This window comes from Melozone crissalis, unplaced genomic scaffold (assembly GCF_028551555.1).
Source record: "Melozone crissalis strain CALT ecotype California unplaced genomic scaffold, PUWL_Pcris_2 ptg000420l_1, whole genome shotgun sequence".
In the NCBI taxonomy this organism is placed as follows: Eukaryota; Metazoa; Chordata; class Aves; order Passeriformes; family Passerellidae; genus Melozone; species Melozone crissalis.
The window spans coordinates 275,086-346,089 of NW_026536150.1; the positions used below are offsets into that span (position 1 = coordinate 275,086).

At 55.4% G+C, this 71,004-nt stretch overlaps 1 protein-coding gene and 1 pseudogene across 1 annotated transcript; one reads left to right on the forward strand and one right to left on the reverse strand.

Annotated features, from left to right (window-relative positions):
- Positions 1-16,207: 16,207 nt before the first annotated feature.
- Positions 16,208-17,954, reverse strand: LOC128950090 (calphotin-like). The gene is made up of 4 exons (XM_054294959.1): positions 17,845-17,954; positions 17,527-17,749; positions 16,852-17,478; positions 16,208-16,348 (listed from the first exon to the last, which is right to left on the reverse strand). The coding sequence occupies exons 1-4, from the start codon at positions 17,952-17,954 to the stop codon at positions 16,208-16,210; spliced, it is 1,101 nt and encodes a 366-aa protein (XP_054150934.1).
- Positions 17,955-21,540: 3,586 nt separating this feature from the next.
- LOC128950091 (transcription intermediary factor 1-beta-like) lies at positions 21,541-59,623 on the forward strand (annotated as a pseudogene).
- Positions 59,624-71,004: the final 11,381 nt, after the last annotated feature.

The following is a 71,004-nucleotide window of genomic DNA, read 5'->3' on the forward strand; positions in this document are numbered from 1 at the left end:
CCTGCACAATAAACCTAATTAAATGGTGTGTCATCAAAGATGATGGAAATGAAAAGATAATGAAGCAAATCACATGAAAAGTGTTCAACAAAATTTATTCTGAAAGGATAGGAAAGGTTATTACAATTAGAGAAGTAGTCCTTCATGTTAATCACTTTTTTAAATGTCTCACTATGAGCACAAATTTGAGAAAAATCACGGCAAGTCAATTTTTGCCTTGTGGCAAAAGACAGGAACTTTTATCACCTCCTTTAGCAGAAAGGGGTATGTGTTTTTACTGCTTAGTGCTGAGGGAAAGCTTCAGGTCTGCATGGAAATAGGTGGCGTGTGGCTCTTTGTGTCTGACCAGGATCCTTGTGCTCTCCCCTGTAAAGGTTTCCAATAGAGTTCAGGGCAAGCATCTTCAGATCATGATAGAATATTTACTGCTGATAAGAACAAAGGCATTTTTATTGAGACACCTGCCAATACCATGTTCAGAGTAGCAACAAGCTGTGAAAGTGAAGGAAAGAAAAGGAAGAGACTTGTAGGGCTCTTGTGAGCCAAGAAGTTTTCTGTTTTTCACCCTTCAACTTGTTGTGCGCTCAGTGAAAGAGACATGGGGCTGTGAAGGGACTGCCACCAGGCCCTGTATTGCAGGTGTTTAATTGTCCAGGACAAGGCCTTGTCTGTGAAAGATGCTGAGTGGCACTGGAGCTTTAGTCAGTTTCTGCAAAAGCAGAATAAAATGTATTATTAGTCCCCAAGGTAGCTAAAAATGTTTTTTTCAGGGGAGTTGGTGACCTTCCCCTGATGGAAGGTTACAATTAACCTATTCCTGGATGCTGTGGGAGGAGAACAGCCTAACAGCCAGCTGTGTGTTTGTTACCTGGATTGAACTAAAGTGACAGGCAGAGTACTGAGCCACAAGTTTCCAGGACCAGGGTTTGATGGCATCCCCCTCTGCTCTGCGTGTGCTTGAGGTATTTCCCATTTGTTCATTCCGTGATTTGAAATAATCATTGTACCTTTTTCCTTGGAGCTCATTGCCAGGTTTATCTGCCTTCTCCCCAGCTGAATTGCTCAGCACCTCTGCCTTCCCACAAGAACATGGTTAGGCTGTTTGTCCAGTTCAGCTTTATTAAACTTAGGTTTTCACTTCAGACTTGAAAACTTAGGTTTTCATAGCTCAGCCTCACTGGTGCTCTGAGATGCTCCTGGTCATTGTTATTGCTGCTCTGCAGTGACTGCCAGCAGCCAGTGCAGCCGGACTGCCCTTTGAGCCTGATGTGCAAGTGGTGTCAGGGGTGGCAACCCAGTAACTGCAGTGAAGAGAACCTGTACAGATACTGCAGTCCTCATCAACCACATGAAGGCAACAATTCTTCAACAGCTCTGGCATGTAGAGCAGGATCTTGCAGTTAATATTGACTATTGATGGATACTTCCTGGAAATCCATCAGTAGTTAAAAAGGGCATGATTTTTAAAGAAGACTTCTATGGTGTTTTTCCCTTCAGTGCATTCCTGGCTGAAGTGAGGCAGAGCAGGGGTGTTTAATGAGATCACAGCCGTGTCTCAAGTGTGACCTGTTGGCAGGCAGAAGGCAGATACTTAAGAACAAATCCCAGTAGGTGGTGTAGCTTTTAAAATAAGGTTTCGTTTCCACAAAGATTGAGATCTATCAGCAGAGAAGGCAGGAGAGAGAGATTGCAGTGCACCCATCTGAAATTCAGTCAGGAAGTTCAGGTTAGTGTAACAAAACTGAAGCTTTGGCTATAGAGAAAGTACTACTTTGAATGTACTTGGTGGAAATCAATGGGGAATGGCAAGCCCTATACTCTTAACAATTGTGTCAAAATCTTGTTAACACATCTATCTTAATACATTAATATGTAGGTTATAATTACTCCATCAGAAGTGCTATTATGTATGATGATTTCCAAGTAGAACATCAAATTGAATTCTTAATAGCTTTCCTTTTTTAAAAATTAATTTCCTAATCATACACAAAGCAAGAAGTGAAAGGGTTCTTTGTGGGCAGAGCATCTGAAGTAACTGCAGCCTCTAGTTCTGATCTTTGCAGAAATACTGCTACATTTCTGTGAGAGGATCTTTGTTCCTCAGCAGAGATGCACACTGAAAATTTTAAAACTTTACTCAGAGTACCTATTCCCCTTTTAAAAATGTTGTAGCTGTGTGTTGATTTGGTTTTTTTAGAGGGCTGTCTTCTCAGAGCGTTGCATTAATTCCCAGTGATGTCTCCTGCCCAGGCCATGTTTGAATGGTCCCAGTGACATCCCCTGAGGTCTTAGTTTCTTAAATATGACCTTGAACAGATGATAGAACAACAGAACCTTAAGATCTGCTTCTTCTCCTTTTACTGGGCTGGTGGCTGGCCCAGTATCAGAAGATGCCAGTACAGTGACCCTCTATTTACTGAGGTGCCCAAATATTCCTGGAGCAGGAATACTCATAGAACAAAGAAATGTACACAAGAAACCAGGTGTCCATTGGCTTTGTGACAGCACCTGTGAAAGGTCAAGTCACTGTGCTAGGCCATTTCCTGTACCTTGGGGGAGATCTTTTGGCTTTGTTTAGTGAACAGTGCAGGCTTCTGGGGTCTGTCCTCTCCTTGTTGCAATTAATCTCCTTGTATTTGTGATCTTTGCCTGAGATGCAGTCAGACGCATAAAATGTGTTGCATCTTTTGTTCTGCAGTGTAAAGATTTTACTGCAGTCAATATGCTTTCAAATTTGAAACTACTTGGGGTACCAGTTTTTTGCTGTGTTTTTTGGAAAATGAAATTGCACACAACTGTTGAATTTGCACGTGTTACATGTGTGACCTCCTCTGCAGACAAACCTCCCTGGAGTCATGTGCTCTGGCCAAAAGAAAATGACACTGTTATATTCCTTGGACATAGCTTTTAGATTTATGGTTAGAAACCAGTATTTTTACAAAAGAAATATTGACAAGATCTTGTGTTAGGCCCCTGAGGAGCTGGACAAAGCATCAGAATAAAGCTCAGTGAATAGGTCTCGCTGTGTGAGGTGAATCTGCTGAAGGACATGACTTTGCAGTCTGTGCTTAAAGGAAAGAGGAGCTGAATCCAAGGGGGGCTGTGAATAACTGTGCAAGCCAAGTGACACGATTCCATCTGCCCCATTTGGGTGGCTCTCAAGATGAGGCAATATTTCTCTTGCTTGTCTTTTACAAACAAAACATGGACATTTCCAAGGACCCAAGTGGCTGAGACACTTTGTCCTTGTTGAGGCTGTTTGAGAGCTGGCGAGTCCTGGTGCCCAAATACCCTGAACCACAGCCTGGGAGCCCTGGTTCAGCCCTGGAGTCAGGATGGAAGATGCCATCTGCTGAAGTACAGAGTCCAGTTTTCCTTTGTTTTTATCTATCCTGGTAGGACTAAAAATAGAGCCACGGCATTCAAGCCAGGATGTGGTGTGCTACAGGCAACAGTAGCTCATCTGGCAGACAAATCTGTCTAATCCAAGGAGAAAGGAACTGGGTGCTTTTAGTACTGCTCTGCTACTTCTTGTCTCTTGAAGGCTGTTACTGTTGGAAAGTGTTACTTTGTGTTGTGTCATCCATGCCTAGGAGAGGAGGCAGGAGCTTTGGTAGAGCGTGTTCCAGTTTGTCCTTAATATATGGCAGACCAAGAGAAAATAATGCGTTGATGGATAAAAATCCCTTGCTGCCAGGATTCCATTGGAGAGCATCTGGGAGACTTTGGAAGCTTTATTAGAGAGCGATGGGTGTGTTACCTGAAATACAAAGAGTAGATGGTAAATTACCTTGTCAATTTTGCTTCCTCTCCTTCCCTCTTCTCTGTTGCTTTTTCCTTTCTGTGATTTAAGCTGCCTGGTACAACCTCATACTTTTCCTTTGGAGGAAAAGCGAGTCCATCTGTCCTTTCCTCTTGGTGCTGAGATGAGTACTGCACTGTCAGCATGTTGTTGTTTACCTGCCCAGGCTGGCCCAGCCGTGTCTGCGAAGAAGGAGTCTGGCCCTGAGTGGTTTATGAGGGCTTTAAAAAGCGATGGATGTGCTTTGGTACAGGAGAGCAAAACCGTGGTACTGCCATGGCTGGAATTCCCCCGAGGCTAACAGGCAGAGTGGTCTTTTCCCAATAGGAGTGTGTGTTTTGTAGCCAAAGTGGTGCTATCAAAAACCCCAAATGCCTTTTTCTTTTTTGTTTGTTTTATGGTTTTTTGTGAGGTGGGGTTTATTTTCTGTGGTTTTTTGTTTTGTTGGGATTTTTTTGGTTTTGTTTTTTTTTTTTGTTTTTGTGGGGGGTTTTTTTGTTTGTTTTTTGTTTTGGTTTTTTTTGTTACATAGCAGCGTCATCGGGATGTAAAGCAACACCATTGCTGGTCACTTGGATTAACTTGTGGCCTCTGTGTTTCCTGCCTTTTTTTTTTCTTTTCAAGTGAATTCATGGAAGAAGTCCAATGGTATGGCTTCTCTTCACTGGTTCTAAGTTTTCTCACTGACTATGTTGAAACTTTGTTGAGGGCCGTTTATTATCAGAGGTGTGTTTATCGGTTATTTAGATGGAAAAGGGTTTCCAGCAGTGAGCTGCTCGGCTGTCAGAGCGGCGCCATGACGGGGAAGCCGCTTTCCCCCCGCGCCTCAGGCCCTCAGGCCGCTGTTGGGCCGTTCCAGGCTTTTCCCACCCTCGCACCGGGCGGGATTGGCGCCAAACCGGAGCTGCTGCTCCCCGTCCCTCCGCCAGGGGGCGCCGCAGCCGCCGCTGTGAGGGGGCCCTGCCGGCGCCATTTTGTGGCGGCGAGGCGCGAGGCGGCGCGATGGCGGAGCGGGCTCCTGAGGGGCCGGGGGCGAGCGGGGCCCTCCGTGCACTGAGAGGGGGCAGGAAAAGGCGCTGCAGCTCGGGAAACGATTCACGTGTAGTCTTGGCTTTGCAAAAAGGGAAGAAATAGCTGAGAGGTAGGTCCCGGTTGTCCAGGGGTGAGCTGAGAGGAGGTGGTGAGTTTTTCTTGCCGCGCCTGACCCGTGAGGGGAGGCTGGCAGCAATGGGGTGGGCTTTGGCCATTTCGGAAGGCATGGCTGGTGAACTGTGCTGTTCCTGAAAAAACACAGTGCGAATGCTGAGAGGTGGCAAAAGGTGCCCGTCTGTTTAATAAAAAATGCTCCTGAGGGACCAAAAGGGACATCAAGGCCATGAGGGCTGAAATAAACAGGGCCAGGAGACTTCTTCTCCTTTTAAATGCCTTTATTAAAAGTGATCAGCTCAGGATTGGGCAGCTCGGCAGGGCTGCAGTCTCCCGTCTTCTCCCAGGGTGACTTAGAGGAGGAGGATATGCGCAGCTTTGTCCACCAGAGGCAGAGCTGGGGATCAGATCCTCGTGGGAGCCTTTAGGGCCTGCTGATCCCTTCCAGTTGTTACTTCAGTTCGAGTCTCGCTCCCTCCCAGACCTGGCCCGGGGGCTCTCGAAGACAGGGTGAGGAACGATGAAGGTTTCCAGCATCTCTGCAGGCCTAGCACTCCGCTCCTCACGTCCAGACATCACTCCAGTCTCTCAACTCTTATTTGGCTCGTTGTTTTTGGGGTCTTCTCAGTACAGCGGGGGACCCACACAGCATTCTGGTCTTGGAGTCACTTTGCACAACCCCCCTCACCTTCTCAGGTGTCTTCCCTCTTCTGAGAAAGGTACAACTTAGCCTCGGGCCAGGCTCTGCTGATACAAAAGGAGCAATTAGCCACAACGACCCGTGGTCACAATAACAAAACACGCAGAACTTGGGCAGCTAGTGCTCTGGCTGCCTTTTTGTAACTTTTTCTCACAAAAAAAATATTAACCGAATTTTTGTTCATAACATAGCTACTAGAAGATGGTCCATGTGCTGCAAGTTTCTTTTTGTCTTGTGGAGGTTCCCGGGACTCTGGGTCTTTGCAAGCTGTTCTCCAATCGGAGTGGGGAATCTTGAAGCCTTCAGGCACATGGACTATGTGAGCTTGTGTTTGAATGCAAAAATTTTCTGGCTGGCTTCGTGGATGCGGAGGCAAAAGAAGGCATCTCTTAGGCCTAAAACAGTGAACCAGGTTAGCTCAGGTATTAAACAAGTTAGTAAAGTCTATGGATTTGCTACCACAGGGTATAAATTCTGTGTTATCTTATTGACAGCCCTCAATCCAGTGCTATCAGTTATTGGGCTGATTCTTTCTTTATCTTCTTTTTGAGGGTACTACTCAGTTCTTACTAGTTGTGTTCTTTCTTTAAGCTTGATGCTCATGGGGGAGCATCTTTCACTCTTTCTGGTACAGCAGAGGCTCAAACTCTTGAAAACACTTATTTACTTAATCTAATATGTCTTTACTAATTTTTTCTTTACCATTTTTTCCCCTTTTTCTCCCATTTCTGCCCAGTGGGCCATGGCCGAGTTCAGCGAGAGCCCGAGCCGGGAGGGAGCCCGCAGGAAGCGGCTGAGGCAGGCTAAGGAGAAGGTGGCGGTGCTCGTCGAAGAGGTGAGATCACCTGGGCAGGTAAAGCGCACCTGGGGCAGGTAAAGCGCAACGACAAAATCCGTAAATCAAAATTTAGGGATGAAAAGAATAAATTAAAGTAAAAAGAATAATTCAAAGTTTAGAGATAAAAGGGATAAATCAAAGTTTACAAATTGAGTCCAAAAATCAAATTTAGAGATAAAAACCGTAAAATGAAGTTGAAAAATAAACCTCAGAAATCAAAGTTTAGAGATAAAAAGCAATCAAAGTTTAAAGATAAAAAGAATAAATAAAGGTTAAGAAATCAAAGCGTAAAGAGAAAAGTTGATGGATAAAAAAATGGAGATTGAGATTTATTTTTATTTTCTATTATTTAGATTTTCATATAAATATTTTTAAGTAATGTTCTATGTTAATAAAGTATAAATTTATATTTATAGGCATACTTTTATTTCTATTTTATAGGTGTATTTATAAACATATTTTTACATTTATGTATAAAATTCATATGTTTACATTTATATTTATACTTACATAAATAAAAGAGGATAAATAAATATATTTATATAAATAAAATACAATAAAGTACAATAACATAAAAGAAGATTAAATTAAGTAAAATACAAGAAAATACGATAAAACAGAATAAAATGGACTCCAGGTACCGGAATGGCACCAGGAATAACCAGGAATAACGGGGGAATGATGGGGAGAGGAAATGGGAAATGATGGGAGAAATAATGGAGGAATAACAGGGAAAGAATGGGATAATATAGGGGGAAAAACAGGGAAAGAATGGGGCAATAATGGCGGAATAACAGGGGAATAATGGGGAGAATAACGGGGGAAATAACAGGGGAATAATGGGGGGATAATGGGGGAAATAATGGGGGAATAATGGGGAATATTGGGGAATAATGTGTCCGCAGTGACCCCAAACCCATTTTTTCCCAATTTTTCACCATTTTTTCCCGATGTCCCCAATGTCCTAAAATGGCCTCAATGTCCCCAAATGGCCCCAAAATGGCCTCAATTGCCCCAATCCTATTTTTTCCCAAATTTCCACCATTTTTTCCCTTTCTTCACCGTTTTTGCCCAATGTCCCCAAGTCTCATTTTTTTCCAATTTTCCACCATTTTCCCTTTTTCTCCCATTTTTTCCTCTTTTTCTCCCATTTCTGCCCAGTGTGCACAAGCCAACTTTTTCCATTTTTCCACCCATTTTTTCCCACTTTTCCACCATTCTTTCCCCAATTTTTGCTGTTTTTTCACAGTTTTTCACCCAATTTTTCCCCAGTTTTTTCCCAGATTTTCCACCGTTTTTCCCCAATTTTCTCCCGTTTTTTCTCGCTGTCCCCAATGTCCCCAGGCCAAGCACGGGGCCGCCATGGCCGAGTACAGCGAGAGCCCGAGCCGGGAGGGAGCCCGCAGGAAGCGGCTGAGGCAGACTAAGCAGAAGGTGGCGGTGCTCGTCGAAGAGGTGAGATCACCTGGGCAGGTAAAGCGCACCTGGGGCAGGTGAGGGGGGTCCCCAGGTGCTGCTGCCCCCTCCTCAATTTTGGGGGTCGCACTTTTTCCCCATTAATTTTGTGGGCATTTGGGGCTTTTTCTGATTTTTTATAATTTTTGGTGGGATTTGGGGCTTTTTTTTTTTTGGTGGGATTTGGGTGGGATTTTGGGATCTTTTTCTGGGGTCCCTTTGATCCAGAATTTTTTTTGGGGGGAGTCCCTAGGTGCTGCTGCCCCCTCCCCAAAGTTGGGGGTGCCACTTTTTTCCCCTCTCCCCCAGTAATTTTGGGAAGATTTTTGGGTGAATTTGGGGCTTTTTGGGGCTTTTTCCGAACAGGGATTTTTTTGGGGGAGGGTCCCTCTGATCCCAGATTTTTTGGGGCTGTCCAGGGGTGTCCCCAGGGCCCTGCTGACCCCTCCCCATAATTTTTCAGCTGACCGCCGTCCTGTGCTACGCCAGGGACTTGCAGGAGGCACTTGAGCAGGTCAGCAGGGAGCTGGAGCTGGCCGAGGTTTTTGGGGGGTCCCAAAGGGGTTTGGGGGTTCTTGGGGTGTTCCTGAGGGGGTTTTGGGGTTTCTTGGGGGCATTTTGGGGGAGTTTTTGGGGGGTGCCCTGGAGGGATTTGGGGCTTCTTGGGGTGGTTCTCGGGGATTTCTGGGGGAGTTTTGGGGGTTTTGGGGAGTTTTGGGGGTTCCAAATGGGATTTTGGGGGTGTTGGGAGATTTTTGGGGTGGTCCTGAGGGATTTGGGGGCAGTTTTTGGGGGTCCCCAGTGGGGTCTGGGGGGTCCCCAATGGGGTCTGGGGTTTCACCCGGCCCCTCCTTTGCGCCCCCAAGGACACCGACCAGGCCCAGGGGGGCAGGGGGTGCTTCCAGCTGCCCTCTGTGAAAGAGGAGGAGGAGGACGAGGAAGAGACGGAGGATGAGATGGAGGAAGAGCCCTTGGGGGCCGTGGCCATCGCTGGGGTCAGCGCTATAGCCCTGGAGGAGGCGGAGCTCGGCAGAGAGAAAGGGGCGGAGCAAAGTGGAGGAGGAGAGGGCGGGGCCTGGACGTTGCCCCGCCCACCTCGCCCCACACAGGTCTGTCAGTCAGCGCTTGAGTGCAGCGACGTCAACGCCATCGCCTCTTCAAGCCTTGCTCCGCCCTCCCCGCCGGCCCCTCCCCAGGTAATCGCTGCCCCCGCAAGCCCCGCCCCCACCCCGCCATCCCCTCCTCCTGTTGTGACGTCATCGCCGCCTCCACGCCCAAATCCCCGCCCCCTCTGACTTCACCACAGGAGGTGGGGCTTGAACATCTTGGCCCTGCCCCCCGTGGCCCCGCCCCCTCATCACTGTCGCAAAAAATGGCCCCAAAACCCCCCCAAAAATGGCCCCAAAATCCCCACCGAAACAGCCCCAAAAATCCTCCAAAACAGCCCAAAAATCCCCCCAGAAATGGCTGCAAAATTTACAAAAAATGTTTCCAGACTCCCCAAAAATGGTTCCAAAATATTTCCACAAAATCATGTGAATCAGCCCCAAAATGTTCTAAAAGCAGCCCAAACATCCCCAAAAAATGGCCCCAAAAATGGCCTCAAAACCCCCCAAAAAACCTCCCAAAATGGCTCTGGAATCCACCCCAAAAATGCCCCTAAAATCCCAAAAAATCCCCTAAAAACAGCTCCAAAATTGTCCCAAATATGGCCCCAAAATCCCCCCATAAATGGCCCCAAAATCCACAAAAATGGCCTCAAAATCCCCTAAAAATGGCCCCAAATCACCCCCAAAAATGGTCCCAAAATCCGCCTAAAAATTGCCCCAAAATCACCCGGATCAGCTTCAAAAACCCCCCTGCAAAGTTCCCCCAAACAGAACCAAAATCCCTGAAAAAGGCCCCAAAATCCTCCCTAAAATTTCCAATAATGGCCCCAAAAAGGCCCCCAAGCCCCCCAAAAACAGCTCCAAAATCCACAAAACCAGCCCAAATATCCCTAAAAGATGACTCCAAAATCCCCCCAAAAATGGCCCTAAAATCCCCCAAAATCCCGAATTTGCCCAAAATGCAGAGATTTCTCCCCATTTTGCAGGTGCCCTCAGGGAGGATGAGCGGCTCCAGTCCCGTGTCCCTGGGGTCCCCAAATCCCCCTGAAACCACCCAAAAATGCCCCCAAAATCCCTTAAAATTCTCCATTTTCCCAAAATTCCCAATTTTCCCAAAAGTCTCAAATTTCCTCCCTTAAATCCCAAACTTCTCCCATAAAATCCCCCCAAAACTGTCTAAAAACGCCCTAAACATCCCAATTTTCCCAAAATTCCCAAATTTCTACCCAAAAATTTCCAAATTTTCTCCCAAAATCCCCCCAAAACTGCCTAAAAATCCAATTTTTTTGCCCCAAATTGTGGGATTTCTGGGCTGTTCAGATGGTCTGGGGAAAAGCCCAAAGATGGCCTTGGGCCCCCGGGTTCGAAAGGACGAGAGGAAGCTTCGGATTTGTTCTCGGTCTCGGTGTTTATTAATTGCTTATCTAAAAGATTTTCTCTTGGCCTGACAGAGTTCTGCTCAGCAGTCAGCCATGGGCACACACTGAAAGCCCCTGGGGCGGTCACCTATCTTTATACCCGGAGTTACGTATACAATATTTATCATTTTTCTCCAATACCCTCTACCCTTATTAACCAGTGTTCCCCTAGTAAGGTCCAATCCCGGAGTGCCAACATCACCACAGAAGATGGAGGTCTAGAGGAAGAAGAAGAAGGAGAAGGGCACGCCCCAATTCCTCCATCTTACTTCTCTAGACCCCCCTGTACAGAAATCTTAAGCCCTGTATCTCACACTCCAATTAACTTGTCCCTTCACCATTCACCCCAGTGAAATCCTCCCGTCCTCATACTGATGTCATCTCCCATGTGGGATCAAAGTCCAGCCACCAGACATCTCTGGCAGCATTCCAGGACTCCCGAGCCCCCCAGGGGGGGTCTTGTTCACCCTGCACCCCAGTTCTGAGAGACTGAGATCCCACATCTCCCCCTTCTGTTTGCACCAAAAAGATCTTTTTCGCCATCCGATTCATTGCATGTTTTAAACATGCAAATATGCATGGGACAACAAGTATGAGGACTAGGAGAACTATTAAAACATAAAACCCTATTTTTAAGATTCCTCTCCAAATGGGAGAGATGTCAAAGAATTCTGCCAATTGATCGATCCATGATCCTGTGATCTCACCAAGCTTATTTATGCTGTCCTTTATATTTTTGATATTTTCATGAATTGACTTTGAATGATCTGAGAGATTCATGCAGCACATCCCTTCGAACTCTTCACACCCATGTCCATGAGCGAGCAATAGATAATCGATTGCTGCTCTATTTTGAAGAGTCGCCTGTCTCACACTACCGACGTCTTTTAACATATCATCCAATGTGACAGACACAGACCGCGCATGTTTGCTCAACCAACAACCCATGCGGTCGATCTGAGTCAAGGCCACCCCCGATGCTGTCTGAGGTGAGAAGATTGCTGTAGCAATACTCGTTTTCTTGTCCCAAGAAAACATTTCATCATTGCAATCTGCTGCATATTGCTGTATTGATCTTTTTTCTCTGTGCCTTCCCTCTTCTGGAGTTATCAGTGCTGTTCTCTTGGCTCTTCAGCTCTTCAGGGCTTTCCCCCCCCCGAAAGGTTTGGTGGGAGATAGCCCGCACAGCGGACACCAGTTGTGGGATTTCTGGGCTGTTCAGATGGTCTGGGGAAAAGCCCAAAGATGGCCTTGGGCCCCCGGGTTCGAAAGGACGAGAGGAAGCTTCGGATTTGTTCTCGGTCTCGGTGTTTATTAATTGCTTATCTAAAAGATTTTCTCTTGGCCTGACAGAGTTCTGCTCAGCAGTCAGCCATGGGCACACACTGAAAGCCCCTGGGGCGGTCACCTATCTTTATACCCGGAGTTACGTATACAATATTTATCATTTTTCTCCAATACCCTCTACCCTTATTAACCAGTGTTCCCCTAGTAAGGTCCAATCCCGGAGTGCCAACATCACCACAGAAGATGGAGGTCTAGAGGAAGAAGAAGAAGGAGAAGGGCACGCCCCAATTCCTCCATCTTACTTCTCTAGACCCCCCTGTACAGAAATCTTAAGCCCTGTATCTCACACTCCAATTAACTTGTCCCTTCACCATTCACCCCAGTGAAATCCTCCCGTCCTCATACTGATGTCATCTCCCATGTGGGATCAAAGTCCAGCCACCAGACATCTCTGGCAGCATTCCAGGACTCCCGAGCCCCCCAGGGGGGGTCTTGTTCACCCTGCACCCCAGTTCTGAGAGACTGAGATCCCACACCAAATCTCCAAATTTTCACCCAAAAATCCCAAATTTTCCAAATTCTCAGAACTCACCCCAGATTTCTCTTTTCCAGGAGCCCTCAGACAGAATACTGAGGTCTTCAAACCCACCGGAAACCGCCTAAAATCCCTCCCTGCAAAATCCCACAAAAAATCCCAATTGTTTCTCTAAAAATCCCAGTTTTGCCAGCAAAAGATTTATACTGGTTTGTACTGGGAATGCATTGGGAGCAATCTGGAAATGGCTGTGCTGGGCTACACTGGGTTGCACTGGGTTGCACTGGGCTCTGCTGGGTTGCACTGGAGAGAGACGAGAACAGACAGAAAGGATCAACCTTCATTAATGAGTTCTGAAAGTTCCCCAAGTCCTGCAGAAATAAAAGCTATTAACTGCATACATTGCCTGAGGGATTTAATATGGAATCTTATTTTTTTTATTACATTGTTGATGAAACTATAAAGGAACAAGCTCAAAAAAAAAAAATCAACAGAAAATTTATTTCCACTGCCTTTATTGTTGGAATGATAGAAATCAAGAATGTTGGAATGGTCTTTTCTGCATCATTCAAAGAAAGACTGAGAGAGAAAATGCTCTTCAGGACAAATATTCAGCCATTTCTCCTCTGCTGATGATGACATAGTGAATTTTTTTTTTTTTTTTGGGTCTTGCTGTTCTTTTTCTTATTTTTCATTGTTTTATTGGATCCCCTCTTTCAGAAAAACCAGGAATATTTGTAACAACATTTAAAGGTCTGTTTTCACCCCAAACACTTGCACTCATTTCTGTGATATGTACTGAGTCAGAGACAAAACTGACTTAAGCCACAGGAATGTGGGAACTCAGACATTACACTGAGACATGGGAACTCGCCTTTCATTTAAGAAACTGTTGGAATTTTCAGATTTATTGGACGGCTTTAAACACAGACATAGAAATCACTGCGGCAGATTCTGCTGGAAAGCCACGTGGATTTTGTGGAGCCAAATGCTTGTAAAACACACATAAAAACCCCCAGAGAGCAAAGAGTCCCTGCCAGCGGCTCTGCTGGGGCAGTGCTGACCACACTGACAACACTGACCAGTACCAACCCACACTGACCACACTGACCAGTACCAACCCACACTGACCAGTACCAACCCACACTGACCACACTGACCACACTGAGCACACTGACCACACTGACCAGTACCAACCCACACTGACCACACTGACCCACACTGACCACACTGACTACACTGACCACACTGACCAGTACCAACCCACACTGACCACACTGACCACACTGACCAGTACCAACCCACACTGACCAGTACCAACCCACACTGACCAGTACCAACCCACACTGACCACACTGAGCACACTGACCACACTGACCAGTACCAACCCACACTGACCAGTACCAACCCACACTGACCACACTGAGCACACTGACCACACTGACCAGTACAAACCCACACTGACCAGTACCAAACCACACTGACCACACTGACCAGTACCAACCCACACTGACCAGTACCAACCCACACTGACCACACTGAGCACACTGACCACACTGACCAGTACCAACCCACACTGACCACACTGACCACACTGACCAGTACCAATCCACACTGACCACACTGACCACACTGACCACACTGACCAGTACCAACCCACACTGACCACACTGACCACACTGACCACACTGACCAGTACCAATCCACACTGACCACACTGACCACACTGACCACACTGACCAGTACCAACGCACACTGACCACACTGACCACACTGACCAGTACCAACCCACACTGGCCACACTGACCACACTGACCACACTGACCAGTACCAATCCACACTGACCACACTGACCACACTGACCACACTGACCACACTGACCACACTGACCAGTACCAATCCACACTGACCACACTGACCACACTGAGCACACTGACCACACTGACCACACTGACCAGTACCAACCCACACTGACCACACTGACCAGTACCAACCCACACTGACCAGTACCAACCCACACTGACCACACTGACCACACTGAGCACACTGACCACACTGACCACACTGACCAGTACCAACCCACACTGACCACACTGACCCACACTGACCACACTGACCACACTGACCACACTGACCACAATGACCACACTGACCAGTACCAACCCACACTGACCAGTACCAACCCACACTGACCACACTGACCACACTGACCAGTACCAACCCACACTGACCAGTACCAACCCACACTGACCACACTGACCCACACTGACCACACTGAGCACACTGACCACACTGACCAGTACCAACCCACACTGGCCACACTGAGCACACTGACCACACTGACCCACACTGACCACACTGAGCACACTGACCACACTGACCAGTACCAACCCACACTGGCCACACTGAGCACACTGACCACACTGACCACACTGACCACACTGACCACACTGACCCACACTGACCACACTGACCAGTACCAACCCACACTGGCCACACTGACCCACACTGACCACACTGACCAGTACCAACCCACACTGGCCACACTGACCACACTGACCACACTGACCACACTGACCACACTGACCCACACTGACCACACTGACCAGTACCAACCCACACTGACCACACTGACCATACTGACCACACTGACCACACTGACCACACTGACCACACTGACCACACTGACCAGTACCAACCCACACTGACCACACTGACCACACTGACCCACACTGACCACACTGACCCACACTGACCACACTGACCAGTACCAACCCACACTGACCACACTGACCCACACTGACCACACTGACCACACTGGCCACACTGACCACACTGACCCACACTGACCACACTGACCAGTACCAACCCACACTGACCACACTGACCCACACTGACCACACTGACCACACTGACCACACTGACCAGTACCAACCCACACTGACCACACTGACCCACACTGACCACACTGACCACACTGACCACACTGACCACACTGACCCACACTGACCACACTGAGCACACTGACCACACTGACCCACACTGACCACACTGACCACACTGACCACACTGCCCCACACTGACCACACTGACCAGTACCAACCCACACTGACCACACTGACCACACTGACCCACACTGACCACACTGACCAGTACCAACCCACACTGACCACACTGACCACACTGACCACACTGACCACACTGACCCACACTGACCACACTGACCAGTACCAACCCACACTGACCACACTGACCCACACTGACCACACTGAGCACACTGACCACACTGACCAGTACCAACCCACACTGACCAGTACCAACCCACACTGGCCACACTGACCACACTGACCACACTGACCAGTACCAACCCACACTGGCCACACTGACCACACTGACCACACTGACCAGTACCAACCCACACTGACCACACTGACCACACTGACCACACTGACCAGTACCAACCCACACTGACCACACTGACCACACTGACCACACTGACCAGTACCAACCCACACTGGCCACACTGACCACACTGACCACACTGACCCACACTGACCACACTGACCAGTACCAACCCACACTGACCAGTACCAACCCACACTGACCACACTGACCACACTGGCCACACTGACCACACTGACCACACTGACCAGTACCAACCCACACTGACCAGTACCAACCCACACTGACCACACTGACCACACTGACCACACTGACCACACTGACCCACACTGACCACACTGACCACACTGACCACACTGACCAGTACCAACCCACACTGACCACACTGGCCACACTGACCACACTGACCCACACTGAGCACACTGAGCACACTGAGCACAGTGCCCTGTTCCTGTCCCCACAGGTGAGAAGCCCCACCAGTGCTCGGTGTGCTGGCGCTCCTTCTCGCTCCGCGATTACCTGCTGAAGCACATGGTGATGCACACGGGCGTGCGCGCCTTCCAGTGCCCCGTGTGCTGCAAGCGCTTCACGCAGAAGAGCTCGCTCAACCTCCGCATGCGCGCGCACCGCCCCGAGCGCCGCCTCGCCCGCCGCGGCTGCGCGCCACGCGCCGCCATCAACAGGCACGTGGGACAGCACGGGACGGCAATGGGGACAGCGATGGGGACAGCAGGGACACCAATGGGGACAGCGATGGGGACAGCGATGGGGACAGCAATGGGGACAGCGATGGGGACAGCAGGGACAGCGATGGGGACAGCGATGGGGACAGCAACGACAGCGATGGGACTGCCACCAGGGACATCGACATTGGGGACAGCAACGGGGACACACTGCGCGCCACTCCAGAGGCACATGGCGGCCGCCGCGCACCCAGGGACAGCAATGGGGACACAAATGGGACTGCCACCAGGGACACCAATGGGGACAGCAATGGGGACAGCAGCAGGGACAGCGGGGACAGCAATGGGACTGGCGCCTGGGACACCGATAGCAGGGACAGCAATGGGGACAGCAGCGGGGACGCCCCGCGCCATGCTCCAGAGGCACGCGGGACACCATGGGACAGCAGCGATGGGGACAGCGATGGGACTGCCACCTGGGACAGCAGGGACATCGATGGCACTGGCACCAGGGACAGCGACAATGGGAACAGCAACGGGGACAGCAGCGGGGACAGTGATGGGACTGGCACCAGGGACACCAATGGCGGGGACAACACTGGGGACACTGATGGGACTGGCACCAGGGACAGCAAGGACAGCAACGGTGACAGCACCGAGGACAGTGATGGGACTGGCACCTGGGACAGCAGGGACACCGATGGCACTGGCACCAGAGACAGTGACAATGGGGACAGCAGTGGGGACAGCGGGGACACCGATGGGACTGCCACCAGGGACACCAACAATGGGGACAGCAACGGGGACAGCAAGGACACCACTGGGACTGCCATCAGGGACAGCAGGGACACTGGGACTGCCACCAGGGCCACCACCTGGGCTGCCACCAGGACTGCCACCAGGGCCACAGTCTGGGCTACCACCAGGGCCACCACTGGGACTGCCACCAGGACCATCACAGGGACTGCCACCACAACTGCCACCAGGGCTGCCACCAGGGCCACCACCGGGGCCACCACCAGGGCCACCATCTGGGCCATCACCAGGACCACCATCTGCGATGCCACTGGGGCCACCACCAGGGCCATCACCGGGACCACCACCTGGGCTGCCACCAGGGCCACCAGCAGGGCCACCACTGGGATCACCACTAGGGCCACCACCAGGGCCACCTGCAGGATCGCCACCAGGGCCACCACTGAGACTGTCACCAGGACAATCGCCCGGGGTGCCACTGGAGCCACCACTCGGACTGCCACCTGGGCTGCCACCAGCGCCACCACCGGGCTGCCACCAGGGCCACCATCAGGACTACCACCAGGACCACCACTGAGACTGCCACCACCTGGGCTGCCACCAGGGCCATCACTGAGACTGCCACCAGAGCCACCACCAGGGCCACCACCTGGGCTGGCGCTGGGGCCATCACTGGGACTGCCACCACCACTGGGACTGCCACCAGGGCAAACAGGGCCACCACCTCCACCAGGGCTGCCACTGGAACTGCCACCAGGGCCATCACCAGGGCCGCCACCTGGGCTGCCACCAGGACTGCCACCAGGACTGCCACCCAGGTCATCACCAGCGCTGCCACCAGGGCCACCACTGCCAGCAGGGCCACTGGGACTGCCACCAGGGCCACCGCTTAGACTGCCACCAGGGCCATTACCACCAACAGGGCCACCACTGGGACTGTCACCAGGGCCACCATTGGGGTCACCAGGGCTGCCACCAGGGCCATCACTGGGACTGTCACCAGGACTGCTACTGGGGCCACCAGGGCCACCACTGCCACCAGGGCCAACATTGGGGCCACCAGCAGGACCACCAGGGCCACCATCTGGGCTACCACTGAGGCCACCACCGGGGCCATCATCAGGGCCACCACCAGGGCCACCACCGGGGCCACCACTGGGGACACCACCAGCAGGAACACCACCAGGGCCACCAGCAGCAGGGCCACCAGCAGCAGGGCCACCAGCAGGGCCACCACCAGCAGGGCCAGCAGCAGAGCCTGGCCCGGGCCCGTGTCCGGCCGTAGTGGGCGCTGGCCCCGCTCCCACAGCAGGGAGGGCCTGGGGGTGAGGGATGGAGCAGGAGCGTGAGGGCATCTCCAGGGGCTTCTGCAGGGTGTGGGCACCTGCCTGGAGACAGGAGAAGGGGACGGGGGGACACCCGGGGGGACCAGGCAGGACCATGAGCAGGGACAGATCCCGATGGGACCCTTGGAATGTTCTGGAACTCTGCTGGGCACGGGGATTGGATGGATGGACCATGAGGGTGATGATGTCATTGAGCTGGTGGGATCCCTGGAATGTTCTAGAACAGAGATGGGACAGATGGACCATGAGTGGCCATGGAGATGATTGGATGGATGGACCATGAGTGGCCATGGAGATGATTGGATGGATGGACAATGAGGGTGATGATGTCACTGAGCTGGTGGGACCCCCAGAATGTTCTGGAAGTTCTTTAGACACAGGGATTGGATGGACAGACCACGCTGTGACTGACCATGGAGATGATTGGACAGATGGACCACACTGTGATTGACCATGGAGATGCTCGGATGGACGGACCATGAGGGTGATGATGCCATTGAGCTGGTGGGACCCCCGGAATGTTCTGGAACTCTGCTGGGCACCAGGATTGGATCAATGGACCATGAGTGGCCATGGAGATGATTGGATGGATGGAGCATGAGGGTGATGATGTCATTGAGCTGATGGGACCCCTGGAATGTTCTGGAACTCTGCTGGGCACGAGGATCCAGGGACACCTGAGAGCCCACCCAGGAGCTGGGGAGGGCCAGGATGGACACCTGGGGACACAGGGACCCTCACTGTCCCCACCATGGGATGGACACCTGGGGACACAGGGTCTGTCATTGTCCCCACCATGGGATGGACACCTGGGGACACAGGGTCTGTCACTGTCCCCTCCCCAGGACACAGGGTCTGTCATTGTCCCCACCATGGGACACAGGGTCTGTCATTGTCCCCACCATGGGATGGACACAGGGTCTGTCACTGTCCCCTCCATGGGACACAGGGTCTGTCATTGTCCCCACCATGGGACGGACACAGGGTCTGTCACTGTCCCCACCATGGGGACACAGGGTCTGTCACTGTCCCCACCATGGGATGGACACAGGGTCCCTCCTGTCCCCCGATGGTGACAGTGAACCCGGGGACTCAGGGACACTTTTGGTGCTGTTTTTGCCATTTTTTACATTAAAAGTGACGTCACCTGTGCCGTGTCACCTGTGGGGTGTCACCTGTGGGGTGTCACCTGTGGGGTGTCACCTGTGCCGTGCCACCTGTGGGGTGTCACCTGTGGTGTCACCTGTGCCGTGTCACCTGTGGGGTGTCGCCTGTGCCGTGTCACCTGTGGTGTCACCTGTGCCATGTCACCTGTGCTGTGTCACCTGTGGGGTGCCACCTGTGCCGTGTCACCTGTGGGGTGTCACCTGTGCTGTGTCACCTGTGGGGTGTCACCTGTGGTGTCACCTGTGCCGTGTCACCTGTGGGGTGTCACCTGTGCTGTGTCACCTGTGCTGTGTCACCTGTGGTGTCACCTGTGCCGTGTCACCTGTGCTGTGTCACCTGTGCTGTGTCACCTGTGGTGTCACCTGTGGTGTCACCTCCGTGGTGTCACCTGTGCCGTGTCACCTGTGCTGTGTCACCTGTGGGGTGTCACCTGTGCTGTGTCACCTGTGGTGTCACCTGTGCCGTGTCACCTGTGGGGTGTCACCTGTGGGGTGTCACCTGTGCCGTGTCACCTGTGCCGTGTCACCTCTGTGGTGTCACCTGTGGGGTGTCACCTGTGCTGTGTCACCTGTGCTGTGTCACCTGTGGTGTCACCTGTGCCGTGTCACCTGTGCTGTGTCGCCTGTGCCGTGTCACCTCTGCCGTGTCACCTGTGGTGTCACCTGTGCTGTGTCACCTGTGGTGTCACCTGTGGGGTGTCACCTGTGCCGTGTCACCTGTGCCGTGTCACCTGTGGTGTCACCTGTGGGGTGTCACCTGTGGGGTGTCACCTGTGCCGTGTCACCTGTGCTGTGTCACCTGTGGGGTGTCACCTGTGGTGTCACCTGTGGTGTCACCTGTGGTGTCACCTCTGTGGTGTCGCCTGTGCCGTGTCACCTGCTCAGCTCTGTCCCAGCATCTCCCAGTGTTCCCAATAACTCCCAGTGATTCCATTAATCCCCAGTAATTCCCAGTGCTCCCAGTATGTCCCAGTGTCCCCAGTAACCCCCAGTGTCCCCAGTATGTCCCAGTGTTCCCAGTATGACCAAGTGGGACATACTGGGAACACTGGGGGTTACTGGGGATACTGGGACATACTGGGAGCACTGGGACATACTGGGGACACTGGGACATACTGGGGACACTTGGACATACTGGGAACACTGGGGGATACTGGGAACACTGGGGGATATACTGGAGAACACTGGGGACACTGGGCGTTACTGGGAACACTGGGAGATATTGGGGGTTACTGGGAACACTGGGGGTTACTGGGGGTAACTCGGAATACTGGGAGCCACTGGGAGATACTGGGAGTTACTGGGGCGGCACATGGGGGTTACTGGGAGCACCGGGAACACTGGGAGTGACTGGGAACACTGAGGGAGACTGGGGGTTACTGGGAGCACTGGGAGATCCTGAAGTGCTCCCAGTAACCCCAGAGACACCATTAATCCCCAGCGACTGCCAGTGCTCCCAGTAACTCCCAGTAATTCCCAGTAAGCCCCAGTCTCTCCCAGTATTCCCTGTCCCTTCCCATTTCTGCTCCCCATTGGTTCGTCCAGCTGTCAATCACATCATCGCCCCCTCCCCCCAACCCCCCACCGCAGCGCGCCAAAGCCGATTGGCCGCTCCGTCCAAGAAGCCCCCGCCTTCCCCAGGCATCTACGCCCGCTGATTGGCTCAGCTCCTCCCGCTCTGCGCGCTGATTGGTCCGTTCGCGTCCACGCGCCGGAGGCCTCCTCCCGCCCTTTCCTTCCCGCCTTCTCCTCTCCCATTGCTCCCGCGCGCTGTCAATCCCCACTAATCTCCGCCCTCCCCCTTCCATTGGTTCTCCACAACGTCAATCATGCGCTGCGGGGCGGCGCGGGGGCGGGAGCAGCACGCCGTGCCCATCGTGAGGGGGACGCGGCCGCCATGGCGGCGCCCGAGGTGGCGGCGGCGCTCGGGAGCGGCCCCGGGCCGAGCGGAGCGGAGCTGCCCGAGCCGCTGGGGCTGCTGGAGCTCTGCGGGGCCTGCAGGCAGCGGCTGAGCCCGCAGCGGAAACCGAGACTGCTGCCGTGCCTGCGCTCCGTGTGCCGGGGCTGCATCGGCAGCGAGCCTGGGGACAAGAACGGTGAGGGGATACTGGGGATACTGGGAGCACTAGGGGATACTGAGGGATACTGGGAGATACTGGGAGCACTGGGAACCGAGACTGCTGCCGTGCCTGCACTCCGTGTGCCGGGGCTGCATCGGCAGCCAGCCTGGGGACAAGAACGGTGAGGGGATACTGGGAGTCAGTGGGGATACTGGGAGATACTGGGAGCACTGGGAACCGAGACTGCTGCCGTGCCTGCACTCCGTGTGCCGGGGCTGCATCGGCAGCCAGCCTGGGGACAAGAACGGTGAGGGGATACTGGGGATACTGGGAGCACTAGGGGATACTGAGGGATACTGGGAGCACTGGGAACCGAGACTGCTGCCGTGCCTGCACTCCGTGTGCCGGGGCTGCATCGGCAGCCAGCCTGGGGACAAGAACGGTGAGGGGATACTGGGGATACTGGGAGCACTGGGGGATACTGAGGGATACTGGGAGATACTGGGAGCACTGGGAACCGAGACTGCTGCCGTGCCTGCACTCCGTGTGCCGGGGCTGCATCGGCAGCCAGCCTGGGGACAAGAACGGTGAGGGGATACTGGGGATACTGGGAGCACTAGGGGATACTGAGGGATACTGGGAGATACTGGGAGCACTGGGAACCGAGACTGCTGCCGTGCCTGCACTCCGTGTGCCGGGGCTGCATCGGCAGCCAGCCTGGGGACAAGAACGGTGAGGGGATACTGGGAGTCAGTGGGGATACTGGGAGATACTGGGAGCCACTGGGAGATACTGGGGGTTACTGGGACCACTGGGAGCACTGGGAGATACTGGGACCACTGAGGGTTACTGGGAACAGTGGGAGCAGTGGGGGTTACTGGGAGATACTGGGAGTTATGGGAGCACTGGGGGATACTGGGATCACTGGTGATTACTGGGGGTTACTGGGAGATACTGGGAACACTGGGAGATACTGGGGGTTACGGGAAACATATGGAGAGCCTGGGAACACTGGGGATACTGGGAGGTATTGGGGGTGACTGGGAGCACTGGAAGCATTGGGAGCTACTGGGAGATGCTGGCGGATACTGGGAGCACTGGAAGATACTGGGGGTTACTGGGAGACATTGGGGGATACTGGGGGTTACTGGGAACACATGGAGAGCCTGGGAACGCTGGGGGTTACTGGGAACACTCAGGGTCACTGGGAGACACTGGGGGTTACTGGGAACACTCAGGGTCACTGGGAACACTGGGGGTTACTGGGAACACTCAGGGTCACTGGGAGCATTGGGAGAGACTGGGAGACATTGGGGGATACTGGGAGAGCCTGGGAACACTGGGGGTTATTTGGGTTACTGGGAGCACTGGGAGATACTGGGAGAGATTGGGAACACTGGGAGACACTGGGGGTTACTGGGAGATACTGGGGGTTACTGGGAGCTACTGGGAGATTGCCCTGTCCCCTCCTTGGGGACACCAACCCCGCTGTGACATTGTCCCCTCCCTGGGGACAGCGTTTTCCCCTGTCCCTCCCTGAGGTGACCTTGGTGTCCCTGGTGGCAGTGGAGGTGACAGGGAGGTGACAGTGGAGGTGACAAGGAAAGCGACAAGGAGGGGACAAGGACACCATGGGATGACTCTGTCCCCTCTGTGTCCCCTCTGTGTCCCCTATGTGTCCCCTCCCTGTCCCCTGTGTGTCCCCTCCGTGTCCCTCTGTGTCCCCTCTGTGTCCCCTCCCTGTCCCCTGTGTGTCCCCTCTGTGTCCCCTCTGTGTCCCCTCCGTGTCCCTCTGTGTCCCCTCCCTGTCCCCTGTGTGTCCCCTCTGTGTCCCCTCTGTGTCCCCTGTGTGTCCCCTCCCTGTCCCCTCGGTGTCCCCTCCCTGTCCCCTGTGTGTCCCCTCCCTGTCCCTGTGTGTCCCCTGTGTATCCCGTCCCTGTCCCCTCGGTGTCCCCTCCCTGTCCCCTGTGTGTCCCCTCCCTGTCCCTGTGTGTCCCCTCCATGTCCTCTCTGTGTCCCCTCAGCGTTCGAGTGCCCCGTGTGCCACCAGCAGTGTCCCCTGGGTGACATCATGGACAACCTGTTCCTGCAGCCCAGCGCCAGCAGCCAGGTACGGCCTCGTTAACACTAATAATTAATTAATGAATTAATTAACGCTAATTAACCCTGGTGGTTAATGAACTGTCCCTCGTCCCCAGAGCTGCACCAGCTGCGAGGACAACGCCAGCGCCACCAGCTTCTGCTTGGAGTGCTTGGAGCCGCTGTGTGCCACCTGCGTGGGGCTCACCTGAGGGTCAGGTACAGCCGGGAGCACCGAGTGCAGCCCCTGCGTGGGTGTCACCTCATTGTCACCTCATTGCCACCTCCCTGAGTCACTGTGTCACCTCCCTGTGTCACTGTGTCACCTGTGTCACACCTGTGTCACACCTGTGTCACACCTGTGTCACTGTGTCACCTGTGTCACCTCCCTGTGTCATACCTATGTCACACCTGTGTCACCTGTGTCACATCTGTGTCACACCTGTGTCACACCTGTGTCACACCTGTGTCACACCTGTGTCACTGTGTCACCTGTGTCACCTCCCTGTGTCACACCTGTGTCACACCTGTGTCACCTGTGTCACACCTGTGTCACACCTGTGTCACACCTGTGTCACTGTGTCACCTGTGTCATACCTGTGTCACCCCTGTGTCACCCCTGTGTCACACCTGTGTCACACCTGTGTCACCTGTGTCACCTGTGTCACACCTGTGTCACCTCCCTGTGTCACACCTGTGTCACTGTGTCACTGTGTCACCTGTGTCACACCCGTGTCACACCTGTGTCACACCTGTGTCACCTCCCTGTGTCACACCTGTGTCACTGTGTCACTGTGTCACTGTGTCACCTGTGTCACACCTGTGTCACACCTGTGTCACCTCCCTGTGTCACACCTGTGTCACACCTGTGTCACACCTGTGTCACTGTGTCACACCTGTGTCACCTGTGTCACACCTGTGTCACGCCTGTGTCACACCTGTGTCACCTCCCTGTGTCACACCTGTGTCACTGTGTCACCTGTGTCACAATGTGTCACACCTGTGTCACACCTGTGTCACACCTGTGTCACCTCCCTGTGTCACACCTGTGTCACACCTGTGTCACACCTGTGTCACTGTGTCACTGTGTCACCTGTGTCACACCTGTGTCACACCTGTGTCACCTCCCTGTGTCACACCTGTGTCACACCTGTGTCACACCTGTGTCACACCTGTGTCACCTGTGTCACCTCCCTGTGTCATACCTATGTCACACCTGTGTCACTGTGTCACACCTGTGTCACACCTGTGTCACACCTGTGTCACACCTGTGTCACTGTGTCACACCTGTGTCACCTGTGTCACACCTGTGTCACTGTGTCACCTGTGTCACACCTGTGTCACACCTGTGTCTCTGTGTCACCTGTGTCACAATGTGTCACACCTGTGTCACACCTGTGTCACACCTGTGTCACCTCCCTGTGTCACACCTGTGTCACACCTGTGTCACACCTGTGTCACACCTGTGTCACTGTGTCACCTGTGTCACACCTGTGTCACACCTGTGTCACACTTGTGTCACACCTGTGTCACACCTGTGTCACACCTGTGTCACTGTGTCACCTGTGTCACTGTGTCACTGTGTCACACCTGTGTCACCTGTGTCACCTCCCTGTGTCACACCTGTGTCGCTGTGTCGTCCCCTGCCTGTGCCCGTTCCAAGGTGCTGACTGTGTCAGTAGATCCATCTTGATGCCATTCCTGGTGCCACCCCATTCCCATTCCCATTCCCACTGTCCCGTTCCCATTCCCCCATTCCCAATTTTCCAATTTTCCCCGTTGCCATTTTCCTGTTTCCAGTTTCCCCCGTTCTCCCGTTGCCCCATTCCAAATTTCCCCCATTTCCGTTCCTATCCCCCCATTCCCCCATTCCCCCATTCCCATTCCCATCGCCCCATTCCCCCATCCCCCCATTCCCATTCCCCCATTCCCATCCCCCCATTCCCCCATCCCCCCATTCCCATTCCCCCATTCCCATCCCCCCATTCCCATTCCCATTCCCCCATTCCCCCATTCCCATTCCCCCATTCCCCCATTCCCATCCCCCCATTCCCATTCCCCCATCCCCCCATTCCCATTCCCCCATTCCCCCATTCCCCCATTCCCATCCCCCCATTCCCATTCCCATTCCCCCATCCCCCCATTCCCATCCCCCCATTCCCATTCCCCCATTCCCATTCCCCCATTCCCCCATTCCCATTCCCATCCCCCCATCCCCCCATTCCCCCATTCCCATTCCCCCACTCCCATCCCCGCATTCCCCAATTCCCCCATTCCCATTCCCCCATTCCCCCATTCCCATTCCCATTCCCCCATTCCCATTCCCCCATTCCCCCATTCCCCCATTCCCATTCCCATCCCCCCATCCCCCCATTCCCCCATTCCCATTCCCCCACTCCCATCCCCGCATTCCCCAATTCCCCCATTCCCATTCCCCCATTCCCCCATTCCCATTCCCATTCCCCCATTCCCATTCCCCCATTCCCCCATTCCCCATTCCCATCCCCCCATCCCCCCATTCCCATCCCCATTCCCATTCCCCCATTCCCATCCCCATTCCCATTCCCCCATTCCCATTCCCATCCCCATTCCCATTCCCCCGTTCCCTTTCCCCCATTCCCATCCCCATTCCCATTCCCATCCCCATTTCCCCATTCCCATCCCCATTCCCCCATTCCCCCATTCCCATTCCCCCATTCCCATTCTCCCATCCCCATTCCCATTCCCATCCCCATTCCCATTCCCCCATTCCCATTCTCATTCCCATTCTGCCATTCCCATTCCCCCATCCCCATCCCCATTCCTCTTTCCATTCCCCCATCCCCATTCCCCCATCCCCATTCCCCCTTTCCCATTCCCCCATTCCCCCATTCCCATTCCCCCATTCCCCCATCCCCATTCCCCCTTTCCCATTCCCCCATTCCCATTCCCCCATTCCCATTCCCCCATTCCCATTCCCCCATCCCCATCCCCATTCCCATTCCCCCATTCCTATCTCCATTCCCGTTCCCATTCCCCCATTCCCTTTCCCCCATTCCCATTCCCAATCCCATTCCCCTCCCCCATTCCCATTCCCAATCCCCCATTCCCAATGGGAATGGGAATGGGTAAAACTGGGAAATTGGCAGTGGGAGGATGGGAAGATGGAATGGAAATGGGAATGGGAAAATGGGACAATGGAAATGGGAAAACACAGGAATGGGATTGGGAACATGGGAACAGCGGAACAGGGGAACATGGGAATGGGATTGGGAAAATGGGAAATGCAATGGGAATGGGGATGGGGATGAGGGAATGGGGATGGGGAATGGGGGAATGGGGGAATGGGAATGGGGTATGGGGAAAACTGGGAATAGGACCAAGGGAATTCCCATTCCCCTTCCCATTCCCCCATTCCCAGGTGGAATGGGGAAAGATGGGAAATTGGAAATGGGGGAATGGGGAAAACTCTGAATGGGGGATGGAAGTGGGAATGGGGAAAGGGGAGAATGGGATTGGGAACATGCGAACAAAGGCAATGAGATTTGGAATATGGGAATTGGAATGGGGGAATGGGATTGGGAAAATGGGATTTGGAATGGGGGAAACTGGGAACATGGAATGGGAGAATGGGAATGGGGGAATCTGGGAACAGGAACGTGGCAATGGGGAAATGGGAATGGGGGAATCTGGGAACAGGAACGTGGCAATGGGGAAATGGGAATATGGGAATGGGGGAATGGGAAAATGGGAGAATTGGGAAAGGGAACATGGGAACAAGGGAATGAGAATGGAGATGGGAAAATGAGAATAGAAACGGAGGAATGGGAATGAGGGAAATTGGCAATGGGAAAATTGGGATGGGAGCAGCAGTGGAGAAAACTTGGAATGGGGGAATGGGGGAAACTGGGAATGGGAACAGGAACATGGAACAGGCGATTGGGAATATGGGAATTGGAATGGGAACATGGCAATGGGGGAATGGGAATGGGGGAAACTGGGAACATGGAATGGGAGATTGGGAATGGGAACGAGAACATGGAAATGGGATTGGGAATATGGGAATTGGAATGGGAACAGGGGAATGGGATTGGGAATATGGGAATTGGAATGGGAACATGGGAATGGGGGAATGGGAATGAGGGAATTGGCAATGGCGGAATGGGAGTGGGAATGGGAATTCCCTTGTTCCTATTCCCAGTTTTCCCCATTCCTCTGTTCCTGTTTCTGTTGCCGTTTTTGTTTCCCTTCCAGTTTCTCCCATTGCCATTCCCCCATTTCCATTCCAACTCTCCCCTTCCCTCTCTCCCCAGGCTCTCCGTCCGTTCCCAAGGATCCCATGGATCCCACAGCTGATCCCAATGATCCCACAGCTGATCCCAATGATCCCACAGCTGATCCCATGGATCCCAACGATCCCATGGATCCCAATGATCCCATGGATCCCATGGATCCCGTCCCGTCCTGGTGCCGCTCGCACCCCCGGGAGCCGCTGGCGCTGTTCTGCAGCTCCTGCGAGAGCCTGACCTGCGGGGAGTGCCACAGGAGGGAGCACCGCCACCACCCGTGAGTGTTAATTAGCGTTAATTACTGCTAATTAGTTAATTATTGTCATTGCTGCTGGCACTGACCGCACCCGTGAGTGTTAGTTACTGTCATTGCTGTCATTGCTGTAACGGGAGTGCCACAGGAGGGAGCACCAGCGCCACCCGTGAGTGTTAATTAGCGTTAATTACTGCTAGTTAGTTAATTATTGTCATTGCTGTAACCGGGAGTGCCACAGGAGGGAGCACCGGCACCACCCGTGAGTCTAATTAGCGTTAATTAGTATTAATTACTGCTAATTACCATCATTGCTGTCATTGCTGTAACGGGAGTGCCACAGGAGGGAGCACCGCCAGCACCTGTGAGTGTTAATTAGCGTTAATTACTGCTAATTAGTTAATTATTGTCATTGCTGTAACGGGAGTGCCACAGGAGGGAGCACCGGCACCACCTGTGAGTCTAATTAGCGTTAATTACTGCTAATTAATGTCATTGCTGCTGGCACTGACCGCACAGGTGAGTGAGGGAGCACCGGCACCACCCGTTAAGTATTGCTGATTACTGCTAATTACTGCTAATTCCTGCAAATTAATTAATTATTGTATTTATTGTAACTGGGAGTGCAGGGAGCACAGGCACCACCAGTGAGTGTTAATTACTGCTAATTCGTGCTAATTACTGTCACTACTATCATTGCTATCATTACTGTAATTGCTGTAACTGGGAGTGCCACCACAGGGGGCCCCAACAGCACCTGTGAGTGTAATTAGTGTTAATTACTGCTAATGAATTAATTACTGTCAGTACTGGAACCGGGAGTGCCACCTGAGAGAACACCAACAGAACCCGTGAGTCTAATTAGTGTTAATTACTGCTAATTAATTAATTGCTGTACCCGGGCGTGCCGCTGGGGGCAGCACTGACACCACCCGTGAGTCTAATTAACGTTAATTACTGCTAATTAATGAAGTACTGTCATTACTGTAACCTGGAGTGCCACCAGAAACAGCATAGACAGCACCTGTGAGTTTAATTAACATTAATTCCTGCTAATTAATTAATTAATTACTGTCATTACTGTAACTGGGAGTGCCACTGGAGGGAGCACCGACAGCACCCGTGAGAAACATTAATTACTGCTAATTATTGTAATTAATTAATGAATGAGGCTGATTAATTACTGAGAAACACCTGGAGTTGGCCTGCAGGTTAATTACTGCTGTTAATTAATTAGTAATTCCATTACTGGTTTTATTATTCAGTTTATTACTGATTCTATGACTGCTTTAATTCCTGATTGCTTAATTAATTTTTAATCAATTTTAATTGAGTTTTGTTGAGGGTTTTGCTGTTTTTAATTGGCCAAACTTGGGAGAATCAATTAGTGCTTTGATTGCTTAGCTGAGCACATCTTTAAGTAGCTTGATTACCTTATTTATTAGCTAATTACTTCATCATTAATAGTGTTAGTGATCAATTAAGAAGCGCTTTTGTTGGGTAAGATCTAATTGAATTATTGTAATTAATGTAATTAAGGATTAAATGACAGAATCTGTTATGGGGCATCTCATTAACTAAACCCCTTAATCCACGGGGCTAATTAGATAATTGAGGCCTAATGAGGATTAATTAGTGCATTAATGGGTAATGAGCTAATAAACTTCATTTCGCTTCTCCCTCCCACTTTTTCCTCCCTTTTTCTGCTCCCTTTTCCCATTTTTCATTTTCCCATTTTCCCTTTCCCCCTTTTTTATTTTCCTTTTTTTTCCTATTTTCCTTTTCCTTTTTTCCTGTTCTTCCTTTCCTTTTTTTTCTTTTCCCCTTTTTCATTTTCCCCTCCTTTCCCCCGTTTTTCCTTTTCCCCGTTTTTCCTTTTCCCCATTTTTCCTTTCCCCCTTTTTAATTTTCCCCATTTTCCCTTTTCCCCCTTTTCCTTTTTTTCCATTTTTCCTTTTCTCCTTTTCTCCTTTTTCCTTATTTCCCTTTTTAATTTTCTCCAATTTTCCCTTTTCCCCCCTTTATCTTTTTCCTCATTTTTCCTTTTCCCCTTTTTCCTTTTCCTTTTTCCTATTTTTCCTTTCCCCTTTTTCTTTTCCCTACCTTTTCTCCCTTTTATTTTCCCATTTTTCCTTTTCCCTTTTTTTCCTTTTCTCCCTTTTTATTTTCCCATTTCCCCTTTTTCCTTTTTCCTTTTTTCCTTTTCCTTTTTTTCTTATTTTTCCTTTTCCCCTTTTTCCTTTTCCCCTTTTTCATTTTCCCCTCCTTTCCCCCTTTTTCCTTTTCCCTTTTTCCCCTTTTTTCTTTTCCTTTTTTTCCTATTTTTCATTTTTCCCCTTTTTCCTTTTCCCCTTTTTAATTTCTCCCCTTTTTCCTTTCCCCACCTTTTCTCCCTTTTTATTTTCCCATTTTTCCTTTCCCCCTCTTTTCCTTTCTCCATTTTCCTTTTTTCCTTTTTTTCCTTTTCCCTCTTTTCATTTTCCCTTTTTTCCTTTCCTCACCTTTTCTCCCTTTTTATTTTCCCATTTTTCCTTTTCTCATTTCCCTTTCCCCCTTTTTTTCCTATTTTTCCTTTTCCCTTATTTAATTTCCCCCTTTTTCCTTTCCCCCCTTTTTCTTTTCCCCATTTTCCTTTTTAATTTCCTCCCCTTTTTCTCCTCCCTTTCTGTCCCTTTTCCCTCCCCCTTTTCCTGCTTTTTCCCCCTCTTTCCCCCTCCCCTTTTTCCCTTTTCCCTTCCCTTTTCCCTCATTTTCTCCTCCATTTTTCCTCATTTTTCTACATTCACCCCCACTTCCCCCCATTTTCTCACCACTTTTTTCCTATTTCCCCCATTTTCCCCATTTCCCCCAATTTATTTTCCCCCATTTTCCCATTTCGCCTTTTCCTTTCTGTTTTCCCTCATTTTCCCAATTTATCCCCATTTCCCCCAATTTCCCCCATTTTCTCCCCAATTTTCCCCCATTTTTTCCTATTTCCCCCATTTCCCCCCAATTTTTCCCATTTCTCCCCCATTTCCCCCATTTCCTCCCCCTTTTCCTTCCATTTTCCCCATTTTTCCCCCATTTCCCCCATGTTTTTCCCATACTTTTCCTCCGTTTCCCCCCATTTCCCCCATTTCCCCTAATTTTCCTGTTTTCCCCTATTTCCCCCATTTCTCCCCCATTTTCCCCCAATTTTCCCTCATTTTCCCCATTTTCCCCCATTTCCCCCGATATTTCCCACATTTTTCAAATTTCCCCATTTCCCCCATTTACCCCCCATTTCTCCCCAATTTTCTCATTTCCCCCACATTTCTCCCCATTTCCCCCCATTTTCCCACCATTTCCCCCCATTTTTCCCCATTTCCCCCCTTTTCCCCCCATTTTTCCCCATTTCCCCCCCATTTCCCCCATTTTTCCGCCACACTTTTCCTCTTACTTTTCCTCTGTTTTCCCCATTTTCCCCCATGTTTTCCCCCATTTTCCCCTATTCACCCCATGCTTTCCCCCCATTTTCCCCACATTTTTCCCATTTTTTCCCATTTCTCCCCCATTTCCTCCCCCTTTTCCCTCCATTTTCCCCAATTTTCCCCCATTTCCCCCATGTTTTGCCCATACTTTTCCTCCGTTTCCCCCCATTTTCCCCAACTTTCCCCTATTTTCCCCTATTTTCCCCCATTTCTCCCCCATTTCTCCATCTTTCCCATTTCCCCCCATTTCCCCCCATTTTCCCCCATTTCCCCCATTTTCCCCACTTCCCCCCATTTCCCCCCCTATATTTCCCCCATTTTTCGAATTTCCCCATTTTCCCCCCATTTACCCCCATTTTTCCCCAATTTTCCCAATTTTCCTATTTCCCCCACATTTCTCCCGATTTCCCCCATTTTTCCCCCACATTTTTCCCCCCCTTTTCCCTCCATTTTCCCCATTTCCCCCCATTTTCCCACCACACTTTTCCTCTTACTTTTCCTCTGTTTTCCCCCATTTCCCCCATGTTTTCCCCATACTTTTCCCCGTATTTCCCCCTTATTTTTCCCTGTTTCCCCCCAATTTTTCCCCATGTTTTCCCTCATTTTTCCCCATTTCCCCCCATTTCCCCAATTTTCCCCTATTTTCCCCCCATTTTCCCCTATTTTCCTCCCATTTTCCCCCCATTTTCCCCATGTTTTCCCCATTTTCCCCAATTTTCCCCTATTTTCCCCAATTTTCCCCATTTCTCCCCCATTTTCCCATCTTTCCCATTTTCCCCAATTTCTCCCATTTCCCCCCATTTCTCCCCCTATATTTCCCCCCATTTCCCTCCATTTCCCCCATGTTTTCCCCATACTTTCCCCCTATATTCCCCCATTTTCCCCCCAATTTTTCCCCATGGTTCCCCATACTTTTCCCCCCATTTCCCCATTTTCCCCACATTTCCCCATTTCCCCCCATTTTCCCCATTTCCCCCCATTTCCCCAATTTTCCCCTATATTTTCCTCCATTTCCCCCCACATTTTCCCACCATTTTCCCCCATTTTTCCAATGTTTTCCCCTATATTTTCCCCCATTTTTTCCCAATTTTCCCCATTTCCCCCCAATTTTCCCCATTTTTTCCCATTTCCCCCATGTTTTCCCCATACTTTTCCCAATTTTCCCCCATTTCTCCATTTTTCCCATTTCTTCCCCATTTCCCCCATTTTCCACATTTCTCCCCTTCCCCTCCATTTTCCCCCATATTTTCCCCATTCTTTTCCCCAATTTTCCCCCATTTCCCCCATGCTGTTTTCCCATTTTTCCCCCATTTCTCCCCCATTTTTCCCCATTTTTTCCCAATTTTCCCCCATTTCCCCCCATTTCCCCAATTTTCCCCTATATTTTCCTCCATTTCCCCCCACATTTTCCCACCATTTCCCCCCCGTTTTTCCCCATTTTTTCCCAATTTTCCTCTATTTTTCCCCATTCCCCCCCAGCTCCCAGCCCGTGGCCGAGGCCGTTCTCCGGCAGCGCTCGGTGCTGTCGGCGCTGCTGCAGCGCCTGGCGGAGAAACACGGCGAGGTGCAGCGCTGCGGCACGGTCAGTGTCACCTGAGTGTCCCCAAATGTCACCTGTGTGTCACCTCCCTGTCACTGTGTCCCTGACAAACACGGCGAGGTGCAGCGCTGCAGCACGGTCAGTGTCACCTGAGTGTCCCCAAATGTCACCTGTGTGTCACCTCCCTGTCACTGTGTCCCTGACAAACACGGCGAGGTGCAGCGCTGCAGCACGGTCAGTGTCACCTGAGTGTCCCCAAATGTCACCTGTGTGTCACCTCCCTGTCACTGTGTCCCTGACAAACACGGCGAGGTGCAGCGCTGCAGCACGGTCAGTGTCACCTGAGTGTCCCCAAATGTCACCTGTGTGTCACCTCCCTGTCACTGTGTCCCTGACAAACACGGCGAGGTGCAGCGCTGCGGCACGGTCAGTGTCACCTGAGTGTCCCCAAATGTCACCTGTGTGTCACCTCCCTGTCACTGTGTCCCTGACAAACACGGCGAGGTGCAGCGCTGCAGCACGGTCAGTGTCACCTGAGTGTCCCCAAATGTCACCTGTGTGTCACCTCCCTGTCACTGTGTCCCTGACAGACACGGCGAGGTGCAGCGCTGCGGCACGGTCAGTGTCACCTGAGTGTCCCCAAATGTCACCCGTGTGTCACTGAGTGTCACTGTGTCCCTGACAAACACGGCGAGGTGCAGCGCTGCGGCACGGTCAGTGTCACCTGAGTGTCCCCAAATGTCACCTGTGTGTCACCTCCCTGTCACTGTGTCCCTGACAAACACGGCGAGGTGCAGCGCTGCGGCACGGTCAGTGTCACCTGAGTGTCCCCAAATGTCACCCGTGTGTCACTGAGTGTCACTGTGTCCCTGACAAACACGGCGAGGTGCAGCGCTGCAGCACGGTCAGTGTCACCTGTGTCACCTGAGTGTCCCCAAATGTCACCTGTGTGTCACTGTGTGTCACTGTGTCACTGTGTGTCACTGAGTGTCACTGTGTCCCTGACAAACACAGCGAGGTGCAGCGCTGCAGCGCCCGCCTGCACGCATGGTCAGTGTCCCCAAATGTCCCCAAATGTCACCTGAGTGTGCCAGTGTCCCCTCCCTGTCCCCTCCATGTCCCCAGAGTGTCCGCTGTTTGTCCCCTGTTGCCCTGAGTATCCCCGCTGTCCCTGAGTGTCCCCAAGTGTCCCCTCCCCATGCCCTGTGTGTCCCTGTGTGTCGCTGAATGTCCGCAGTGTCCCCTCCATGTCCCCAGGTGTCCCCTGAGTGTCCCCAAGTGTCCCCTCCGTGTCCCTGTGTGTCTCTGAATGTCCCCAGTGTCCCCTGAGTGTCCTCAGTGTCCCTTTCATGTCCCCTGAGTGTCCCAATGACCCATCCCTGTCCCCTGAGTGTCCCCTCCGTGTCACCCTGTCCCCTGCGTGTCCCTGCTTGTCCCTGTGTGTCTCAAGTGTCCCCTCCATGTCCCCTGAGTGCCCCTGCGTGTCCCCTCTCTGTCCCCTCTCTGTCCCTTCCATGTCACCCTGTCCCCTGAGTGTCCCTGAATGTCCCCAGTGTCTCTTCCATGTCCCCTGAGTGTCCCTGCGTGTCCCCAAGTGTTCCCTCCATGTTCCCTCTGTCCCCCCCGTCCCCTCCATGTCACCCTGTCCCCTGAGTGTCCCCAGTGTCCCTGAGTGTCCTGAGTGTCCCCTGTGTGTCACCTGTGTCACTGTGTCCCCGAGTGTCCACTCCCCATCCCCTGTGTGTCCCTCCCTGTCCCCTCCATGTCCCCAATGTCCCCAGTGTCCCCAGTGTGTCCCCGATGTCCCCTCCATGTCCCCAATGTCCCGAGTGTCCCCAGTGTCCCCGATGTCCCCAATGTCCCCAGTGTCCCCACTGTCCCCAGGTCCCGCCGTGTCTCAGACACGCAGCAGCAGCTGCAGGTGCAGGTGAAGCTGGGCACACTCCATGTCCCCAATGTCCCCAATGTCCCCAGTGTCCCCAATGTCCCCGATGTCCCCAGGTCCCGTCACACATCGGACACGCAGCAGCAGCAGCAGCTGCAGGTGCAGCTGGGCACACTCCATGTCCCCAGTGTCCCCGATGTCCCCAGGTCCCGTCACACATCGGACACGCAGCAGCAGCTGCAGGTGCAGGTGAAGCTGGGCACACTCCATGTCCCCAGTGTCCCCGATGTCCCCAGGTCCCGTCACACATCGGACACGCAGCAGCAGCTGCAGGTGCAGGTGCAGCTGGGCACACTCCATGTCCCCAGTGTCCCCGATGTCCCCAGGTCCCGTCACACATCGGACACGCAGCAGCAGCTGCAGGTGCAGGTGCAGCTCGCCGTCCTCCAGGCCATGAGGGAGCTCAACAAACGCGCCAAGGTCCTCATGGGGGACGTGCAGGTGAGAGTGCCACCACCCCTGGGTGTCCCCATTGTCCCCTGAGTGTCCCTCAGTGTCACAGTCAGTGTCAGTGCCATGGGGACACTGCTGGTGGAAATAATCAATGAGAAATCCAAATTAATAAATGCCAAAGGTTTACTCACTTATATTTGTATATATACATAATATATATGTGTGTATATATATATATTTATATATACATTAGTTAGATATATAGATAAAGGTATAGCTATAATTTTGAAAATAATTTTGAAAAATTGGACTAAATAATTATATACATAAATGATAATTAAAAATATATTGTAATAATAAAAATTAATAAGAATTATAAATTATTATAAGGATGTGTAAATAATCATTATATTACATTTTTATGTATATGTAAATAATAATTATAAAAATTTTAACTAAAACAATTATAAAAAATTTGACTACAGGAAAATATATAAAAATAATTATTATAGATAGATAATAATGATATATAAAGATTTTTTTATATTTATATAGATATAAATAATAACTTGAAAAATTTTAACTAAAATAATAATAAAAATTTGGACTAAATAAATTAGAAGATGAAATAATAATTTTTAATATATAGCAATTAAAATATATAGATAACAATTATATTATGTTTATTTTTATACATAAATAATAATTATAAAAATAAATTATAATAAATAATATGTTTTTCTAAATATAATATATATAATATATATATTATATGATACCTTATTATATACATTATATACATTATATAATTCTTATATATAATATTGCAATATATAAAATTATTATTATAAATTTAGGTTATGATAATCATAATATAATTGTACAAAAATGAATAAAATATATTTTGATTGTATTATAATAAATAAAAATGTATATAATATTCTATATTCTCATGTTACTATATAATTATATACTATATAATGCAATATTCATATATCATATAAATAGTTATAAATAAATTTAAATATTTTTTAAAAATATAATATAAATTATTATCAGTAAGCAGAAATAATTATGAATCAAATTGTATATAATATAAATAGTTATAAATAAATATAAATATTTATAAATAAATATAAATATAAATAAACATTTGTGATAAATCACTATTAATTTTCAGTGAATGTTTGTCCCTTTCCTGTCCCCAGCGTGTGACCGAGGGCTGCCGGCATTATATATAATATAAATAGCTATAAATAAATAGAAATTATTATAAATTAAATTATATGTAATTATGAATAAACAATGATCAATAACTCATAAATAATGATAAATAAATTACAATTTTCAATAAATGTTTGTCCCTTTCCTGTCCCCAGCGTGTGACCGAGGGCCGCCGGCAGCGCCTGGAGCAGCATTATATATAATATAAGTAACTATAAATAAATATAAATAATACTAAATAAAAAGTATCTATTACTATAAATAAATAAATGACAGTTTTCAGTGAATTCCTGTCCCTTTCCTGTCCCCAGCGTGTGACCGAGGGCCGCCGGCAGCGCCTGGAGCAGCATTATATATAATATAAGTAACTATAAATAAATATAAATAATACTAAATAAAAAGTATCTATTACTATAAATAAATAAATGACAGTTTTCAGTGAATTCCTGTCCCTTTCCTGTCCCCAGCGTGTGACCGAGGGCCGCCGGCAGCGTTTGGAGCGGCAGCGCCGGGAGCTGAGCCGGCTGCGGCGGCTGCAGGAGCGCGCGCTGCGCTTCGGGAAACGGGCCCTGCACAGGCGGCACGGCAGCGCCCTGCTGCTGTCCCGGAGGCTGGTGAGACCCCAAAAACCCCAAATTGTACCCCAAAATACACCCTGGGACCCCAAATACAGCCAGGGAACCCCCAGAGCGCGCGCTGCGCTTCGGGAAACGGGCCCTGCACGGGCGGCACGGCAGCGCCCTGCTGCTGTCCCGGAGGCTGGTGAGAGATAAACCCCCAAATTGTACCCCAAAATGGACCCCAAATACAGCCAGGGAACCCCCCAAACACACACAGGGACCCCTGAGGGTGGAGGTGGCACTTGGGGACACTTGTGGCCTTTGTGGTTGTGGTTCTGTGCTCTCACAGTTGAGCCAGCCCCGTTTCCTCCCCATTTTCTCACTATTTTCTTCATTATTTCCTCCACTATTTTCCCCCATTTTCCCCCATTTTCTCCCATTTTTCCCCATTTTCCATGTTTTGCCCCTTTTCCCCCCATTTCCCCCCATTTTCCTCCATTTCTCCCCATTTCTCTCCATTCCCCCCCATTTCTCCTCAGTTTTTCCCTATTTTCTCCCTGTTTTTTCCTCATTTTCCCCCATTTCCCCCCATTTCCCCCCATTTTCCCCCATTTTCCCCCATTTTCCCCCATTTTCCCCAATTCCTCCCTATTTTTCCCTGTTTCCCATTTTTCCCCCATTTCATTTCTCCCCATTTTTCCCATTTTCTCCCCATTTACCCCCGGCCCCGCCCTGCTGCTGTCCCGCAGCTGAGAGACCCCAAAATACACCAGGGACCCCCAGGGAACCCGGGGGCTCTGATGTCCCCAATGTCCCCACTGTCCCCAGTGTGTCCCCAGGTGCAGGCCCAGCTGCTCAGGGCCCTGGGGGTGTCAGTGTCCCCACTGTCCCCAGTGTCCCCAATGTCCCCAATGTGTCCCCAGGTGCAGGCCCAGCTGCTCGGGGCCCTGGGGGTGTCAGTGTCCCCAGTGTCCCCAGTGTCCCCAATGTGTCCCCAGTGTGTCCCCAGGTGCAGGCCCAGCTGCTCGGGGCCCTGGGGGTGTCAGTGTCCCCAGTGTCCCCAGTGTCCCCAATGTGTCCCCAATGTGTCCCCAGGTGCAGGCCCAGCTGCTCGGGGCCCTGGGGGTGTCAGTGTCCCCAGTGTCCCCAGTGTCCCCAATGTGTCCCTAATGTGTCCCCAGGTGCAGGCCCAGCTGCTCGGGGCCCTGGGGGTGTCAGTGTCCCCACTGTCCCCAGTGTCCCCAATGTCCCCAATGTGTCCCCAGGTGCAGGCCCAGCTGCTCGGGGCCCTGGGGGTGTCAGTGTCCCCAGTGTCCCCAGTGTCCCCAATGTCCCCAATGTGTCCCCAGGTGCAGGCCCAGCTACTCGGGGCCCTGGGGGTGTCAGTGTCCCCACTGTCCCCAGTGTCCCCAATGTGTCCCCAATGTGTCCCCAGGTGCAGGCCCAGCTGCTCGGGGCCCTGGGGGTGTCAGTGTCCCCTGTTGCCTTCTGAAGCAAGGCAGGCGACCTGGTTCTGAGGAAACGGCACGGCAGCCCTCTCACTAGGGCCACTCGGGCCAATGACACACGCAGACATCAATGTGATGGACGGTCAAAAGGCGTTTATTGTCTCATCTCTTGGGTTTTTATAGTCTAAGGGGTCTCTACGTCAGCATGGGTCTGTCTTTACCTTCTATGGTTAGTAAGAGGTGGACTGTTACTGGGTAGGGGATGGAAAGTTACTGGAATTTGGTTAGGGGGGGTTACATTCCAATGTTAGTTTCTTATCTATGGGAAGCAGATGGTCTTATCTGAGGGGATCTGAGGGTCCTGGCTTTCCGTGACATCGCGAGATCTTCCGCAGCGCCTTTCCCTGTCTACCACATCTCCCCCCCCCTTTTCACAAATGAATGAGGTAGTCATATACATAGGTACTGAAGTGAGGTATGAGGTTGTAACTGGACAAGGGAAAGGAGTCTTGGGAAACTTGAGTAAGCTTTTGCCAGACAAGTTCGGAGGATCTTGTGACTGACGGTGTTCCCTGGTTGAATTCTCTGGTTGAATTCACAGCAATTGTCGTCGGCCTAGGTACCGGATGTTGGTCCGTTCCAGGCGAGTCTGAACGAACGAGACCAGCTTGTTCAGCAGGCATGGTCCGAAGGTGACTGTTAGAAACCTGTCTATATTTCTCTTTTGTGAATCTGGCTGGGTCCCTCAAGAAGATGGTGCACTTCTTCGTCTGAGTGGTACAGGACCCTAGGAACAATCAGAACTTGGACACAGAAGTCGTTAGAGTCATTGAATTTGGGAAGGAACACACAAGGACTCACTCCTGGGGGATCGCTGGCAAACCCACCTCCCAGATGCGGATGGGACTGCCCATTTATTGTTTTTCCTGTTAGGCTTGACGATTTTGGTGCAGACGTTGCCTTTCCGCCTAGCTAGGGTTGCATTGCCAAAGCATCTGCCTCGGCCTGTGACTTGACTCAGGGTGATTCCCTTGCGAGGGGTGTCCCATCTGCACTGGTGAGGGGCGTTGGCTGAGGAATACCTGAAGGGAGTGTTTAGAGCGACTCCTTCGAAAAAGGGGGGTTTGACATCGTAACAAAGCCAGCAGGATTCGGTTAGGTTAGGGTTGGATTCGTTCGGGGATACAAAGGTAGCTTCTAACATGCGAAGGATTGGGTCTGAGTCTGACTCGGTTAAGCGGCTCCTCTGAAAGGTCTCCGCTTGACCGGTCGGGACATTGCTGACCCCTGTGGGTAAGGTTTTGGGGTAGGTTATGTTTCTCCCTTTCGGCACGCTTTTAATCGCTTTGTTGGGTCCAACTGCTCGGGGTGCTGACGGTTGGAGCCTGATAATTCGCACGTTCTCCCTCTCTTTTGACCCTTGAAGGACTACCGTCCTGTGGCCCAGCTAGGGTGATCTGGCTGCAAGACCGTCCTGTTGTAATCGGTGCATGCCTGAAATCTAGGGATTTTATGCGGGTTTCGATGGAAGTTCCCGTGAAAGAAGAGGGGTATTCTGCAACCGCTGGGTGCCCTGGTGAACTGTAGGAATTTGTCTGGCTCTTGTGGATCCCACCCAGGCCCCGATGGCCTGGCATCTGTAACTATGGTTTCGCAGCCTCAGTGCCCACAATGTCCCCACCCTGGGTGATTGCAGTAGCTTTTCCCAGGGTTTGAAGCTGGGCACCAGTAGGATAGGTACGAGTGTGTGACGTGTGGGGAATAGGGGTGTACCTTTGGCCGTCCTGGAAACCGGTCGGTGATGCGGAGCACGAAGGATGGGGTGTTCGGTGTGGTGATCTGTCTGAGTGCTTTGCCCCTACTAAGGTGTCGCATGACCCACCTGAATGGCCGACGGGGGTAGTGATCTGGGCTGGCTTGCCCTCTGGCAACAAGCCCCAACAGCAAAATCCCACAGAAACTCCCTTGGTGCTTGGGTCTCACCCGTGCGGGTCTCTCGGGTGCTGCTTGGCGGCTTGGTGGTCTGTCGCTTTCCTCTGGAATGGGGATGTACGCGTCATGAGGACGTCTCGCGAGCAGGTCCTGTAAACAAATACTCGCAATTCTCGTCAGTCTCATTCTGCTCGCCCTGAAGGTCCGGTTTAATCGACTTAAGTGGACACCACCTGATTTTGCCGTCCTTTTTGACCGCTGCGTACCCTCGCCCTGTGAGCATCAGCCTCCAACCCCACTCCCACTCGCCTAGCTCGTTTCTGATTACCACCTGTGGGCCCTCTTCTAACGTTCGAGTGGCCCAGTGTTTTTGAACGGGACTGTTTGTTTCATCTCCCCTAGGGAATTGATTCAGTGCCAGCAAGGCGGTTGCCAGCATACGTGCCTGATCTCCTGGGGGAATGGCATTGGCAAAGCCTTCTGCTTTTGCCAACACTTCTATCTTGGTTTTCAGGGTCTGGTTTGCTCTCTCTACTATGGCCTGTCCGGTACTGTTATGTGGGATGCCATGCACTAGCGTGATACCCCATTTCGAGGCGAATTCCTGTGCTTGTTTGGAGGTGAAATTGGAGCCGTTGTCCGTTTTGATCTGCTTGGGGATGCCAAGCCAAGCCATGGCTGTCAGCCAGTGCTGAATTGTGGCTTTGGAATTGGTTTTGGGGTGCTGCGTAGCTACGATCGCTCCGCTATAAGTGTCTACTGTCACTGCAAGCCATGCTCGGGGCCTCAGGTGAAGTCCGACTGCCAGATTTCTGAGGGCTTGAGACCTCTCGGGTTGACTCCATAGGTCCAAAGGGGTGACTTCTGACAATGAGGGCAAGTGGCTACCACATGTTTGGCGTCCGCCGTCGAGATTCCGCATCTCTTCGCCAGTGCTTTGACTCCGATGTGGAGCGACTCGTGCAGTTGACGAGCTCTTTGCAAGGTCCAAACGCCTTTCGCTGCGGCGTCTGCTTTGTCGTTGCCGATCTGGAAGTAACCTTTGACTGGGTCATGGCTGTTGATGTGGATGACTGACGCGGTGCCCTGTCGCGAGGAGAGTGCTTCTTCCAGCATTAGGGCTGCTGCTGATGTTGACACTCCTGGTCCTGCCATGGCTAGGCTGAGCCTTGCCACGAATATGGAGTCCGCTACGATGTTGAGGTGTTCGTCTTGGAAGAGTCCGCACGCCAAAACCACTGCTGCTGCCTCCAGCTGTTGTACCGACAGTGTGGGGTCACACGCTTTGACGCAGTGCCATTGCTCTCCTGCCTTTCATTATGAGGTTGGCAATGCACTCGATTCCTGGGGAAAACGCACGAGCGGGTCTTCCGAGGACCACCCATTGGATCGGTCGGGCCTTTTCTGCAAGTCCTTGGGCGAGTGCTCCCACTCCCCCCTTCGGTGTAAAGTGGACGTACAGGTCCAGTGGCATGGCTGGATTCCACCTGGCAAGCGTGCCAGTGGCCATTTGGTTTTCGATGAAGTCGAGGGAGCTCGTTGCTTGCGGTGTCAGCTTCTTGGGTTCCCAGGGGTTCTTTCCTTTCAGGAGGTCGTACAGAGGGTCCATGACCTCGGGAGGAATCAGGACGATGTTGCGCAGCCACTGCAGCGATCCCACCAGGCGTTGCACGTCGTGGAGCGTCTCGATGTCTCGGTTGATCTTCATCTCGGGGGGTGTCACGTGGGAGCTTGTGATGCCTACTCCCAGGAAGGTCACGCAGGGTCCTCTCTTGATCTTTGCGCTCGCGATCTCGAAGCCGTTGGCTTGAAGGGTTTCCGTGACTGTGGTCACCAGGTGATCCACTTGGCTTGTTGATGGTGCTGCGACCAGGATGTCGTCCATGTACTGGATGATGGTTGCGGTGGGGTAGGAGTGTCGGACTGGCGTCAGTGCTTTGTCCACGGTGATTTGGCATATGGTGGGACTGTCGACCAGGCCTTGCGGAAGTACTCTCCATTGGAAGCGAAGGTTGGGCCGCTCGCCGTTCCGAAATGCCCCCGAAAAGGCGAATCGCTCTCGGTCCTCAGGGTGCAGGGGTATTGAAAAGAAGCTGTCCTTGATATCCAGTACTGCGCATGGCTGCCCTGCGGGGATGGCTGAGTTCGTGGGTAGCAGTGTCTGGACTGGACCCATGGGTCTGGTCATCTTGTTCACCTCTCTCAGGTCGTGGACGAGACGATAGCATTGTCTGGACCTTTTGGGGATCACGAATACAGGGGTGTTCCATGGGCTGGTGGAGGGTTCTATGTGACCCTTTTGCAGTTCTCGATCGACCAGTTCCAGCAAGGCTGCCATTCGAGGCTCTGTCAGGGGCCACTGCTCAACCCATACAGGGTCTGATGATTTCCAAGTCAGTATGATTGGCAGCGGGGGGTGTACAGCGGTGGCCCTTGTGGTAAATTTGTGATCCGAAATCCGAGCAAGGAGAGAACGTCCCTTCCTAACAGGGGTGGAGAATTCTGCAAAATTGACTGCTCCCTGTGGGGGCATAGGGTATGAGGGTCCCCTGCCCCACTGGGGGTTGCTGTAGCTGGGCCGTCTCGCATTTGCAGCGGGAGGGGGCTGAGTGTGGCCCGCGCGCCCCCTCCCTCTCCCGTTTCCCCGGGGCCGGGATGCTTGGAGTGAGGGTGCTGCCAGGGAAAGCTGTGCTCGCTGACTAGCTGTCCTTCCCCGGAAGCCTGGGCTAACACGGTCGTCTTGCCATTCCTGCTTAAATGCAATCCGCCCCGCCCCATCAAAAGCATGCGGCTTATTTGCGTAATATCAAAATTGAGCAGATCGTTATTGCTAGAAAGGCCGTCCTCAGGAGTGGGTACTACAACTGAGTTGATCCCTATTTCTGAAATCCCTTTGGCTTCTTTTGGGTTAACTGGGGTATATGCCCTTTGTTGGTTCCCCCGCGCTCCGGCAACCCCCCCTGGGAAAGCGTGCATGGAGGCTGCCGGTGCCCGGTCCCCACAGGCTGCTTTTATTTTTCCCCCATCGGTGAGTTTGTGTTGCGATTGTTTCCCGATATTGTTTAAAGCTTTATTTGGTTTCGCTCGAAACCGCATTAATTCTGCTCTCTCGGTTTCCGAGTCCCAGCCGGGCTCGGTCGGCTCTTCCGAGCTGTCTGAGCAGCTGTTACTTGACTCTGAGCCGGAAGCTGAATGCCGGTACCCTTCCGGCGCTCCGTGCCGTTTTGTGCGGCTCCGACCCCGCTCCTCCCTTTGGGGGTGGTGCCGCTCCCTCCCCCTGGGGTCTCCCCGCCTCCTGACGGGGGAGGTCCTTGCCCTATAAGGACCTAATTTGAATAGAGCGCTCTGGTTGGTTTTGCACTCTACCGCGGGGACCGCCCCCCCTCCCCGCTCGCCCGCGCATGCGTTGTTAAGCAGCCTGACGGTATTTCCGCCCTTCTCCTCCTCCTTTCCGCCCTCGCCATGTGGTTCGGCGCCATTTTTAAACGCACATGGCGGGGGCGAGTTTTTACCGATCCCGGCAGGGTCCGACCATCCGGCCGCGTTCCGCGCCTTCTCCGCGGGTCCCTGCCAGAAGCATCGCGCGCGCTGCTCTGCCTCTTCTGCTGGATCGGCGACCGGCGGGGAAGGGACGGATAGAGAAACTGCGGTTTTCTCGGATGGTTCCGCGGGGGGGCTAGGACCCGGCGGGCTCCGTGGGAAGGTCGGGGGGTCCCCTGGGGGTTCCGGGGGGTCTCCTGGGGGCTCCGGGGGGTCTGGGCTCGGGCTCGGAAAGGGATGGAACGCGCCCGGCCCCCGCATGTTCCCGCCTTCAATCCGATCGCTCTCTGAGGCGGTTTGTGTCGCGGCCCCCACCCCCAGCTTTGGTGTAGCTAATAAACCTGTACACGCGGCTTTCCGCGTCTCCTGTTCTTCTAACGTCTCGCGTAGGGTCTCTTCTACTTTCCCCCACGCTCTGAGGTTTTTACCTCTGCCTGCGGACTTAGAGTCCTCTGCTGAGGCGGCAGTGCACTTCTCCCGCGCTCCCGAATATAATATATTTACCGGACGTCCGATCGTCCCCAGCTCTAGGAGCCTTGCAATAGCAAGATTAGAGTTCCTGAGCTCACCTTTAATTCCCCATTGCTCATGAGCCTGACTTACGACCTTCGCTGTGGATTCCATGGTCCACGCTGGTCCGGAGGCGTCCCTCCCGCTGTAGTCGGACCCGCCGCTACAGCCGCTGCCCTCTGACCAGGAGAATTCCCGTTCCCCGGGCACTGCAGCAGTCCCGGGTTTCGGCACCAGTATGTTGCCTTCTGAAGCAAGGCAGGCGACCTGGTTCTGAGGAAACGGCATGGCAGCCCTCTCACTAGGGCCACTCGGGCCAATGACACACGCAGACATCAATGTGATGGACGGTCAAAAGGCGTTTATTGTCTCATCTCTTGGGTTTTTATAGTCTAAGGGGTCTCTACATCAGCATGGGTCTGTCTTTACCTTCTATGGTTAGTAAGAGGTGGACTGTTACTGGGTAGGGGATGGAAAGTTACTGGAATTTGGTTAGGGGGGGTTACATTCCTATGTTAGTTTCTTATCTATGGGAAGCAGATGGTCTTATCTGAGGGGATCTGAGGGTCCTGGCTTTCCGTGACATCGCGAGATCTTCCGCAGCGCCTTTCCCTGTCTACCACAGTCCCCAGTGTCCCCAGTGTCCCCAATGTGTCCCCAATGTGTCCCCAGGTGCAGGCCCAGCTGCTTGGGGCCCTGGGGGTGTCAGTGTCCCCACTGTCCCCAGTGTCCCCAATGTGTCCCCAATGTGTCCCCAGGTGCAGGCCCAGCTGCTCGGTGCCCTGGGGGTGTCAGTGTCCCCACTGTCCCCAGTGTCCCCAATGTGTCCCCAATGTGTCCCCAGGTGCAGGCCCAGCTGCTCGGGGCCCTGGGGGTGTCAGTGTCCCCAGTGTCCCCAATGTGTCCCCAGTGTGTCCCCAGGTGCAGGCCCAGCTGCTCGGGGCCCTGGGGGTGTCAGTGTCCCCAGTGTCCCCAGTGTCCCCAATGTCCCCAATGTGTCCCCAGGTGCAGGCCCAGCTGCTCGGGGCCCTGGGGGTGTCAGTGTCCCCAGTGTCCCCAGTGTCCCCAATGTGTCCCCAATGTGTCCCCAGGTGCAGGCCCAGCTGCTCGGGGCCCTGGGGGTGTCAGTGTCCCCAGTGTCCCCAGTGTCCCCAATGTGTCCCCAATGTGTCCCCAGGTGCAGGCCCAGCTGCTCGGGGCCCTGGGGGTGTCAGTGTCCCCAGTGTCCCCAATGTGTCCCCAATGTGTCCCCAGGTGCAGGCCCAGCTGCTCGGGGCCCTGGGGGTGTCAGTGTCCCCAGTGTCCCCAGTGTCCCCAATGTGTCCCCAATGTGTCCCCAGGTGCAGGCCCAGCTGCTCGGGGCCCTGGGGGTGCCCCTGGAGCCCCCCGGGCCTCAGGGGGAGCTGAAATTCCAATGGGACCGGCAGGGATGGACACGGAGCGCCCGGAGCTTCGGTGAGGGACATGGGGACATGGGGACATGGGGACACTGGGGACACTGGGGACACTGGGGACATGGGGACACTGGGGACACTGGGGACACCGGGGGGACACTGGGGAATGGGGACACAAGGGACAGGGGCACGGGGTGACAAAGGACGGGAGGGCTGAGGGTGGCGGTGACAGAGGGACCCAGGGAGAGGGGGCAGGGGACAGGGGATGGCATGGAGGGGGTGACAAGTGACAGGGGGTGGCAGGGAGGGGGTGTCAGTGACATGGGGGGGTGACAGTGGCAAGGGGGGGGTGACAGTGACACAGAGGGGATGACAGTGACACAAGGGGTGACAGTGACATGGGTGACAGGGAGGGGGGTGACAATGACGCAAGGGGTGACAGTGACACGGGGGGTGTCAGGGATGGGGTGACAGTGACACAGAGGGTGACAGTGACAAGGGGGGGTGGCAGTGACACGGGGAGGGGGTGACAGTGACACAGAGGGAGGTGGCACTGACACAGGGGGTGCCACGTGGCCCCGGTGTCCCTGACCCCTCCCCCCCACAGGTGCCATCGTCTCGGAGCCGCCCCTCCCCCCCTCGCGGAGCCCCCCCCCGCGGCCCCTCCCCCACCAAGCAGGTAATGGGGGACACTGGGGGTGCCACCCCCCCCACAATGTCCCCATCCCCCCCACGGTGTCCCCACCCCCCTGTGATTGTCCCCAAACCCCCCACGGTGTCCCCACCCCTCTGTGATTGTCCCCATCCCCCCCACGGTGTCCCCACCCCTCTGTGGTTGTCCCCAAACCCCCCACGGTGTCCCCACCCCTCTGTGATTGTCCCCATCCCTCCCTGATGTCCCCACAAGTACTTGGGTGACATTCTGGGCGTGCCACCACCCCATGATGTCCCCAACCTCCCCCCCCGTGATTGTCCTCAATGTCCCCACCCCGATGTCCCCACAGGTACCTGGGTGACATTGTGGGGGTGCCACCCCTCTGTGACTGTCCCCACCACCCCCCAATGTCCCCACCCCCCCTGTGATGTCCCCACAGGTACCTGGTGACATTCCAGGGGTGCCACCCCCCCGTGGTGTCCCCAGTGTCCCCACCCCCCCTGTGATGTCCTCACAGGTGCCCTGGTGACATTCCAGGGGTGCCACCCCGTTTGTGACTGTCCCCACCCGTCCCTGATGTACCCTGGTGACATTCTGGGGGTGCCACCCCCCTGATGTCCCCAATGTCCCCACCCCTCCGTGATGTCCCCACAGGTACCTGGATGACATTCCGGGGGTGCCACCCCCCCGTGATGTCCCCAATGTCCCCACAGGTGCCCTGGTGACATTCTGAGATGCCACCCCCTGCTGTCCCCACAGGTACCTTGGTGACATTCTGGGGTGCCACCCCCTGATGTCCCCACAGGTGCCCTGGTGACATTCTGGGGTGCCACCCCCTGATGTCCCCTCCCTGTGGTGTCCCCGCGCCCCCGGTGGCCCCGGAGCTGCTCCTGCAGGGCCCCCCCCCGGATGTCACCTCCCCCCCGGCTGTCACCTCCCCCCCAGGTGTCACCTCCCCCCCTGGAGCCCGCGGCCACCCCCAGCCCGCAGCGCGGTGAGGGGACACAGGGGACAGGGGACATGGGGACAGGGGAGAGGGGAGAGGGGACATGGGGAGGGGACAGGGATGGGGACACGGGACAGGGACAGGGGGACAGAGGGACCGGGAATGGGGACGGGACAGGACATGGGGACAGGGGAGGGGACGGGACAGGGGGACAGGGGAGGGGATGGGGACCCAGGGAGGGGACACAGGGAGGGGACATGGGGACACAGGTCGGGGACAGGGGAGGGGACCCTGGGTCAGTCCCTGACTGGCACTTGTCCCCAGCCACCAGCCCTGAGGACGGCGTCACCGCAGGGAGCGCGAGTGGGGACGGGGGGGCAGTGTCCCTTGTCACCCCCTGTCCCTTGTCACCCCCTGTGCCTTGTCACCCCCTGTCCCTTGTCACTGCCACCCCTGGGACCCCCCCTGTCCCTTGTCACCCCCTGGGACCCCCTGTCCCTTGTCACTGCCACCCCTGGGACCCCCCCTGTGCGTTGTCACCCCCTGGGACCCTCTGTCCCTTGTCACCCCCTGCTGCTGCTCCCTGTCCCTTGTCACTGCCACCCCTGGGACCCCCCCTGTGCGTTGTCACCCCCTGGGACCCTCTGTCCCTTGTCACCCCCTGCTGCTGCTCCCTGTCCCTTGTCACTGCCACCCCTGGGACCCACCCTGTCCTTTGTCACCACCATCCTGGTCCCTCCTGTCCCTTGTCACCACCCCCTGCCACCCCTGGGATCCCTGGGACCCCTGGGACCCCCTGTCCCTTGTCACCCTCGTGCTGTCTCCTGTCCCAGGGTGACATCTGGGGCTGTCCCCTGTCCCTGATGCCACTGTCCCTGTCCCCTGATGCCATCTGTCCCTGTCCCTGTCCCCTGTCCCTTGTCCCTGATGCCATCTGTCCCTGTCCCCTGATGCCATCTGTCCCTGTCCCTGTCCCTGTCCCTGATGCCATCTGTCCCTGTCCCTGATGCCATCTGTCCCTGTCCCCACAGGAGGGTCCCCGGCCGTTCCCCCCGGGAGGAGAAGCTCGTTAAGAAGCTGCTCGTTAAACGGTAATGGGGGGGGAGGGGAGGGGACCCTGCCACCCTGCCACCCCCTGTCCCTTGTCACCTGTCACCCTGTGATCCCTGTGTCCCTTTGTCACCTCACCTGTCACCCTGGCCAGCGCCACCTGCAGCCCCTCCCGTCCTGTCCCTTGGCCAGGATGTCCCTGTCCCCTGTCCCCTGTCCTGGGGTCTCCCTGTGCCAGGACCCCCTGTCCCTGTCCCCTGTCCCCAACCTTCCCCAGCCTTGTCACTGTCCCTAGTCCCCAACCTTGTCACTGTCCCTGTCCCCAACCTTGTCACTGTCCCTTGTCCTCTGTCCCTGACCCCTGTCACTGTCCCTTGTCTGCCTGTCCCCAACCCCTGACCCTGTCCCTTGTCCCCAGCACCCCAACCCTTGTCGCTGTCCCTTGTCCCCAACCCTCCCCAGCCTTGTCACTGTCCCTGTCCCCTGTCCCTGAGCCTTGTCCCTGTTCCCTGTCACTGTCCCTGTCCCTGAGCCTTGTCCCTGTCCTGTTCCCTGTCCCTGAGCCTTGTCCCTGTTCCCTGTCCCTGTCCCTGTTCCCCTGTCCCTGAGCCTTGTCCCTGTCCCTGTCCCTGAGCCTTGTCCCTGTCCCTGTTCCCTGTCCCTGTCCCCTGTCCCTGAGCCTTGTCCCTGTCCCTGTCCCTGAGCCTTGTCCCTGTCCCTGTTCCCTGTCCCTGTCCCCTGTCCCTGAGCCTTGTCCCTGTCCCTGTCCCTGAGCCTTGTCCCTGTCCCTGTTCCCTGTCCCTGTCCCCTGTCCCTGAGCCTTGTCCCTGTCCCTGTCCCTGAGCCTTGTCCCTGTTCCTGTTCCCTGTCCCTGTCCCCTGTCCCTGAGCCTTGTCCCTGTCCCTGTCCCTGAGCCTTGTCCCTGTTCCTGTTCCCTGTCCCTGTCCCCTGTCCCCAACCCTTGTCCCTGTCCCTGTCCCCCTGTCCCAGAGCTCCCAGGACCCCCAGCCCCCCCAATCTCCTGGGTTCCCCCCCAGAGCTTTGGGGTCCCCGTGTGACCCCATTCTCCCCCAGGGGGGCCCCCAGGGGTTTTGGGGTCCCCGTGTGTCCCCAGTGTCCCCCAGGATCCCCCTCAGAGGTTTTGGGGCCCCCAGGTGACCCTGCTGTCCCCAGGAGGGGCTCCCAGGGTTTTGGGGTCCCCGTGTGTCCCCACTATCTCCCAGAGTCCCTCCCCTGAGGTTTGGGGTCCCCATCTGACCCCATTATCCCCACAGGAGGGGCCCCCTCTCGGTGTGGGGCAGCCCCCCCGGCTCCCCAAGCAGCCCCCCAGGTTTTGGGGTGCCCTGGTGTTTTGGGGTGCCCATCTGACCCCGTTCTCCCCCAGGAGGGGCCCCCCCTCAGTATGGGGCAGCCCCCCGGATTTTGGGGTCGCCCTGGTGACCCCATTATTCCTGCAGGAGGGCCCCCCCTCAGTAAGGGGCAGCTCCCAGGGGTTTAGGGTCTCTGGGTGACCCCAGGCAGCCCCCCGGGTTTTGGGGCCCCTCTGTGACTCCATTATCCCCGCAGGAGAGCCCCCCCGTCGTTGTGGGGCAGCGCCCCGGGTTTTGGGGTGCCCTGGTGTTTTGGGGTGCCCTGGTGACACTAGTGTCCCCACAGAAGGGGTCCCCCCTCGGTGTGGGGCAGCCCCCCGGGTTTTGGGGTGCCCTGGTGTTTTGGGGTGCCCTGGTGACACTGGTGTCCCCACAGAAGGGGCCCCCCCTCGGTGGGGGGCAGCCCCCCAGGTTTTGGGGTGCCCTGATGTTTTGGGGTCCCCCTGTGACCCCGTTTCCCCACAGAAGGGGCCCCCCCTCGGTGGGGGGCAGCCCCCTGGGTTTTGGGGTGCCCGGATGTTTTGGGGTGCCCTGGTGACCCCATTATCCCCACAGAAGGGGTCCCCTCTCAGTTTGGGGCAGCCCCCCCCCGGCTCCCCAAGCAGCCCCCCGGGTTTTGGGGTGCCCCTGTGACCCCATTATCCCCACAGGAGGGGCCCCCCCTCGGTGTGGGGCAGCCCCCCGGGTTTTGGGGTGCCCCTGTGACCCCATTATCCCCACAGGAGGGGCCCCCCCTCGGTGTGGGGCAGCCCCCCGGGTTTTGGGGTGCCCCTGTGACCCCATTATCCCCACAGAAGGGGCCCCCCCTCGGTGTGGGGCAGCCCCCCGGGTTTTGGGGTGCCCTGGTGACATTGGTGTCCCACAGAAGGGGCTCCCAGGGGTTTTGGGGTGCCCTGGTGACCCCGGTGTCCCCACAGCAGGGGCCCTGTGCTCCCCAAGCAGCCCCGGGTGAGCCTGGAGCGCCTGGAGCTGGACCCGGAGCTGGACTCGGCGCAGCCGCCCATGTTCCGCGTCTTCCCCGGGCCCTCGGCGCGCGAGTTCAGCCTCATCGTCATCGGGCAGGGCACGCCGGGGACAGCGGGGACCGCGGGGACAGCGGGGACAGCTGGCACTGAGGGGACAGAGGGGACACAAGGGACGGCGGGGACGGTGCAGCCGCACGGAGCGCTGCTGGTCAAGGTGAGCGACACCTGTGTCCCCTCCCCTGTGTCCCCTCCCCCCCCAGGTGAGCGTCCCCCATGTCCCATCCCCTGTGTCCCCATCCCAATGAGTGTCCCCAGTGTCCCCCCCCCAGTGCACACTGTCCCCTCCCCACCCAGGTGAGCGTCCCCCATGTCCCCATCTCCTTTGTCCCCATCGTCCCTCCCCATCCCCATAGTCCCCATCCCCTACGTCCCCTGTCCCCATCCCCATTGTCCCCTCCCCATCCAGGTGAACGTCCCCATTGTCTCCATCCCCTTTGTCCCCTCCCCACCTGGGTGAGTGTCCCCAGTCTCTGTCCCTATCCCCTTTGTCCCCATCCACATGTGTGTACCCAGTGTCCCTCCCCATCCCGGGTGAGTGTCCCCTGTGTCCCCTCTCCAGTGCACACTGTCCCTTCCCCATCCAGGTGAGTGTCCCCGTTGTCCCCGACCCCATTCCTTGTGTCCCCTCCCCACGCAGGTGAGTGTCCCCTGTCCCCATCCCCTTTGTCCCCATCCCAGTGAGTGTCCCCATTGTCCCTCCCCATCTCCTGTGTCCGCTCCCCACCCAGGTGAGTGTCCCCTGTCCCCATCCTCTTTGTCCCCATCCCACTGGGTGTCCCGAGTGTCCCCATCCAGTCCCTACTGTCCCCATCCAGGTGAGTGTCCTCAACCTCTGTCCCCATTCCTGTGTCCCCTCCCCACCCAGGTCAGTGTCCCCTGTGCCCCCTCTCCAGTGCCCATTGTCCCCTCCCCATCCAGGTGAGTGTACCCTGTTCCTGAGTGTGTCCCCTGTGCCCTGTCCCCATCCCTGTCCCTGTGCCCTGCCCCCTGTCCCCTGTGCCCTGTCCCCATCCCTGTGCCCTGTCCCCATCCCTGTCCCCTATTCCTGCCCCCTGTCCCATCTCTGTGTCCCTGTCCCATCCCTGTCCCCATCCCTGTCCCTGTCCCATCCCTGTCCCTGTCCCATCCCTGTGTCCCTGTCCCATCCCTGTCCCTGTCCCTGTCCCCTGTCCCCATCCCTGTCCCCTATTCCTGTCCCTGTCCCATCCCTGACCCCATCCCTGTCCCTGTCCCATCCCTGTCCCTGTCCCATCCCTGTCCCTATCCCTGCCTATGTCCCTGTCCCATCCCTGTCCCATCTCTGTCCCCATCTCTGTCCCCATCCTTCCCATGTCCCTGTCCCTATCCCTGCCTGTGTCCCTGTCCCATCCCTGTCCCCATCCCTGTCCCTGTCCCATCCCTGTCCCTGTCCCTGTCTCCTGTCCCTGTCCCCTGTCTCCTGTCCCCTATTCCTGTCTCTGTCCCCATCCCTGCCCCTGTCCCCATCCCTGTCCCCTGTCCCTTGTCCCCATCTCTGTCCCCATGCCTGCCCCTGTCCCCTGTCCCCATCCCTGTCCCCATCCCTGTCCCTGATCTTGTCCCCTGTCCCCATCCCTATCCCCTGTTCCTGTCCCTATCCCTGCCTGTGTCCCTGTCCCATCCCTGTCCCCTATTCCTGTCCCTGTCCCATCCCTGTCTCCAATTCCTGTCCCTGGCTCATCCCTGTGTCCCTGTCCCATCCCTGTCCCCATCCCTGTCCCTGTCCCATCCCTGTCCCTGTCCCTGACCGTGTCCCCCCCTGCAGGAGGAGCAGCAGGAGTCGCCCATCGGTGACACCGGTGACACTGGGGACACCAAACCCGTGGGGCTGCTGCCCCCCGCCCCGGGTGACCCAGGCCCTGTCCCGGGGGTCCCCGGTGTCCCCCGGGGCGTCTCCGGTGTCCCCGTGGGGGTCCCGGGGGTCTCGTGCTGCCGCGTGTGCGGCCAGGCCGGGGCCGTGGTGATGTGCGACCGCTGCCAGCGCTGCTTCCACCTGCGCTGCCACCTGTCCGCGCTGCACGACGTGCCCAGGTGCGGGGCCACCGTGGCACCCGGGGGGATCCAGTGCCCCCCAGTGTCCCTGGGATCCATTGTCCCTTGTCACCCCCCTGGGATCCACTGCCCCATGTCACGTCCTGGGATCTGGGATCCACTGCCCCGTGTCACCTCCTGGGATCTGGGATCCACTGCCCCATGTCACCTCCCCGGGATCCACTGCCCCATGTCACCTTCCTGGCACTGGGATCCACTGCCCCATGTCACCTCCCCGGGATCCACTGCCCCGTGTCACCTCCCTGGGATCCACTGCCCCGTGTCACCTCCCTGGCACTGGGATCCACTGCCCCATGTCACCTCCCCGGGATCCACTGCCCCGTGTCACCTCCCTGGGATCCACTGCCCCGTGTCACCCCCCTGGGATCCACTGCCCCGTGTCACCTCCCTGGCACTGGGATCCACTGTCCTGTGTCACTCCCCCATAATCCCCTGCACCGTGTCACCCCTCAATGTCCCTGGGATCCACTGCCCCGTGTCACCCACTGTCCCCCAAATGTCCCTGGGATCCACTGCCCCGTGTCACCCACTGTCCCCCAAATGTCCCTGGGATCCACTGCCCTGTGTCACCCACTGTCCCCCAAATGTCCCTGGGATCCACTGCCCCGTGTCACCCCTGGGATCCACTGTCCCTGTCACCTCCCAGGCCTGGGATCCACTGCCCTGTGTCACCCTCCTGAGTTCCCCAGTGTCCCTGGGATCCACTGCCCTGATCCCCCATGACCCCATTCCCAATCCCAGCCCCATGGGGATCCCCATTCCTGTTCCTGATCCCCCATTCCCGCTCCCACAGCCCCGAGCGGACGTGTTTGCTGTGCTAGGAGCTGGCCCCATTCCCATTCCTGATCCCCTGTTCCTGTTCCTGATCCCCCATTCCCAATCCCCCATTCCTGATCCCTGATCCCCTGTTCCTGTTCCTGATCCCCCATTCCTGATCCCCATTCCCGATCCCTGTTCCCATTCTTGATCCCCTGTTCCCGTTCCTGATCCCCCATTCCTGATCCCCATTCCCGATCCCTGTTCCCATTCCTGATCCCCTGTTCCTGTTCCTGATCCCCCATTCCCAATCCCCCATTCCTGATCCCTGATCCCATTCCCAATCCCTGTTCCTGTTCCTGATCCCCCATTCCTGATCCCCATTCCCGATCCCCCATTCCCGATCCCCTGTTCCCGTTCCTGATCCCCTATTCCCAATCCCCCATTCCCAATCCCTGATCCCATTCCGGATCCCCTGTTCCTGTTCCTGATCCCCCATTACCAATCCCCCATTCCTGATCCCATTCCGGATCCCCTGTTCCTGTTCCTGATCCCCCATTCCCAATCCCCCATTCCTGATCCCATTCCCGATCCCCTGTTCCTGTCCCTGATCCCCCATTCCTGATCCCCCATTCCCGATCCCCCATTCCTGATCCCTGGTCCCATTCCCGCTGCCACAGCCCCGAGTGGACGTGTTTGCTGTGCCAGGAGCTGCCCCCATTCCTGATCCCCCATTCCCGATCCCCCATTCCCGATCCCCCATTCCTGATCCCTGGTCCCATTCCCGCTCCCACAGCCCCGAGTGGACGTGTTTGCTGTGCCAGGAGCTGCCCCCTCCCCTGCCAGAGCCAGACCCGGATCCTGAGCAGGGCCCCCCGGTGAAACTGAGCCCCCAGGACCAGCAGGTGAGGCCGGGCCGATCCCTCTGGGCTGATCCCAATGGGCTGATTCCTGATCCCAATCCTGGGGATCCCGCTGGGCTGATCCCTCTGGGCTGATCCTGGGCTGATCCTGCTGGACTGATCCCCCATTCCTGATCCCTCTGGGCTGATCCTGCTGTGCCGATCCCTCTGGGCTGATCCTGGGGGATCCCTCTGTGCTGATCCCACTGGGCCGATCCCTCTGGGCTGATCCCTCTGGGCTGATCCCTCTGTGCTGATCCCTCTGGGCTGATCCTGATCCCTCTGGGCTGATCCCTCTGGGCTGATCCTGGGCTGATCCTGCTGGACTGATCCCCCATTCCTGATCCCTCTGGGCTGATCCTGGGGGATCCCTCTGTGCTGATCCCACTGGGCCGATCCCACTGGGCTGATCCCTCTGTGCTGATCCCACTGGGCTGATCCCTCTGGGCTGATCCTGATCCCTCTGTGCTGATCCCTCTGGGCTGATCCCACTGTGCTGATCCCTCTGGGCTGATCCCTCTGGGCTGATCTTTGGGGGATCCCATTGGGCTGATCCCTCTGGGCTGATCCCCCTGGGCTGATCCTGGGGGGATCCCATTGGGCTGATCCCTCTGTGCCGATCCCAGAGGATCCCACTGTGCTGATCCCGATCCCGGGGGATCCCCTGTGATCTCCCCCCTGGGGATCCCGATGCCAACCCCGATCCCGTTCCCGCAGCGCTGCGAGTTCGTGCTGCTGGAGCTGCTGTGCCACGAGCCCTGGCGGCCCCTGCAGCGCCTCTGCAGCTCCGCCGTGAGCACCGGGGGGATCGGGGATCTGGGCTGGGATTGGGGAGATGGGGGGAGATGGGGGGGATTGCGGGGGATCAGAGGTGGGACTGGGGGGGGGATTGGGGGGGATCGGGGGGGGGATTGGGGGGGATCGGGGAGGGATCTGGGATGGGATTGGAATGGGGAGGATCTGGGGGGATCTGGGGTGGGATTGGAGGGGGATTGGGAGGGATCTGGGGTGGGATTGGGGGAGATGGGGAGGGATTGGGGGGGATCTGGGGTGGGATTGGGAGGGATCAGGGGTGGGATTAAGGGGGGATCTGGGCTGGGATCAGGGGTGGGATTAGGGGTGGGATTGGAGGGCGATGGGGAGGGATTGGGGGTGGGATCAGCTCCCCAGTGACCAAGGGGGATATGGGGGGATCAGGGGTGGGATCTGGGGGGATCAGGGGTGGGATCAGCCCCCTGGTGAGCAGGAGGGGAGATGGGGGGATCAGGGGTGGGATCAAGGGGGACCATGGGCAGGATCTGCCCCATTTGGGACCATGGGTGGGATCGTGGTCAGGATCTGCCCCATTTGGGACCATGGGTGGGATCCTGGGTGGGATCTGCCCCATTTAGGACCATGGGTGGGGATCATGGGCAGGATCTGCCCCATTTGGGATCAGGGCTGGGACCATGGGTGGGATCTGCCCATTTGGGACCATGGGTGGGGATCATGGGCAGGATCTGCCCCATTTGGGATCAGGGCTGGGACCATGGGTGGGATCTGCCCTGTTTAGGATCAGGGGGTGGGATCAGGGGGTGTGATCAGGATCAGGGATGGAATCTGGCCCTGTTTGGGATCAGGGGGTGGGAACTGCCCCGTTTGGGACCATGGTCAGGATCTGCCCCATTTGGGACCATGGGTGGGATCCTGGGCGGGATCTGCCCCATTTGGGACCTTGAGTGGGATCTGCCCCATTTGGGACCTTGGGTGGGATCCTGGGCGGGATCTGCCCCATTTGGGACCATGGTCAGGATTTGCCCCATTTGGGACCAGGGCTGGGACCCTGCGTGGGATCTGCCCCATTTGGGACCAGGGGTGGGATCAGGGCAGGATCAGGGGTGGGACCTGCCCCATTTGGGCCCAGGGGTGGGATCCTGGGTGGGACCTGCCCCATTTGGGCCCACGGGTGGGCCCACGGGTGGCACCACGCTCAGGACGTGCCCCCCTGAGCCGTGCCCGCCCCCAGGACAGCGCGGGCGCCATGGACCTGACGCTGATGCGGGCGCGGCTGCAGGAGAAGCTGAGCCCGGCGTACCGCAGCCCGCGGCGGCTGGGCCCTGCTGCGCCGGTTCCACCGCCTCACTGAGGTCTGCCAGCCGGGGGCCTTTGGGGGGTCTGGGGGGCTCTTGGGGTGTCCGGACTCCCCGTTTTCCCTCAGGACAAGGCGGATGTTCAGTCCATCCTGGAGCTGCAGCGGTTCCTCGAGAGCCGCCTCAGTGCCGCCCTCCAGGGCCCTTTTTGGGGGTTTTTTGGGGGTTTTGAGGTGTTTGTGTGGTTTTTGGGGTGTTTGTGGGGTTTTTGGGGTGTCCAGCCCCTCTGGAATTCCCATTTTCCCCTCAGGACAAGGCAGATGTGCTGTGGGGTTTTTAGGGTGTTTGTGGGGTTTTTGAGGTGTTTGTGGGGATTTTGGGGTGTCTGTGGGGTGTCTGGGGGGTTTTTAGGGTGTTTGTGGGGTTTTTGGGGTGTCTACCCCATCTGGAATTCCCATTTCCCCTCAGGATGTGCAGTCCATCCTGGAGCTGCAGAGGTTCCTCGAGAGCCGCCCCAGGGGCCCTTTTTGGGTTCTTTGTGGGGTTTTTGGGTTCTTTGTGGGGTGTTTGTGGGGTGTTTGTGGGGTTTTTTCCCTCAGGACAAGGCGGATGTGCAGTCCATGCTGGAGCTGCAGCAGTTCCTCGAGAGCCACCTCAGTGCTGCCTTTGGGGCTCTTTTTGGGGTTTTTGGGGTGTTTGTGGGGTTTTTGGGCTGTCTGTGGGGTTTTTGGGGTGCTTGTGGGGTTTTTGAGGTTTTTGTGGGATGTTTGTGAGGTTTTTGGGGTGTTTTTGAGGTTTTTGGGGTGTTTTTTATGGTTTTTGTGGGGTTTTTGTGGGGTTTGTGCGGTGTTTGTGGAGTTTTTTGGGGTCTCTGTGAGGTTTTTGGGGTGTTTGTGGGTTTTTTTAGGGTGTTTGTGGGGTTTTTTGTGGGGTTTTTTAGGGTGTTTGTGGGGTTTTTGTGGGGTTTTTGGAGTGTCTGTGGGTTTTTTGGGGTGTTTGTGAGGTTTTTGGGGTGTCCAGCCCCTCTGGAATCCCCATTTCCCCTCAGGACAAGGCGGATCCTGGAGCTGCAGCGGTTCCTTGAACCGCCTCAGCGCTGCCCTCCAGGGCCCTTTTTGGGTTTTTGGGGTGTCTTTGGGGATTTTGGGGTGTCTGTGGGGTTTTTGGGGTGTCTGGAATTCCTGTTTCCCCTCAGGACAAGGCGGATGTTCAGTCCATCCTGCAGCTGCCGCAGTTCTGGGGTGTCTGTGGGGTTTTGGGGGTGTCTGTGGGGTTTTTGGGTTCTTTGTGGGGGTTTTGGAGTGTCTGGGGGGGGTTTAGGGTGTCTGTGAGGGTTTTTGGGGTGTCTGTGGGGTTTTTGGGTTCTTTGTGGGGGTTTTGGGGTGTCTGGGGGGTTTTTAGGGTGTTTGTGGGGTTTTTGGGGTGTTTGTGAGGTTTTTGGGGTGTCCAGCCCCTCTGGAATTCCCATTTCCTCTCAGGATGTGCAGTCCATCCTGGAGCTGCAGAGGTTCCTCGAGAGCCGCCCCAGGGGCCCTTTTTGGGTTCTTTGTGGGGTTTTTGGGGTGTTTGTGGGGTTTTTGTGGGGTTTGTGGGGTTTTTGGGGTTTTTGGGTGTTTGTGGGGTGTTTGTGGGGTTTGTGGGGTTTTTTCCCCTCAGGACAAGGCGGATGTGCAGTCCATGCTGGAGCTGCAGCAGTTCCTCAAGAGCCACCTCAGTGCTGCCTTTGGGGCTCTTTTTGGGGTTTTTGGGGCATTTGTGGGGTGTTTGTGAGGTTTTTGGGTTCTTTGTGGGGTTTTTGGGTTGTTTGGGGGGGTTTTGTGGGGTTTTTGAGGTGTCTTTGGGGTGTCTGTGGGGTTTTTAGGGTGTTTGTGGGGGTTTTGGGGTGTTTGTGGGGTGTTTGTGAGGTTTTTGGGTTCTTTGTGGGGTTTTTAGGTTGTTTGGGGGGTTTTTGTGGGGTTTTTGAGGTGTTTTTGGGGTGTCTGTGAGGTTTTTGGGCTGCTCAGCCTCTGTGGAATCCCCATTTCCCCTCAGGACAAGGCGGATCCTGGAGCTGCAGCAGTTCCTCGAGAGCCACCTCAGCGCTGCCCCTCCGGGCCCTTTTTGGGGTTTTTGGGGTGTCTGTGGGGTTTTTGAGGTGTTTGTGTGGTTTTTGGGGTGTTTGTGGCGTTTTTGGGGTGTCCAGCCCCTCTGGAATTCCCATTTTCCCTCAGGACAAGGCGGATGTGCAGTCCATCCTGGTGCTGCTGTGGTTCCTTGAGAGGCGCCCCAGGGCCCTTTTTGGGGTGTTTGTGGGGTTTTTGGGGTGTTTTGGGGGTTTTTGGGGTGCTCAGCCCCTCAGGAATTCCCGTTTTAGGACAAGGCGGATGTGCAGTCCATCCTGGAGCTGCAGCGGTTCCTCGAGAGCCGCCTCTGCGCCGCCTTCGGGGACCAGAAATTCTCCAGGATGCTGCTGGAGCCTGAGGAGAGCCTGGAGCGGTCAGCGGGACCTGAGTGATGATTTTGGGGGGACAAAACCCTCACAGCACCCCAAATTCCCCTCACAACACCCCAAAGTTACCTCACAGCACCCCAAATTCCCTCCCAGGACCCCCCATTTAACTCCTAGAACCCCAGATTTCCTCACAGGACCCCAATTCCCCTCACAGGACCCCAAATTTACCTCATAGCACCCCAAATTCCCTCCCAGAACCTCAATTTCCCCTCTTAGGACCCCAAATTTACCTCATAGCACCCCAAATTCCCCTCATAAGACCTCAGATTCCTCACCCAGGACCCCAGTTTCCCTCTGAGGACCCCAATTTCCCTCTTAGGACCACAAATTCCCTCACAGCACCCCAGATTCCCTCCCAGGATCTCAATTTCCCCTCACAGCACCCCAAATTCCCTCCCAAAACCCCAAATTCCCTCACAGACCTCAATTTCCCCTTTCAGAACACAAATTTCCTGTTCTAGGACCCCAGTTTCCCTCCCAGCACCTCAAATTCCTCACCCACACCCCCAAATTCCTCTTTTAGGACCCCAAATTCCCTCACAGAACCGCAAATTCCCCTCACAGAACCCCAAATTCCCTCACAGGACCCCAAATTTCCTCACAGGACTCCGATTTCCCTCACAGGACCCCACATTCCTTGCCCAGAACCCGAAATTCCCCTCACAGAACCCCAGATTCCTCACCTAGAACCCCAGATTCCCTGAGAGGATCCCAATCCCCCTCACAGGATTCTGAGTTTTACTCCCAGCACCCCAAATTCCCCTCACAGCACCCCGAATTCCTCTTTTAGGACCCCAGATTCCCCTCCCAGCACCCCAGTTTCCCTCTGAGCAACCCCAATTTCCCTCCCAGCACCCCAATTTCCCCTCTAGACCCCAGTTTCCCCAATTTCACCCCAATTTCCTTCCCAGCACCCCAATTTCCCCTCCCAGCACCCCAATTTCCCCTCCCAGCACCCCAGTTTCCCCAATTTCACCCCAATTTCCCTCTATTCACCCCAATTTCCCCCACATGATTTTTGGGGTCCCCCCAGAGCCCCCCAGGATTTGGGGGTGTCCCTGTCCCCCCTATCCTGGGGTCAGTAAAGGGTAAATGAAGCCCTGGGGGGGTTTAAAGTTTGGGCTCCGGGTTCTGCCTCATTCCTGGGCTGGGTTTGCTGGATTCTGCCCCAGTTTCTGTGCTTGGATTTTCTGGAATTTCCCTCATTTTTGTGTTTGGATTTCCTGAATTCTCCTCAGTTTTAGTGCTTGGATTTCCTGGGTTCCCCCCAATTTCAGGGCTTGGATTTCCTGGCTTCGCCCTCATTTTAGTGTTTGGATTTTGAGGCTTGTCCCTCATTTGTGGGCTCAGATTTCCTGAATTCTCCCCCATTTCTGTACTTGGGGTTTACTGGATTCTCCGTCATTTGAGTATTTGGATTTCCTGCGTTCTCCCCCATTTTAGTGTTTGGATTTCCTGAATTCTCCCCAGTTACTGGGACAGGTACTGGTCCCAGTAAGGGGCACATACTGGTCCCAGTAAGGGCAGGTACTGGTCCCAGTAAGGGGCACATACTGGTCCCAGTAAGGGGCATGTACTGGTCCCAGTAAGGGCAGGTACTGGTCCCAGTAAGGGGCACATACTGGTCCCAGTAAGGGTCATGTACTGGTCCCAGTAAGGGCAGGTACTGGTCCCAGTAAGGGTCATGTACTGGTCCCAGTAAGGGGCACATACTGGTCCCAGTAAGGGGCATGTACTGGTCCCAGTAAGGGGCACGTACTGGTCCCAGTAAGGGTCACGTACTGGTCCCAGTAAGGGTCATGTACTGGTCCCAGTAAGGGTCATGTACTGGTCCCAGTAAGGGGCACATACTGGTCCCAGTAAGGGTCATGTACTGGTCCCAGTAAGGGCAGGTACTGGTCCCAGTAAGGGGCACATACTGGTCCCAGTAAGGGTCACGTACTGGTCCCAGTAAGGGTCATGTACTGGTCCCAGTAAGGGGCACATACTGGTCCCAGTAAGGGGCACATACTGGTACCAGTAAGGGGCACATACTGGTCCCAGTAAGGGTCACGTACTGGTCCCAGTAAGGGTCATGTACTGGTCCCAGTAAGGGGCACATACTGGTTCCAGTAAGGGGCACATACTGGTCCCAGTAAGGATCACGTACTGGTCCCAGTAAGGGGCATGTACTGGTCCCAGTAAGGGGCACATACTGGTCCCAGTAAGGGGCACATACTGGTCCCAGTAAGGGTCATGTACTGGTCCCAGTAAGGGCAGGTACTGGTCCCAGTAAGGGTCATGTACTGGCCCCAGTAAGGGGAACATACTGGTCCCAGTAAGGGCAGGTACTGGTCCCAGTAAGGGGCACATACTGGTCCCAGTAAGGGGCACATACTGGTCCCAGTAAGGGTCATGTACTGGTCCCAGTAAGGGCAGGTACTGGTCCCAGTAAGGGTCATGTACTGGTCCCAGTAAGGGGAACATACTGGTCCCTAGTAAGGGGAACATACTGGTCCCAGTAAGGGCAGGTACTGGTCCCAGTAAGGGGCACATACTGGTCCCAGTAAGGGTCACGTACTGGTCCCAGTAAGGGTCATGTACTGGTCCCAGTAAGGGGCACCTACTGGTCCCAGTAAGGGCAGGTACTGGTCCCAGTAAGGGGCACATACTGGTCCCAGTAAGGGGCACATACTGGTCCCAGTAAGGGTCATGTACTGGTCCCAGTAAGGGCAGGTACTGGTCCCAGTAAGGGGCACGTACTGGTCCCAGTAAGGGGCACATACTGGTCCCAGTAAGGGCAGGTACTGGTCCCAGTAAGGGGCACATACTGGTCCCAGTAAGGGTCACGTACTGGTCCCAGTAAGGGTCATGTACTGGTCCCAGTAAGGGTCATGTACTGGTCCCAGTAAGGGGCACATACTGGTCCCAGTAAGGGTCATGTACTGGTCCCAGTAAGGGCAGGTACTGGTCCCAGTAAGGGTCATTTACTGGTCCCAGTAAGGGGCACATACTGGTCCCAGTAAGGGGCACATACTGGTCCCAGTAAGGGGCATGTACTGGTCCCAGTAAGGGGCACGTACTGGTCCCAGTAAGGGTCACGTACTGGTCCCAGTAAGGGTCATGTACTGGTCCCAGTAAGGGTCATGTACTGGTCCCAGTAAGGGGCACATACTGGTCCCAGTAAGGGTCATGTACTGGTCCCAGTAAGGGCAGGTACTGGTCCCAGTAAGGGGCACATACTGGTCCCAGTAAGGGGCACATACTGGTACCAGTAAGGGTCACGTACTGGTCCCAGTAAGGGTCATGTACTGGTCCCAGTAAGGGGCACATACTGGTCCCAGTAAGGGGCCCATACTGGTCCCAGTAAGGGTCACGTACTGGTCCCAGTAAGGGGCATGTACTGGTCCCAGTAAGGGGCACATACTGGTCCCAGTAAGGGGCACATACTGGTCCCAGTAAGGGTCATGTACTGGTCCCAGTAAGGGCAGGTACTGGTCCCAGTAAGGGTCATGTACTGGCCCCAGTAAGGGGAACATACTGGTCCCAGTAAGGGCAGGTACTGGTCCCAGTAAGGGGCACATACTGGTCCCAGTAAGGGGCACATACTGGTCCCAGTAAGGGTCATGTACTGGTCCCAGTAAGGGCAGGTACTGGTCCCAGTAAGGGTCATGTACTGGTCCCAGTAAGGGGAACAAACTGGTCCTAGTAAGGGGAACATACTGGTCCCAGTAAGGGCAGGTACTGGTCCCAGTAAGGGGCACATACTGGTCCCAGTAAGGGTCACGTACTGGTCCCAGTAAGGGTCATGTACTGGTCCCAGTAAGGGGCACCTACTGGTCCCAGTAAGGGCAGGTACTGGTCCCAGTAAGGGGCACATACTGGTCCCAGTAAGGGGCACATACTGGTCCCAGTAAGGGTCATGTACTGGTCCCAGTAAGGGCAGGTACTGGTCCCAGTAAGGGGCACGTACTGGTCCCAGTAAGGGGCACATACTGGTCCCAGTAAGGGCAGGTACTGGTCCCAGTAAGGGGCACATACTGGTCCCAGTAAGGGTCACGTACTGGTCCCAGTAAGGGTCATGTACTGGTCCCAGTAAGGGGCACATACTGGTCCCAGTAAGGGCAGGTACTGGTCCCAGTAAGGGGCACATACTGGTCCCAGTACGGGCATGTACTGGTCCCAGTAAGGGTCACGTACTGGTCCCAGTAAGGGTCATGTACTGGTCCCAGTAAGGGTCATGTACTGGTCCCAGTAAGGGGCACATACTGGTCCCAGTAAGGGTCACGTACTGGTCCCAGTAAGGGGCACATACTGGTCCCCGTAAGGGGCACATACTGGTCCCAGTAAGGGTCATGTACTGGTCCCAGTAAGGGCAGGTACTGGTCCCAGTAAGGGGCACGTACTGGTCCCAGTAAGGGTCATGTACTGGTCCCCGTAAGGGGCACATACTGGTCCCAGTAAGGGTCATGTACTGGTCCCAGTAAGGGCAGGTACTGGTCCCAGTAAGGGGCACGTACTGGTCCCAGTAAGGGTCATGTACTGGTCCCAGTAAGGGGCACATACTGGTCCCAGTAAGGGTCATGTACTGGTCCCAGTAAGGGGCACATACTGGTTCCAGTAAGGGGCACATACTGGTCCCAGTAAGGGTCATGTACTTGTCCCAGTAAGGGTCACGTACTGGTCCCAGTAAGGGGCACATACTGGTCCAGGTAAGGGTCACGTACTGGTCCCAGTAAGGGGCACATACTGGTCCCAGTAAGGGTCACGTACTGGTCCCAGTAAGGGGCATGTACTGGTCCCAGTAAGGGGCACATACTGGTCCCAGTAAGGGGCACATACTGGTCCCAGTAAGGGCAGGTACTGGTCCCAGTAAGGGTCATGTACTGGTCCCAGTAAGGGGAACATACTGGTGCTAGTAAGGGGAACATACTGGTCCCAGTAAGGGCAGGTACTGGTCCCAGTAAGGGGCACATACTGGTCCCAGTAAGGGGCACGTACTGGTCCCAGTAAGGGTCATGTACTGGTCCCAGTAAGGGGCACCTACTGGTCCCAGTAAGGGCAGGTACTGGTCCCAGTAAGGGGCACATACTGGTCCCAGTAAGGGGCACATACTGGTCCCAGTAAGGGTCATGTACTGGTCCCAGTAAGGGGCACGTACTGGTCCCAGTAAGGGCAGGTACTGGTCCCAGTAAGGGGCACATACTGGTCCCAGTAAGGGTCACGTACTGGTCCCAGTAAGGGTCATGTACTGGTCCCAGTAAGGGTCATGTACTGGTCCCAGTAAGGGGCACATACTGGTCCCAGTAAGGGCAGGTACTGGTCCCAGTAAGGGGCACATACTGGTCCCAGTACGGGCATGTACTGGTCCCAGTAAGGGTCACGTACTGGTCCCAGTAAGGGGGGCACATACTGGTCCCAGTAAGGGGCACATACTGGTCCCAGTAAGGGCAGGTACTGGTCCCAGTAAGGGGCACATACTGGTCCCAGTAAGGGGCACATACTGGTCCCAGTACGGGCAGGTACTGGTCCCAGTAAGGGGCACATACTGGTCCCAGTAAGGGGCACATACTGGTCCCAGTAAGGGCAGGTACTGGTCCCAGTAAGGGGCACGTACTGGTCCCAGTAAGGGGCACTTACTGGTCCCAGTAAGGGTCATGTACTGGTCCCAGTAAGGGGCAGGTACTGGTCCCAGTACGGGCAGGTACTGGTCCCAGTAAGGGGCACATACTGGTCCCAGTACGGGCAGGTACTGGTCCCAGTAAGGGGCACATACTGGTCCCAGTATGGGCAGGTACTGGTCCCAGTTAGGCCCCAGTGGGTTCCAGTAGGGATCAGGAACTGGTTCCAGCAGGGGGCCCATACTGGGACCAGTAGGGGTCAGATACAGGGCCCAGTATGGTCCCAGTATAGTCCCAGTATGGCCCAGTATGGTCCCAGTATGGCCCAGTATGGCCCAGTATGGTCCCAGTATGGCCCCGTATGGTCCCAGTATGGCCCAGTATAGTCCCAGTATGGTCCCAGTATGGCCCAGTATAGTCCCAGTATGGCCCAGTATAGTCCCAGTATGGTCCCAGTATGGCCCAGTATGGCCCCAGTATAGTCCCAGTATGGTCCCAGTATGGTCCCAGGATGGCCCAGTATGGCCCCAGTATAGTCCCAGTATGGCCCCAGTATGGCCCCAGCATGGCCCAGTATGGTCCCAGTATAGTCCCAGTATGGTCCCTGTATGGTCCCAGTATAGTCCCAGTATGGTCCCAGTATGGTCCCAGTATGGCCCAGTATGGCCCAGTATGGTCCCAGTATAGTCCCAGTATGGTCCCAGTATGGCCCAGTATGGCCCAGTATGGTCCCAGTATGGTCCTAGTATGTCCCAGTATGGTCCCAGTATGGTCCCAGTATGGCCCAGTATAGTCCCAGTATGGTCCCAGTATGGCCCAGTATGGCCCCAGTATGGTCCCAGTATGGCCCAGTATGGTCCCAGTATGGTGCCAGTATGGCCCAGTATGGCCCCAGTATGGTCCCAGTATGGCCCAGTATAGTCCCAGTATGGCCCCAGTATAGTCCCAGTATGGCCCCAGTATAGTCCCAGTATGGTCCCAGTATGGTCCCAGTATGGCCCAGTATAGTCCCAGTATAGTCCCAGTATGGCCCAGTATGGCCCCAGTATAGTCCCAGTATGGTCCCAGTATGGTCCCAGTATGGCCCAGTATGGCCCCAGTATAGTCCCAGTATGGCCCAGTATGGCCCCAGTATGGCCCCAGTATGGCCCAGTATGGTCCCAGTATAGTCCCAGTATGGTCCCAGTATGGTCCCAGTATGGCCCCAGTATAGTCCCAGTATGGTCCCAGTATGGCCCAGTATGGCCCAGTATGGCCCCAGTATAGTCCCAGTATGGCCCAGTTTGGCCCAGTATGGTCCCAGTATGGTCCTAGTATGTCCCAGTATGGTCCCAGTATGGTCCCACTATGGCCCAGTATAGTCCCAGTATGGTCCCAGTATGGCCCAGTATGGTCCCAGTATGGCCCAGTATGGCCCCAGTATGGTCCCAGTATGGCCCAGTATAGTCCCAGTATGGCCCCAGTATAGTCCCAGTATGGCCCCAGTATAGTCCCAGTATGGTCCCAGTATGGTTCCAGCATGGCCCAGTATAGTCCCAGTATGGTCCCAGTATGGGCCCAGTATGGTCCCAGTATGGCCCCAGTATGGTCCCAGTATGGCCTAGTATGGTCCCTGTATGGTCCCAGTATGGTCCCAGTATGGCCCAGTATGGCCCAGTATGGTCCCTGTATGGTCCCGCTATGGTCCTGTTTGGTCCCAGTATGGCCCAGTTTGGTCCCAGTTGTGCTGGGGATGGGCCAGGGTGGGGTTGGGCTCATGGGGTGTCATGGTTGTGTCAGCTGTGTCACCTGTGTGTGTCACCTGTGTGTGTCACCTGTGTGTGTTACCTGTGTCACCTGTGTCTGTGTGTCACCTGTGTCACCTCTGTGTCACCTGTGTCACCTGTGTATGTCACCTGTGTCACCTGTGTAATCTCTTAAAGCTCTGTCACCTCAGTGTGTCACCTGTGTGTCCGCACCTGTGTCACCACTGTCTCACCTGTGTCCCCATGTCCCCGTGTGTCCCGATGTCACCGCTGTCACACCCGTCCCCATGTGTCACCTGAATGAGTCACCTGTGTGTCACCTGTGTGACATGTGTCACTGCTGTCCCACCCCTGTCCCCGTGGGTCCCCATTGATCCCCTGCTGTCCCTGTGTCCCTGTGTGTCCCCTCACTGTCCCTGTGTGTCCCCTCACTGTCCCTGTGTCCCTGTGTGTCCCCTCACTGTCCCTGTGTGTCCCCGCTGTCCCCTCACTGTCCCTGTGTGTCCCTGCTGTCCCCGTGTCCCCACTGTCCCCTCACTGTCTCTGCTGTCCCTGTGTGTCCCCTCACTGTCCCTGCTGTCCCTGTGTCCCTGTGTGTCCCCTCACTGTCCCCTCACTGTCTCTGCTGTTCCCTGCTGTCCCTGTGTCCCCTCACTGTCCCTGTGTTCCTGTGTGTCCCTGTGTGTCCCCTCACTGTCCCCTCACTGTCCCTGTGTGTCCCTGCTGTCCCCGTGTCCCCACTGTCCCCTCACTGTCTCTGCTGTCCCTGTGTGTCCCCTCACTGTCCCTGCTGTCCCTGTGTCCCTGTGTGTCCCCTCACTGTCCCTGTGTGTCCCCGCTGTCCCCTCACTGTCCCTGTGTGTCCCTGCTGTCCCCGTGTCCCCACTGTCCCCTCACTGTCTCTGCTGTCCCTGTGTGTCCCCTCACTGTCCCTGCTGTCCCTGTGTCCCTGTGTGTCCCCTCACTGTCCCCTCACTGTCTCTGCTGTCCCCTGCTGTCCCTGTGTCCCCTCACTGTCCCTGTGTTCCTGTGTATCCCTGTGTGTCCCCTCACTGTCCCCTCACTGTCCCTGTGTGTCCCTGCTGTCCCCGTGTCCCCACTGTCCCCTCACTGTCTCTGCTGTCCCTGTGTGTCCCCCTCACTGTCCCTGCTGTCCCTGTGTCCCTGTGTGTCCCCTCACTGTCCCCTCACTGTCTCTGCTGTCCCCTGCTGTCCCTGTGTCCCCTCACTGTCCCTGTGTCCCTGTGTGTCCCTGTGTGTCCCCTCACTGTCCCCTCACTGTCCCTGCTGTCCCCTGCTGTCCCTGTGTCCCCTCACTGCCCCTGTGTGTCCCTGCTGTCCCTGTGTCCCTGTGTGTCCCTGTGTCCCCTCAGTGTCCCTGTGTCCCTGTGTGTCCCCGTGTCCCCTCACTGTCCCTGTGTCCCCTCAGTGTCCCGTGTGTCCCTGCTGTCCCCTCACTGTCCCTGTGTCCCCTCACTGTCCCTGTGTCCCCTCACTGTCCCTGTGTGTCCCTGCTGTCCCCTCACTGTCCCTGTGTCCCCTCAGTGTCTCTGTGTGTCCCTGCTGTCCCCTCACTGTCCCTGTGTGTCCCTGCTTGTCCCCATGTGTCCCCATGTCCCCAGTGTCCCCATGTTTCCCCAGCTGGCCTCGCTTGTCCCCAGTGTCCCCTCACTGTCCCCAGGTGTCCCCGATATCCTCAATGTCCTCTCTGTCCCAATGTCCCCTCAGTGTCCCCAATGTCCCCAGACATCACCGAGCTGAACCTGCCCAAGACGTGTGAGATCCATGTCCTGTCTCTGTCCCCTCAGTGTCCCTGTGTCCCCTCAGTGTGTCACTGTCCTCAATGTCCCTTCACTGTCCCCAGTGTCCCCAATGTCCCCTCACTGTGTCAGTGTCCCCTGTGTCCCCAATGTCCCCAATGTCCCCTGTGTCCCCAGACATCAGCGAGCTGAACCTGCCCAAACCGTGTGAGATCCATGTGTCCCCTGAGTGTCCCCAATGTCCCCTCACTGTGTCAGTGTCCCCTGTGTCCCCTGAGTGTCCCCAATGTCCCCTCTGTCCCCAGACATCAGCGAGCTGAACCTACCCAAGCCGTGTGAGATGGATTTCTCAGACCAGGACGATCTGCTGCACTTCCGGCTGCTCATCTGCCCCGACGAGGTGCGTGTGGCACCTGGGGCACCTGTGTGGCACCTGGGGCACCTGTGTGGCACCTGGGCAGCTGTGTGTCACCTGGGGCACCTGTGTGTCACCTGGGGAACCTCCCTGTGTCACCTGTGTGGCACCTGGGGCACCTGTGTGGCACCTGGGGCACCTCCCTGTGTCACCTGGGGCACCTGTGTGGCACCTGGGGAACCTCCCTGTGTCACCTGGGGAACCTCCCTGTGTCACCTGGGGCAGCTGTGTGTCACCTGGGGAACCTCCCTGTGTCACGTCTGTGTCACCTCGGGGGTACCTGGGGGGCACCTGGGTCATCTGTGGCACCTGGGGCACCTCCCTGGGGCACCTGGGGGGCACGTGGGGGGCACTGGGGAACCTCCCTGGGACACTTGGGGGGTGCCTGGGGGGCATCTGGGTCACCTGGGGAACCTCCCTAGGGCACCTGGGGGGCACCTGGGGGACCTGGGGGACCTGGGGGGGACCTGTGGAACTTTCCTGGGGCACTTGGGTGGCACCTGGGGGCATCTGGGGAGCCTGGGGGTTTCCTGGGGGCACCTGAGGCACCTGGGGGGCACCTGGGGAACCTTCCTGAGGCACTTGTGTCACCTGGGGCACCTGGGACACATGGGGAACCTGGGGAACCTCCCTGGGGAACCTGGGGGGCACCTGGGGAACCTTCCTGTGTCACCTGGGGGCACCTGGGTCACCTGCGTGTCACCTGTGTGTCACCTGGGACACCTGGGGAGCACCTGGGGAACCTTCCTGTGTCACCTGGGGGCACCTGGGTCACCTGTGTGTCACCTGTGTGTCACCTGGGACACCTGGGGAGCACCTGGGGAACCTTCCTGTGTCACCTGGGGGCATCTGGGGGCACCTGGGACACCTGTGTGTCACCTGTGTGGCACCTGGGGCACCTGGGGAACCTTCCTGTGTCACCTGGGGCACCTGTGTGGCACCTGGGGCACCTGTGTGGCACCTGTGTGTCACCTGGGGCACCTGGGGCATCTGTGTCACCTGTGTGTCACCTGGGGCACCTGGGGCACCTGGGGCACCTGGGGGACACATGGGTCACCTGTGTCACCTGGAGCACCTTCCTTTGTCACCTGGGACACCTGAGGAACCTGGGGGGCACCTGGGGCACCTCCATGGGGCACCTGGGGACACCTGGGGACACCTGGTGGACACCTGGGGCACCTGGCGCACTTGGGGGGTGCCTGGAGGGTACCCGGGGGTACCTGGGACTCCTGGGGGCACCTCCCTGTGTCACCTGTGTCACCTGTGTCACCTGGGGGTGCCTGGGGGGTACCTGGGGGTCACCTCCCTGGGGGGCACCTGGGGGGCACCTGAGGCACCTCCATGGGGCACCTGGATGGCATCTGGGGGGTGTCTGTGTCACCTGTGTCACCGGTGTCACCTGGGCGGGACCTGGGGACACTTGGGGACACCTGGGGGACCCTTGGGGAACCTCCCTGGGGAACCTGGGTCACCTGTGTCACCTGCGTGTCACCTGAGGGGCCTGTGGGGCACCTGTGTCACCTCCTGTCCCCTGTGTCACCTCCCTGTCACCTCCCTGGGCCCCTTGCTCAGTCTGCCCTGACGAGATGGGGATGGTCCCTTCCTGTCCCCATGTCCCTGTCCCTGTCACCTCCCCCTGTCCCCTCCTGTCATTTTGGGGTTCCCCCTGCCCCCTCCCCATGTCCCCTGTCCCCATCCCTGTCCTCTCTGTCCCTGTCCCCATCCCCTCTGTCCCGGTGTCCCCTCAGTGCCGTTTCTGTGTCCCCATCCCTGTCCCTGTGTCGCCTCAGTGCCGTTTCTGTGTCCCCATCCCTGTCCCCATCCCTGTCCCTGTGTCCCCTCAGTGCCGTTTCTGTGTCCCCATCCCTGTCCCCATCCCTGTCCCTGTGTCCCCTCAGTGCCATTTCTGTGT

Excerpts from the sequence above, each read along its gene's own strand:
- LOC128950090 (XM_054294959.1), bottom strand. The coding sequence starts at position 17,954 with ATGACCTGGGTGGCAGTCCTGGTGGCAGTCCTGGTGGCAGCCCAGGTG. Across the intron at positions 17,479-17,526 it reads TGGCCCTGGTGGTGGCCCTA|GTGGTGGTCCCGGTGATGGC; the intron begins GTGGTGATCCCA and ends GTGGCAGCCCAG. Across the intron at positions 16,349-16,851 it reads CGATGTCCCTGCTGTCCCAG|CCGCGGCGGGCGAGGCGGCG; the intron begins GTGGCAGTCCCA and ends CGTGGCGCGCAG.